This window comes from Phyllobates terribilis, unplaced genomic scaffold (assembly GCF_046119375.1).
Source record: "Phyllobates terribilis strain yellow unplaced genomic scaffold, ASM4611937v1 Scaffold_76__1_contigs__length_6945272, whole genome shotgun sequence".
Classification (NCBI taxonomy): Eukaryota; Metazoa; Chordata; class Amphibia; order Anura; family Dendrobatidae; genus Phyllobates; species Phyllobates terribilis.
Window position 1 is genome coordinate 5089550 of NW_027362836.1, and position 72089 is coordinate 5161638.

The window sequence follows — 72089 nt, forward strand, 5'->3', positions numbered from 1 at the left end:
TATACTGTATAAGTGTGTATATATATGTATACTGTATATGGGTGTATATATATGTATACTGGTATATGTGTGTATATATGTATACTGTATATGGGTGTATATATGCATACTGTATATGTGTGTATATATGTATACTGTATATGTGTGTATATATGTATACTGTATATGTGTGTATATATATGTATACTGTATATGGGTGTGTATATATGTATACTGTATAAGTGTGTATATATATGTATACTGTATATGTGTGTATATATGTATACTGTATATGGGTGTGTATATATATGTATACTGTATATGGGTGTGTATATATGTATACTGTATATGTGTGTATATATATGTATACTGTATATGTGTGTATATATATGTATACTGTATATGGGTGTGTATATATGTATACTGTATATGTGTGTATATGTATACTGTATATGGGTGGATATATACAGTACAGACCAAAAGTTTGGACACACCTTCTCATTTAAAGATTTTTCTGTATTTTCATGACTATGAAAATTGTACATTCACACTGAAGGCATCAAAACTATGAATTAACACATGTGGAATTATATACTTAACAAAAATGTGTGAAACAACTGAAAATATGTCTTATATCCTAGGTTCTTCAAAGTAGCCACCTTTTGCTTTGATGACTGCTTTGCACACTCTTGGCATTCTCTTGATGAGCTTCTAGAGGTAGTCACCGGAAATGGTCTTCACCTCACAGGTGTGCCCTGTCAGGTTTAATATGATAAAGTGCTTTATTCTTTGTCGGGTCCAGGGGTCCTGTAGAATGTGAATCCCTGAGGAACAGCGGATCCTTGGCTTGTGCCAAGACAGAAGAAAAGTTGCTGAACACTTGGTACCCCAACGTGATCAATCTATTTGCCAATCAAGATGCCCTGCAGTTGATTAATGCGGACAAATTGGATTCCTTTTATAACTGCGTCTCGACTAGCGGGGTGCCTCAAGGGTCTGTCTTGGGCCCTATATTATTTAATATACTTATTAATGATCTAGTGGAAGGGTTGCATAGTAAAATAGCAATATTTGCAGATGATACTAAACTTTGTAACGTAGTTAATACAGATGAGGATAGGGCACAGCTACAGGAGGATTTAGATAAATTGGGGAGTTGGGCCAAAAAATGGCAAATGGGGTTCAATGCCGATAAATGTAAGGTCATGCACATGGGAAAGAAAAACAGCAGTCACCCATACATATTAAATGGGAAACCGTTGGGGAAATCTGACATGGAGAAGGACCTGGGCGTCTTGGTTAACAGCAAATTAAATTGGAGTGCCCAGTGTCAGGCAGCAGCTGCGAAGGCAAATAGAGTCATGGCATGCATCAGAAGAGGAATAGGGGCATATGATGAGAACATTGTTCTTCCTCTGTATAAAGCGCTGGTAAGGCCGCACTTAGAATATTGTGCACAGTTCTGGGCTCCGGTACTCAGGAAAGACATATTGGAGCTAGAGAGGGTACAAAGGAGGGCGACTAAGGTAATAAAGGGAATGGAGGGACTAGAATACCCAGAGAGGTTGTCCAAATTAGGCCTATTTACGTTGGAAAAGAGAAGGCTTAGGGGAGACCTCATAAACATGTATAAATACATCAGGGGGCTGTACAGAGATCTCTCCCATGACCTGTTTATACCAAGGATGGTGACAAAGACGAGGGGGCACACTATGCGTCTGGAGGAAAGGAGGTTCCTGCACCAGCATAGAAGGGGATTCTTTACGGTCAGAGCCGTGAGACTCTGGAATTCTCTGGGAGAGGAAGTGGTGATGTCCAACTCACTTAATGAGTTCAAGAGAGGACTGGACGCCTTTCTTGAGAACAATAAAATTACATCTTATGCTTAGTGATAGTTAATTAATCCAGGGATTTAATCTGACTGCCAGATTGGAGTCGGGAAGTGAATTTTTCCTCAATGATGTAAATTGGCCTATACCGCATGGTTTTTTTTTGCCTTCCCCTGGATCAACGCTGCGGAATAGCTGCAGTGCACAAGAAATAGGCTGAACTGGATGGACGCTTGTCTTTTTTCGGCCTTTTAAACTATGTAACTATGTAACACTTATGTCCAAGCAGGTAAAGGCGGCTGCAAGATCCGTGATATATAAGGATTCATGTTCATTATTGTATCTCTGGATCAGACATAGACTCAGAGTGATACAACTAAATAGACCCTATAGGGGTAAAGTTGGCATATCCGGGGGGAAATATATCCCAGATTTGCCAAACTGAGCCAACTCATGAAACACATGGGTACATAGGAGAAGAAAGAGTTAATTGGCGTAAAAAATATAAATTTTTATTCCATCAAGTTAAAAAACGTACATAGTAAAAAGAGAAATGACATAATACGGATAGTATAAAGACACTAATTAGATTACCAATGTAGCAAGATATGTTACAAGATATGTCACGCATATGGTCACAGTGGGACATGAGCAATATAGATAATATAGCATAAGGTTAGTATATCAAGACAATCCAATGAGTGTAATAATATATCAAAAAGTAATCCAGAAGTATTCCATAGTCATTGGATTTACACTTGCCATATGCAGCAGGTATCCATCTAAATAATGCTCCTGCCCACAAATAATCAGATACATGTCACATAAAACATTTTTTAAGGTAGTCTCTTACCACAAAGAGTGCCAAAAAGGAGGGTAAAGTGCATAAAGGAACGCACAGTGGCAGAGTGGTATTCCCATCTCATATATTTATGGCACTTCCACAGTCTGAGGACGCACATTCGGCTGAAGTATATTGCTGCGCAGGGACATGCCGGGTCCCTGAGCTGCAATGCATGCCGCCAGCCAATCAAAGGCCGGTAGCTGATGTCGGCGTGCCAGTCACGAGCGACGCATGGAAGTGACGTCATGCGCTGCCCTTGCCGGCACACTGAAATCAGCTACAGAAGAAGACGCCGCATGTCGTGGGAGCGGAGGAAGGTAAGAAGAATCATTTATTTTTGTTTATTTAATGTATTAGAAAAGAACGACAGAACATTATACCAGGAAAGGGCCAAGGATGGGGAGCATTAGACAAGGAAGGGGCTCAGGGTGGGGAGAATTAGACAAGGAAGGGGCCCAGGATGGGGAGCATTATATAAAGAAGGGGCCCAGGATGGGGAACATTATACAAGGAAAGGGCCCAGGATAGGGAGCATTATACCAGAATGGGGGTCATTATACCATGACATGGGCCAGGATGAAGGACATTACACCAGGAAGGGCACAAGGATGGAGGTCATTATACCAGAATGGGGCCTAGGATGGGGGACAGGATACCAGGATGGAGGACATTGTTATAGGATGGGGGACATTGTACCAGGATTGGGGACATTGTTACAGGAAGGGGCCAGGATGGGGGACATTATTACAGTAAGAGGCCCAGGACCAAGGACATTATACCAGGAAGGAGCCCAGGATTGGGACGTTATTGCTGAAAGGGGCTCAGGATGGGGGGTATTATACACAGAAGGTGGATATTATAACAGGAAGAGGCCCAGGATCGGGGATATTATAACAGGAAGGAGCGCAGGATGGGGAACATTATACCAGGAAGGGGCCTAGAATGAGAGACATTATTATAGGATGGGGCTACAATGGGAAACATCCAAGGCAGGGACGAACACGCGCATCATTATCGGATCTAGAATGCTACAAGGGCCCATACATCTGACCAACATGCTGGTGGGGGCCCAGGTCCAAATTTTGCACATCTGCAGGAACATGGCATATGGCTTAACAGTATGTCATATGTTGGGAAGGGGTTAAGCTACAGCACATTACATAGCCTCTTGCAGCTATATCAATGGAAAAATTAAAAAATGTATGGCTTTTTGAAGAAGGGAAGGAAAAAATGCAAAACAAAAAATTATCCGGTCCTGAAGGGATTAAGGAGTTCCCACCCACAGTAAATGTTGTCACTCAGCTTAAAATCTTCACTTGCTTATTAGCAGAAGCTAAGGTTTCATTAGGATCTCCGAGGCTAAAGTTACATGCGGCTCCAGCTTACATGTAAAGGGGATGGTATCAAGGAGTCTCGCCAAACTTTCCCTACAAATGTCCAACAATTCAGAAATCATATCCATTGATAATTTATCTTCTAAAATGATAGCATTTTTTTTCTATCCTTTTCATTTTATGTGTAATTAACTTTTTGCTCTCCTCCTTTAAGCAATGGGAGGAACGACTGATAAGGATCCAGGAAACCATTGATGAATGGCTGAAGGTGCCGACCCAGTGGCTTTAATCTTCTCTTCTGAGGACATCATGCAGCAAATGCCTGAAGAAGGACGCTTATTCCAGACTGTGGACAGAAACTGGAGAGAGATCATGAAACATTGCGTTAAAGACCCGAAGGTAAATGGATGCTTCATGGTGGACTGATACAAGAAAGCACGGTCATCTTGCATCCAGGATTGATGTTTTCCAAGAGTCCGTGTCCTGATGCTTCCATCACAAGGATCCCGGGTTATGGGGCTCCGCACTGCCTGGACTCCAGCCTCCCGCATCTTCTATTTTCTATCCAAATAGGTTCTAATTTTTCTTTTAATATAAACTATTGGCACAATAGTCAATGAATGTGACCTTTTTTCAGTCTCTATAACTATATAATGGAATCTTACTTATGGGCTATCTACTTTGTTTTAGGTTTTAAGCGCCACTTCTCTGACCGGACTTCTGGAGAAACTTCAGGACAGCAATGTGCTTCTGGATAAAATCATGAAAGGGCTGGAGAAGAAGAGGCTTTTTTCCCACCGTATAGTCCTTTCACTTGTTGCAATGATTGTATATATTCCTTAAATATTTTTTTTTCTTATTTAAACGCATTGAAATCATTTTTGTAATTGGATTTCATTAATAATTTTGCACTGTTTGCCTTCTATTGGCTCTGTGTTGCGCTGGCTATTGGACTTATTTTTAATCTGTCTTTTTTCAGCTCCTCTTAGCCGATTTATGACCACAGATCACATCAAAGCTGAATGTGCAGGAAACAAAAAGCCTAACGGTGCAACATTTTTAATGAAACTGAATTGTCGCAAATACTCGCAATTAAATGGGTATTCCCATCTCCAAGATCCTATCCCAATATGTAGTAGGCGTAGTAATAATAATAATATTAGCAAATACCTCCAATTAGAAGTGTAGTATAGTTCTTCTGATTCACTATGTCGCTTTCCCCATGTGCAAGGCATTGCAGTAGCTTCGGTATCCATGGTTACGACCACTCATATAGTGACAGTTATTTGCTAGTGGTCGTAACCTAAGCTACTGCAATGCCCTGCACATGGGGTAAGCGACAAAACAAATCAGAAGAACTATACTAAACTTCTAATTGGAGGTATTTGCTAATATTATTATTATTACGCATACTACATATTGGGGTAGAATCCTGGAGATGGGAATACACATTTCAGTTAAATAAAAAAAAGTTCCCAAAGCTGGATAGCCCCTTTAAGCTAACCATACGCATGACATATGAGATACCCGTGGTCTGAATGGTTATTTGGCTATTTCTCCTGACTCCCACCTATTCTGCTGATTTAATGGGGAGAGAGGAGAAAGTCGGTACTGGACACCTCCGGCAGCGGGTTATCTCCCCTGAGAACCAAAAGACCGGGTATTGAAATCCCATCTGCCCGATCCTTCTGGCCCTGACATCCTCTATCGGGGGAGAGTCAGGAGACCCCCATACACATCAGTGGGTAGGCCGGTCCTGCTGCAATCGTCAGGTTTAAACTATTTTAATCCAATGTGTATGGGGACTGAATCTTTACTTTAAAGCTTTGCTTTTCTATTTTCTCACATAGACACTAATACAAATGGCGCCTGACCCAATACTTTAATGACATCTTTATCATATTGTGCATTTTCGCTTTAGCTTTTTCTTCCTGTCCAACGATGAAATGCTAGAAATTCTCTCTGAGACTAAAGACCCTCTGCGGGTCCAACCACATCTAAAGAAGGGCTTTGAAGGCATCGCAAAGCTGGAGTTCCTTCCTAACCTGGACATCAAAGCCATGTACAGCACCGAGGGGGAACGCGTAGAGCTCATCCAGACCATCTCCACCTCCGAGGCTCGGGGGGCCGTGGAGAAGTGGCTCATCCAAGGGGAAGATGTCATGTTAAGGAGCGTGCATGATGTTATTGCTCGGTTACGAATGGTACGGATCTACCTACAGACCAAAAGCATTAATTGGAACTAATCTAGTCTATATATATAATCGTCTTATCCCGTCTGTCTGTCTGTCTGTGTGTCTGTCTGTCCAGGAAATCCCGCGTCGCTCATTGGTCCGGCAGCGGCCAATCAGCGCCGGGGGATTTCTAAAAAAAAGATGGCGGCCGTTAGCGGCTCATCTGCGGGACGGAGCTGAGCGGCGATGCAGCCGGGAGATGACCGGCGCAAGGCGCTCATCTCCCGGCCGGCAACAGCAGAAGGAACCCGACCGACGGACCCATCTGCGGGATGGAGATGCAGCCGGTAGCAGCGGAAGGACCGCCGGCGTCGCTGACCTCCATGCGGAAGGGAGGACCGGGGAGCGGCGCTGCGGGTCGGGATACTTCTGCTGTGAGCGCCCGCTATGTCCCGGGTTCTCGCAGCGGAAGTAGCCGCACAGGCAGCGCCGCTCCCCGGTCCTCACCAAGACGATTCGATGATTGATCGCGGTCTTCGGACCCGACCAATCACTGATCTTAGCGCAAAACTTAAACACCGCTGTGCTGATTGGTCGCCGACGCTGCCCGCGACCAATCACCGATCTTGGCTCCACATTTAAACACCGCTGTGGTGATTGGTCGCGGCCGATATTTAAATTTGGCGCCAAAATCGGTGATTGGTCGCGGCCGATATTTCAATTTGGCGCCCAAATCGGTGATTGGTCGCGGTCAGCGTCCGCGACCAATCAGCACAATAGTGTTTAACTTTGGCGCCAAGATCAGTCATTGGTCGCGGGCCAAGACAGCGACCAATCACCGATTTGTGCGGCACTTTTAAATAGCGTCCGTGACCAATTGGATGTCAGCGCCACTCCTCGGTCCTCCCTTCACACCCTAGCCGCATGGATGTCAGCGCCGCTCCCCGGTCCTCCCTTCACACCCTAACCGCATGGATGTCAGCGGCGCTGCCTGTGCGGATACTTCCGCTCCGAAAACCCGGGACATGAGCGGGCGCTCGCAGCAGAAGTATCTGGACTCGCAGCGCCGCTCCCCGGTCCTCCCTTCACACCCTAGCCGCTGATGTCCCCACAGTATCCGCATGGTCTTACAAAGGTCCGGACATTTGTGTTAAAAATCGCTGATTGGTCGCGGGCGCTGCCCGCGACCAATCACCGATTTGGGCGCCAAATTTAAATATCAGCCGCGACCAATCAGCACAGCGGTGTTTAAATGTGGAGCCAAGATCGGTGATTGGTCGCGGCCGATATTTAAATTTGGCGCCCAAATCGGTCATTGGTCGCGGGCAGCGCCAGCGACCAATCAGCGATTTTTAACACAAATGTCCGGACCTTTGTAACACCATGCGGATACTGTGGGGACATCAGCGGCTAGGGTGTGAAGGGAGGACCGGGGAGCGGCGCTGCGGGTCGGGATACTTCTGCTCCGAGCGCCCGCTCATGTCCCGGGTTCTCGGAGCGGAAGTATCCGCACAGGCAGCGCCGCTGACATCCATGCGGCTAGGGTGTGAAGGGAGGAACGGGGAGCGGCGCTGACATCCAATTGGTCGCGGACGCTATTTAAAAGTGCCGCACAAATCGGTGATTGGTCGCGGTCTTGGCCCACAACCAATCACGGATCTTGCCGCAAAAGTTAAACACTACGGTGCTGATTGGTCGCGGCCGCTGACAGCGACCAATCACCGATTTGGGCGCCACATTCAAATATCGGCCGCGACCAATCACCGATCTTGGCTCCACATTTAAACACCGCTGTGCGGATTGGTCGCGGACGCTATTTAAATGTGGCACCAAAATCGGTGATTGGTCGCGCCCAGCGTCGGCGACCAATCAGCACAGCGGTGTTTAAATGTGGAGCCAAGATCGGTGATTGGTCGCGGCCGATATTTGAATGTGGCGCCCAAATCGGTGATTGGTCGCTGTCAGCGTCCGCGACCAATTAGCACCGTAGTGTTTAACTTTGGCCGCAAGATCAGTGATTGGTTGCGGGCCAAGTCGGCGACCAATCACCGATTTGTGCGGCACATTTAAATAGCGGCCGCGACCAATTGGATGTCAGCGCCGCTCCCCGGTGCTCCCTTCACGCCCTAGCCGCATGGATGTCAGCGCCGCTGCCTGTGCGGATACTTCCGCTCCGAGAACCCGGGACATGAGCGGGCGCTCGCAGCAGAAGTATCCCGACCCGCAGCGCCGCTCCCCGGTCCTCCCTTCACACCCTAGCCGCTGATGTCCCCACAGTATCCGCATGGTGTTACAAAGGTCCGGACATTTGTGTTAAAAATCGCTGATTGGTCGCTGACGCTGCCGCCGACCAATCACCGATTTAGGCGCCAAATTTAAATATCGGCCGCGACCAATCACCGATCTTGGCTCAACATTTAAACACCGCTGTACTGATTGGTCGCGGACGCTATTTAAATGTGCCTCCAAAATTGGTGATTGGTCGCGCACAGCGTCGGCGACCAATCAGCACAGCGGTGTTTGAATTTGCCGCCAAGATCGGTGATTGGTCGCGGCCAGCGCCAGCGACCAATCAGCGATTTTTAACACAGATGTCCTGACCTTTGTAACACCATGCGGATACTGTGGGGACATCAGTGGCTAGGGTGTGAAGGGAGGACCGGGGAGCGGCGCTGCGAGTCCGGATACTTCTGCTGCGAGCGCCCGCTCATGTCCCGGGTTCTTGCAGCGGAACTATCCGCACAGGCAGCGGCGCTGACATCCATGCGGCTAGGGTGTGAAGGGAGGACCGGGGAGCGGCGCTGACATCCAATTGGTCACGGCCGCTATTTAAATTTAAATGTGGCGCCAAAATCGGTGATTGGTTGCGCCCAGCGTCGGCGACCAATCAGCACAGCGGTGTTTAAATGTGGAGCCAAGATCGGTGATTGGTCGCGGCCGATATTTAAAATTGGCGCCCAAATCGGTGATTGGTCGCGGGCAGCGCCAGCGACCAATCAGCGATTTTGAACACAAATGTCCGGACCTTTGTAACACCCTGCGGATACTGTGGGGACATCAGCGGCTAGGGTGTGAAGGGAGGACCGGGGAGCGGCGCTGCGGGTCAGGATACTTCTGCTCCGAGCGCCCGCTCATGTCCCGGGTTCTCGCAGCGGAAGTAGCCGCACAGGCAGGGGCGCTCCCCTGTCCTCTCTAATACGATTCCGCTCCCCGCTCCTCACCAATACGATTCGCTGATTGGTCGCGCTCTCCACACCCGACCAATCAGTGATCTTGGCGCTAAAGTTAAACACCGCTCTGCTGATTGGTCGCGTCCGCTGCCCGCAACCAATCACCGATTTGGGCGCCACATTTAAATAGCGGCCGCGACCATTCACCGATCTTGCCGCCACATTTAAACACTGCTGTGCTGATTGGACGCGGATGCCGGACGCGTCCAATCAACGAGATTGGCGCCAAATTTAAGCAACGCTCTGCTGATTGATCGCGGTCGCTGGCCGAGATCAATCAGCAGTATTGGCGCAAAATTTAAACAACGCTCTGCTGATTGGTCGCGGTTATCGGCCATGACCAGTCAGCAGTATTGGCGCCAAATTTAAACCTCACTCTGCTGATTGGTCGCAACCACCGGCCGCGACCAATCTGCGTTTTTGGTGCCAAATTTAAACAACGCTCTGCTGATTGGTCACGGTCGCCGGCCGAGACCAATCAGCAGCATTGGGGCCAAATGTAAACCCCGCTGTGCTGATTGGTCGCGGTCGCCGGCAAAGACTCATCAGCGATTTTGGTGCCAAATTTAAACACCGCACTGCTGATTAGTCGCGGCCGCCAGCCGCGACCAATCAGCGAGATTGGCGCCAAATTTAAACGCCGCTCTGCTGATTGGTCGCGGCCGCCATCCGCGACCAATCAGCGAGATTGGCGCCAAATTTAAACAACGCTCTGCTGATTGTTCGCTGTCGCCGGCCTCGACCAATCAGCGATTTTGGCGCCAAATTTAAAGAATGCTCTGCTGTTTGGTCGCGGCCGGCGACCAATCTGTGATTTTGGCGCCGAATTTAAACCCCGCTCTGCATCGCTCTGCTGATTGGTCGCGGTCGGCGGCCATGACCAGTCAGCAGTATTGGCGCCAAATTTAAACACCGTTCGGCTGATTGGTCGCGACTAATCAGCGATTTTGGTGCCAAATTTAAACACGCTCTCCAGTCCTCACTAACACGGTTCGCTGATTGGTCGCGGCCGCCGCCCGCGACCAATCATCGATATAGCCGCCAAATTTAAACACCGCTTTGCTGATTGGTCGCGGTTGCCGAACGCGACCAATCAGCGATTTTGGCGCCAAATTTAAACACAGCTCTGCTGATTGCACCCGGTCGGCCGCATACCTATTCTAGAATACCCGATGCATTAGAATCGGGCCACCATCTAGTTCTTTTATATTTGTATAAGATTATTTGGCGGCTGTGAATGATTTGTGGATGATGTATCTCTTGCAATAGAGCCAGGTAGCAGATCTTCTACCTGCAATCGGTAGAAATGAATTTGCTAGATAATACTAGTAAGGTTGTCCCTCTCTTAAATGCTTCTGTCAACGTAATTTAACTTTGTTTTTTAAAAGGCATACCCTGCGACTGCAAGAAAAGACTGGGTGAGGGAATGGCCGGGACAGGTCGTGCTCTGTGTGTCTCATGTTCTGGACAAGTGAAGTGCATGAAGCTATCAGCAGTGGCCCGGAGGTACGGCATAAGCTCCTTTACTGATCAAGGTTGCTTCACTATAAACAGTCATGGCCGGAAGTGTTGGCACCCTTGAAGTTGTTCCAGAAAATGAAGTATTTTTCCATAAAAAATTGCATGTGTATTTTCTGTTATACACATGTTTATTTCCTTTGTATGTATTGGAACAACACAAAAAAAGGCAAATTGGATATAATTTCACACAAAACCCCATAAATGGGTCGGACAAAATTGTTGGCATCTTTCCAAAATTGTGGGTAAACAATTTTGTTTCAAGCATGTGATGCTCGTTCAAAGTCACCTGTGGCAAGTAAAAGGTGCGGGCAATATGAAAATCACACCTGAAACCTGATACAAAGGGGAAAAGTTGACTCAGTCTTTGCGTTGTTACGTGCCACACTAAGCAGGGAGAACAGAAAGAGGAGAAGAGAACTGTCTGAGGACTTGAGAACCAAAATTGTTGACTAATATCTTCTTTTTGTGTTGTTCCAATATACACAAATGAAATAAACATGTGAACAACAAAACGTGTAATTGTAATAATTTTCTGGGAGAAATACATATATATACATTCATAGACAGACTTCATGAGTTCTCCTGCTAATAGACTGTCATACCCAGAGACGCAGCTTATAGGAGTTTCCAGGGGGGGATATACCATTGGTGCAACAGAGGTAAGGGGACCCACATTCACATCCAAAGATGCAAGCAGCTTATTTCACAGTACGTTATTAGACTGCAAAGAGCCCATGTAGTGTTCTTGCCCAGGGGTCTTCTCCTGGGGGTTGCAGTTGTACAGCGGCTCAATATCTTGAAGGTACCCAAAAGGCTCCATAGTATTGTTGGGATTTTGCATTGATTCATGCATCTTGTCTAGAGATGCGCAACTAAATTTGCAGGACCTTGGTCTAAGAGAGCAGGTTAGTAGTCTGTGGCTGTTGGATGGGAGCCTTGCTAACCGCCTCTTACATGCCGGCATCCCTGGCTCCTCTTTTGATTAGCCGGCCAGGCGTGATGTCATTTGTGCCTCACACCACAACTATGACATCGACATCAAAAGAGGAGCCGGAGATGCCGGTTCACGGGGCTCCGGTCCTGCGGCCGTGGAATACTGACCGGACTGTTGGACCAGAGTCCTGCAAATCCATTCACTCATCTCTACTCTCGTCATATCTACCAATAAGGGAAGACATTGTATGGGATTTCCCATAATACCAGCATAAAATGAATCCATCTGCATTGAGTTTTCCATGCTGTTTGTAGCAGGGTTTTATAGAGGTACATCTGGGTATTTGGAGCAATTTGCGAGGAGGCAAATTGTCCCAGCAGACTCGCAGCACATTGGGGGCTCTCGTCACCATAGAGGGGCACGCTCGTGACGTGGTCAGGGAAATGATCGAAACAGGTTTGTGCAAACATCATGGCTGGCAGCAAACTTTCCAATACCATGTTCTATTTATTATACACTACATGGAGAAAGGTATTGTGCCCCCTCCACATTACACCTACAGGGGCTTTTATGGCCTCCTATTCTAATCCATATCCAGGATGTTAATATGGAGTCCGTCCCTCTACAGATATCACAGCTCAATATGCCGAGCACCTTCATACATTTCACCATATTCCTATGTTCTTTCCATATCTATGTTATGTTCCCCCCTCTTTTCTTTGAGTTTTCATAGGACACAATTGATCTTGTCACAGTAAAGCAATCTTGGGGTGTACTTACAATGACGTCTATGGGGCAGTAGTCATTTCTGCATATTGAGATGGTGGTCCCTATATAGGAATGTTTTGGCATCTGTATGTGTCGGCATCCCCTGTATATGACTCATTGCCACAATTGATCTTCTTTATAGTCAGTGGTTTGGATGGCCTAGGTGCGGTTTGTAATATTTTCTATCAATGGTGTGTGCGCCCTCCTCTGTGCAGTGTTGTTCTATAACCATGGATGGACTAATAAAGGGGTTTTATGTCAATTCCTTTAATGACCTTTTGTTCGGTTTCTTTGTAGGTATTATGTCATTCTCCGAGTGGTCAGCCATTCTAAGCCTGAGCAGACATATGGCAATGTAATTGATGTGTGCCTGACATTGTTCTTCCCTATGTGGCGGTGACATATTTATGCTGCCATTCTCCAGTATTTGTTCTAATTAATCATCCTAAAGGTGTTTAGTGGGGTTGAGGTTGAGAACGTGTGGGAAACAGTTCTGCTCTTCTATTCCCTTAGGGTTGGAAGCTACAATTGTTTAAAATGTGTAACATACCTGGCGGCGTCCTTGCATGGTGGTCCATCTCCCACTGTGCAAGAGCGCGCACTTGATCTCCTGTCCAGAATGTCTCTCTGGCTTCCCTCCATGCTGTCTGTTTGTGTCTGTTTCTGCTGCTTAAGGGCGGCGCCCGATCACTTCCTGCTTTTTGTACCTGCTGTGGGTCACACCTCTTGTGCGTCCTCAGCCTATTGCTGTCTGTCACCTGGTATATAGCTCAGCTGCTCCCATCTATTCCTGCCTGAGCATAGTGTTTCTTTCAGTGTGTGCTTGCACTCTGAAGGTGCCAGGTCCCGTTCTGTGTTCTCTTGTCTGCCTATCCTGGAGGCTGTATTTCCAGGCCTGTCTGAACACGCTCCTAGCCTGTTCCTCCTGCCTTCTAGGGGCCGATTACCTAGACCTGTTCCTGTATCTTGTCTGACCTGTCTGAACACGCTCCTAGCCTGTTCCTCCTGCCTTCTAGGGGCCGATTACCTAGACCTGTTCCTGTATCTTGTCTGTCCTGTCTGAACACGCTCCTTGCCTGTTCGTCCTGCCTCTCTGGGGGCCGTATTCCCAGACCCGCTCCTGTATCCCGCTGCAGTGTCGGTCTCCTCCGTACACTCAGTTCCAGTCTGAACTCTCTCCTATCCTTTACCTGTTTTGCCTCTATGTCCGTTCCCTTCCTTTTTCTGCAGAGTCTGAACTCGTACCTAACTCCTGCTTGTTGTCTCTGTACTCCCGTTTGTGAGTTTGTGGTCCACTCGCTACTTCACTGCAAGTACCCTGTGGGTGTCTGGCTCTGCCTTTCCCTTCCTGTCTGTTCCGTGTGTACAGAGCCCTGTCCCCCCTACTCAGCCTAGCCTGCTCTGACTCCTTTGCTCACCGCTCTGGCGGTTCTAGCCTGCTCTGACTCCTTTGCTCACCGCTCCGGCGGTTCTAGCCTGCTCTGACTCCTTTGCTCACTGCTCCGGCGGTTCTAGCCTGCTCTGACTCCTTGCTCACCGCTCCGGCGGTTCTAGTCTGCTCTGACCCCTTTGCTTACCGCTCCGGCGGTTCTAGCCTGCTCTGCTTCTGCCCGCTGCTCCGGCAGTCCTGTCCTGCCCTGCTTCTGCCCGCTGCTCCGGCAGTCCTGTCCTGCCCTGCTTCTGCCCGCTGCTCCGGCAGTCCTGTCCTGCCCTGCTTCTGCCCGCTGCTCCGGCAGTCCTGTCCTGCCCTGCTTGTGCCCGCTGCTCCGGCAGTCCTGTCCTGCCCTGCTTGTGCTCGCTCCTCCTGCAGCCCTGTCCTGCTCTGTTCTTGCCCACCGCTTCGGGCGTTCCCTCTCTGCTGTGGTTGTCTACCGCATCTGCGGTTCTGTGACCCAGTCTGTACTGGGTCTTAACCTTTCTGTGCTCCAGCCCGTCCTTTCGGCCAGTACCTCCCTGCCTGCATACTCGCCTGTATCCACCCATCTGCATACCTGCCGTGTTTGCTTATATCCACCAGTCTGTGCCAGCCTAACCTGCCTGTTCCTGAGTCCCAGTGTGTACTGGGTCCTATCCCGCCTGTGTTCCTACCTGCTAGTGCCTCCCTGTCTGCACTCTAGCTGTGCTTGCCTGTACCCCTCTACCTGTATTGTTCCTGAGTCCCAGTGTGTACTGGGTCCTATCCCGCCTGTGTTCCTACTTGCTAGTGCCTCCCTGTCTGCACTCTAGCTGCACTTGCCTTTACCCGCCTGCCTGCATACCAGTCGTGCCTGCCTATACCCTCCAGTCTGTGCGCCAGCCTAACCAGCCTGATCCAGTAATCCCTGTGTGGGTCAACCCCCGTGTCCGGAGTTTGACCTGGAGTAGCACCTGGTCCCTCTGCCCGGTTTCTCCCTGGTGCACTGGCGTCGTATGCCGTCGTGCCATCTTGGTCGGATCGGCCAGATACTTAGTCACGCCCCTCCAGGCACTCTCCGGTTCATGGTCCAGTGGAATCACTACAATCACACGCACACGCCGCTCAGCCCGGGCGTGTGCATAACAAAATGTCTTGTGCTGAAGCATTAAGATATCTTTTCACTGGAACTAAGGGGCCTAGACCACCCCCTAAAAACAAGGCCATACCTCCACCACCAAACTGCCCAGCGGGCACAATGCAGTTAATAGGGTAACGTTCTCCTGGCATTCACCAAATCCAGACTCGTCCATCAGATGCCAGATAGAGAAGTGTGATCCGTCACTGCACAGAACAGGTCTCCTCCAGAGTCCTGTGGTGGCGGCTTCACACCACTCCATCCGACGCTCGGCATCGTGCTTGGTGATGTAAGGCTGCATGCAGCTGCTCGGCCATAAAGCTCCAGGCGGGGGCGCAGTGTTTGTGGTGATGTTGTTACCAAAGTAGATCTGGACTCTGCAGTTATGGAGTCAGGAGAGCGTTCTGCCCTCTGCTCCTCAGCACTCAGTGACCCCGCTCTGTAATGTTCTGGGGTCTCCTGAGTTGCTGCAGTTCCTTCCACTCCTTAATAATATCACTCACATGTGATGGGGGAAGATTTAGGAGGGAAGAAATGTAATATCCAGACTTGTTACCCCGGTGGCTCCTATTACAGGACCGCGCTGGTATCAGAGGGCTCTGCACCACCAGCCATTCTGTCATATGTTAGTAACAGCACACCGCATGGGAGGGCGGATGTTATACACCGGGGGGCGTGGGGATTGATGTTATACACTGGTGGGGGGCGAGAGTCTTAATGTTATACAAGGCCGAGGGGCCAGATGTTATACCCTAGGGGTACGAGGGGCTAGATGTTATACAATTCCGAGGGCTGGATGTTATACACTGAGGAGCAAGGGGACGGATATTATATACCGGGGGGGCGAGAGGCCGGATGTTATACACCAGGGGGAGGGAGCGAGGGGACAGATGTTATACACCGGGGCTGGGGGCCGGATGTTATACCCTGGGGGCCAGATGTTATGCAATGGAGCGCTTGGGGTTGGATGTTATACAGTGGGGTTGAGGGGATGGATTTTATACACTGGAGGGGGGGCGAGGGGAGAGATGTTATACTAAACTAGGGGCGAGGGGTGGATGTTATACACCGGGGGAGGCGAGAGGCCGGATTTTATAAACTGGGGGCTGAGAGTCCGGATGTTATACACCGTGGGCAATGGGACTAAATGAAAAAAGCAGAATTCGGTGACTAGGAGTTTTGTCCTATAATGTATGTGCATTTGCCTTCCCTTTAGAAACTCTCCCTTGTGATTCTGCAGTGTCTTAGAGGTTGACTATCTTTTCCTACATTCCTCAGGAGTTTCTCATGAACAGACTTCCGGTGGCTTGCCCAACTCCGCTATTACTGGGAGAATGAGAATGCGAGAGTGCGAATCATCAACTGCAATGTGAAGTCCGCCTATGAGTACCTGGGCAGCTCCCCACGCCTGGTCATCACTCCGCTCACTGACCGATGCTAGCGGACTCTGCTATGATGTGATGGGTTATGCTCAGAAATGTTTTTGACTTTTGTATGATGCATGAAACTTATTAGCAATTATTATTGATATTTCATACCAGTTCTTTCATGTTTCATTGGGAGATCGGTGCTTTTTATCTAAATCTTGGTGGAGCTCCAGAAGGTCCGGCCGGCACAGGAAAAACTGAGACCACCAAAGATTTGGCCAAGGCGCTGGCCGTGCAGTGTGTGGTCTTTAACTGCTCTGATGGTTTGGACTACATAGCAATGTCAAAGGTACATACAATGTTAAGCTGCTCCATTGCAGATAATAAACTGACTCCATCCGATGTTCTGCTGACATCTTTTGATTATATAGTACAGACCAAAAGTTTGGACACACATTCTCATTTAAAGATTTTCCTGTATTTTCATGACTATGAAAATTGTACATTCACACTGAAAGCATCAAAACTATGAATTAACACATGTGGAATTATATACTTAACAAAAACGTGTGAAATAACAGAAAATATGTCTTATATTCTAGGTTCTTCAAAGTAGCTACCTTTTGCTTTGATGACTGCTTTGCACACTCTTGGCATTCTCTTGATGAGCTTCAAGAGGTAGTCACCGGAAATGGTTTTCACTTCACAGGTGTGCCCTGTCAGGTTTAATAAGTGGGATTTCTTGCCTTATAAATGGTGTTGGGACCATCAGTTGCGTTGTGCAGAAGTATGGTGGATACACAGCTGATAGTCCTATTGAATAGACTGTTAGAATTTGTATTATGGCAAGAAATAAGCAGCTAAGTAAAGAAAAACGAGTGGCCATCATTACTTTAAGAAATGAAGGTCAGTCAGTGCGAAAAATTGGGAAAACTTTGAAAGTGTCCCCAAGTGCAGTTGCAAAAACCATCAAGCGCTACTAAGAAACTGGCTCACATGAGGACAGCCCCAAGAAAGGAAGACCAAGAGTCACCTCTGCTTCTGAGGATAAGTTTATCCGAGTCACCAGCCTCAGAAATCGCAGGTTAACAGCAGCTCAGATTAGAGACCAGGTCAATGCCACACAGAGTTCTAGCAGCAGACACATCTCTTAAACGACTGTTAAGAGGCGACTTTGTGCAGCAGGCCTTCATGGTAAAATAGCTGCTAGGAAACAAGCAGAAGAGAGTTGTTTGGGCTAAAGAACACAAGGAATGGACATTAGACCAGTGGAAAATTGTGCTTTGGTCTGATGAGTCCAAATTTGAGATCTTTGGTTCCAGCCACCGTGTCTTTGTGCGACGCAGAAAAAGTGAACGGATGGACTCTACATGCCTGGTTCCCACCGTGAAGCATGGAGGAGGAGGTGTGATGGTGTGGGGGTGCTTTGCTGGTGACACTGTTTGGGATTTATTCAAAATTGAAGGCATACTGAACCAGCATGGCTACCACAGCATCTTGCAGCAGCATGCTATTTATTTTTCAACGGGACAATGACCCCAAACACACCTCCAGGCTGTGTAAGGGCTATTTGACCAAGAGGGAGAGTGATGGGGGGCTACGCCAGATGACCTGCACTGCAGTCACCAGACCTGAACCCAATAGAGATGGTTTGGGTTGAGCTGAACCGCAGAGTGAAGGCAAAAGGGCCAACAAGTGCTAAGCATCTCTGGGAACTCCTTCAAGATTGTTGGAAGACCATTTCCGGTGACTACCTCTTGAAGCTCATCAAGAGAATGCCAAGAGTGTGCAAAGCAGTCATCAAAGCAAAAGGTGGCTACTTTGAAGAACCTAGAATATAAGACATATTTTCAGTTGTTTCACACTTTTTTGTTAAGTATATAATTCCACATGTGTTAATTCATAGTTTTGATGCCTTCAGTGTGAATGTACAATTTTCATAGTCATGTAAATGCAGAAAATCTTTAAATGAGAAGGTGTGTCCAAACTTTTGGTCTGTACTGTATATACTTTTTTTTAGTTTTTCAAAGGGCTGGCATCATCGGGAACATGGGTGTGTTTTGATGAGTTTAACCATATTGAGCTGGAGGTGTTGTCCGTGGTGGCCCAACAGATTCTCCGCATCCAGAGAGCCATCCAGACGAAGATGGACATGTTCAACTTCGAAGGAACAGAGCTGAAGCTTAACCCAAATTGCTTCTTAGCCATTACCATGAATCCTGGCTACGCGGGACGTTCTGAGCTGCCGGATAACCTCAAGGTAAAGAGTCCCAGTGCCTTGCATCGGGTCCTTCCACAACATTTCTATAGGATTAAGCTCAGGACTATGACTCGGCCATTCCAAAGCTTTATGTTTATTCAACCATTCTTTTGTAGAGCGACTTGTGTCTTTGGGCCATTGTCTTGCTGCATGACCCACGTTTTCTTGAGATTCAGTACATGAACTGATATCCTGATATTTTCCTTTAGCATTTGCTGATAGATTTTAGAATTCATTGTTCCATCAATGATGGCAGCCGTCCTTGGCCAAGTGCAGCAAAACAGGCCCAAAGCATGTTACGATTACCATCTTTGTGTTTCATAGATGATAGGAGGTTCTTATGCTGTAATGCAGTATTTTCTTTCTGCAAACATATAGCTTCTCACTTAAAATCTCTATCTTGGCCTCATCCTTCCACAAAGCATTATTCCAGTTAGCTATTGATGTGCCCAGGTGAGTTTTAGCAGTGACATTTTAAATCGCATTGCCTTTCTCCTTGCAATCCTGCCATGCTCGCCATTGTTGTTCATTGTCTTTCTGATGGTGGACTCATGAACAATTACATTAGCTAATGTGAGGAGAGGCCTTTAGTTGCTTAGCGGTTACCTTGAGTTACTTTGTGACCTCACAGACTGATGTAGCTTTAAGTCAAATTTATGCAGTAATACAGAAATTTTTGAGGGGTTCACAAACTTTCAAGTAAATGCTAGGTTTACAAAAGAAACATAAGATTTCATCAAAGGGATTATTCTCCCCCAAACCTATATGAGATTGCACATTTCCTATGTATAATCACCACACCTGATGCCCTCATTTCTGCAAGCTCCTTAATATTGATGTCCCATTCTCCTATTTTCCAAAATGGACACAGTAGAGGTGTGGAGAGAGATTTGGAAAGTGTTAAAGGAGTATTCCCATCTCCAAGATTCTATCCCAATATGTAATAGGTGTAATAATAATATTAATAGCAAATACCTCCAATTGGAAATGTAGTATAGTTCTTCTGATTAGCTATGTCGCTTACCCCATGTGCAGGACATAGCAGTAGCTTAGGTATCCATGGTTACGACCACTAGCAAGTAACTAACTGTTACTATGAGTGGTCGTAACCATGGAAACCTAAGCTACTGCAATGTCCTGCACATGGGGGTAAGCAACATAGCTAATCAGAAGAACTATACTACATTTCTAATTGGAGATATTTGCAAACATTATTATTATTACCCCTATTACATATTGGGACTGGATCTTGGAGATGGGAATACCCCTTTAACCACACTTTGACTGACTTTCCTCTGATGTGGAATAGACACATCACTTTTAGGTCTGGGGTGGAGGATAGTGTAAATGGACAGAATGGGTTCCCCGGCTCTCTGCCTAGTTTACAGTAATTTAGTTTAATTTGTTGACTGACCCATCTGGTTTGCGCATTTCTGGTTCTTTTCCGGACTGTAGCAATGATGGTCCCCAACTATGCTCTGATTGCGGAGATCGGCCTTTATTCTTACGCTTTTCTGCACGCTAAACCTCTCTCGGTGAAGATGGTAATGACTTACCGGCTGTGCTCGGAGCCGCTCTCGTCCCAGTTCCATTATGATTATGGGATGCGTGCAGTAAAGGCTGTGCTGACCGCTGCTGGCAATCTGAAGCTGAAATTCCCCCATGAAAATGAAGATATTCTTGTAAGTTCTGAACTGTTGGTCGCTTTACATCTCGTATAGGATAGCATTACCATCTTACCGAGAAGCATTTGGATCACAAAAATTACAGCTGTCTGATTTTATAATAGCAGACAGAGACTTGCAAATAATGTCTGCACATTACTGTTCCTGGCTTGTTAGATCTCATCTGTGCAAAAGTGTCAAAACTATAGTTGTTAAACACGTAGCTTGTTCATCTTATGGGACAGTTTGATTTTTAACTTAAACGCATGTATTTTAGGCTAAAAATCATCTTAACAATTGTTTTTTATTAAAAATTTTGCATCGCTTGGCTTTCACCGGCTTTTTGATTCCCTGCACATTCAATTTTGATAAGGTCTGTGGTCATAAATAAACTGAGAGGAGCTCAGAAAAAGACAGATAAAACATTTACAAACTCCCCGTCAGCCAGCAAAAACGAGTTCACTGACAGTATCTCACTTAACTCATTCTGCAGCCGGCAATTAACAGTGCAACACAGAGGCCACATCTATTCCCTATGGAGAAACAATTCTGCAGCATAATTTACTGCAACTCAGCAGCGTTCCGTTCCTCTTTTATCATTCCTGGAAATGTAGGAATTAATTGAAATCTGTCAATAACGAGTACCCTACACAGTCTGACAATGTCACCATTGTTTGGGCACAGTCAGATTGTATAGGGTTGTCCCCTATATAGATTATATATACATTATATGTCATTTACACATACATTTCCAGGAGGTATAACAGAGGGACGATACAATGTAGAGTTTTAGGAAAAGAGGTTTCATACTTATTTTTTGGAGAATACTATTCTTTACTAATACAGACATACCACAAGAGCTGACTGCTCCTTTGTAATGGGGTTCTTCACTTTTAATATTGTTTCATGTCATATTGTATATGAATTATTTTATCATTTAATCCTTTTTCATTCTATTTAGCTCTTGCCGTCAATTAAGGATGTAAACGAACCCAAATTTTTGTCTCATGATATTCCTCTGTTCAATGGGATTACCAGTGACCTGTTCCCTGGCATTCAACTTCCGGAAGCCGACTATAAGGTATTAAAATATAATAGTGTCTTAAAGGGGTTTTCCAAGACTTAAAGAGGACTTGTCCCTCGCCATAAATATGTAAATGCCGCTGTTCTCCTGACTCCGGCATTGTTTTTCTTTTCTTCCTGCTCCTCTCCGTTCCTGACATCTGTCACTCTCCTCTAGCCCTTTAAGCCAACTGGGCAAGGCCTTCCTGAAGACTCCCACAGAGAGGACTTGATGACCACGCCCACTTGGCTATTAAAAATTATGAACTAGATTTCTATAAAGAGGCTATATCTCAGGAATGGAGAGGCGCAGGAGCAAAAGAAAAACCGCACCGGATTCAGGAGAACAGCGGCATTTACACCAGGTAATAAAATTGCATATTAATGGCAAGTGATAGCTCCTATATAGCTGGCCAGCTATCATTTGGATGATAGTTATCTTTCAGCAGCAGAAGGGAAGGAAGGGAGACACAGATCCATTACTAGTGGGTTGGCGGAGCCCCACAGGGATAGATCACCTCAGATTTATAAAAAGTGACGACCGGCCCCTCCAACTTAAGCTCCTCCTACTCCCATGTTCTCCAGTCTGAAATTTGAGGTCGCAGAGGATAGTCGCTGCCTTTGCAGCTCCTCAGAAGATTTTTTATTTTTACCAAAGGAGACCTGGACCCCCCGTGGTCTAGAGGTCTCAGGGGGTCTCGGCGCTGCCGGGACCCCTGCCCTCCCCTGCCAGACCTGCGTACCCCTTAAGGAGGTCCCCGCAGTAACCTGCCGGCCCCGGGGTACATAGGGCGCTTCCTGGCAGAGACGCACACCGCCTGTGGGGTCACAGCACCACACATCCCTGGGGGTCCCTGTGGCGCACAGCGGGGTAAGTGCTCTGTGTATGAGTGCGGCCGCCGCCGTTATTTCATGTGGTGATTTTCTGCTTTTCTGTATTTGCAGACGGTGTATGAGGATCACCGCTGCATTCTCTGACCCTGGGGGCTGGGGAGCAGGGACGGAGGAGCACGGCTCCGTTGGAACGGGGGGCGTGGCTTTATTATCTTGGCTTCCTGCCGTCACTTTTAGGCAGGAAGCCTTCAGGAGAGCGCGCGCTTTCTCTCTGAGCGCGGGCTCTGTGAGTGAGCTCGGGGGGCCGGGCTTCGCGTCGTTCGGCTTCCTGTCATTGTAGTTCTGACAGGAAGCTCCTGGCTTAGCGCGCGCTGAGCTCTCCGCCCCTCTCCCTCCTTCCGGCTTCCCTCCACGTGCACCTCCGGCTCTCTGCTCCCCGTTCACCGCCCTCACAGCTCAGAAGGAGCAGTCACCGCGGCACTGGTGAGTCGTTTCTGCCTGTAGGCAGAGGCTCCCTTTTTGTTCTTTCCATTGCAGAGCACCTTGGCTGACCTGCTAAGGCAGGCAAGGTGCTATTTGCCGCTACCGCTTTTCTGGACACTCTCACTTCTCTGACCTCTTAAGGCAGTGAGGTATTTAGCGTGTCAGCAGCATTAACCCCTTCTGAAGGGGTCTGCTCAACAGGGCTGTTAACTCTTTCTGGGGGTGCACACTTCTGTTTCAGAGGGCGCTTCTCCCCAGTTTGTTAGGTTAACTTTTGCTCTGCAGGGCTGGGGTAACTCTCTCTAGAGGAGAGTTTTAACCCTTCAGTGCCTTAAAAGTTAAAAAAAAAAAAAAGGGGGGGAATTTTTTTTTTGTGGAAGCAGGCTGTGTTAGCTATTTTCGCACACCCTAGGTTACCATACTCATTCTAACATGCTGGCATCTGATGTGGGAGGCATGACGGATCAGGGACCAGGGGGCGCGGACCTCTCTCCCGATCCGTTTCAGGATCGGTCTCGCATTTCTGATACACCCAGGTCTTCGACGGCGTCAAGTTCGACCCTTAGTGATGTTAAAGTGGAGGCTCTCACCCGCTCCATTGACAGTCTTTCTAACCTCCTGGGTCATTGGGTGTCAGCTAAGTCGCAACCGACACCACGAGGCAAGAAGCGCCAGAGGGTGGCGCTGTCTCCTCCGTGCGGTGCATCGGAGGCTCCAGATTCACCAACAAGCTCGGTTGGTGAAATCTCCGATTCTGAGGATGAGGATCGGCAGAGTCGTCCTGCTTCGCTTTCGGGCCGCGTGGATGCTCTTATTGGAGCCATGCGGGAAGCGTTACAGCTGTCTGAAGAGCTGACAAAGCCTGGCAAGTCGGCCCGGCTGTATCAGGAGTCGCGTCGGGCTCGTTCAACATTACCGGCGCATGATGAACTTAACGAGGCAGTGGAGAAAGAACGCCGGTGTCCGGATAAATGCTTCCAGGGGATGCGTTTTTTTTATGCCTTGTATCCCTGCGCCACGGAGACGATCGCTAATTGGGTTCCCTCCCCTGAAGTGGACCTTCCTCTGTCTCAGCTTAGCAAATCTTCCTTGCTTCCTGTTAAAGGGAAGGCCAGTCTTCAGGAGCCTCTGGACAGAAGAACGAAGTTAGCGGCGAAGTCCATCTACGAGGCCGCGGGTCATGGATTCCGTGTAGTCTTGGGGGCCATGTGGGCCGGTGAGGCTTCTCTGCGGTGGTTGGACCAGCTGCGGACGGCATGGCAGGATGGAACTCCGCTGTCGGAAGTGGAAAGGCTTTTCCAGCTGTTGGAAGAGGCGACACATTATGGCAGGGACGCAGTACTGGATACTACTTCCATTCTGTCCAGGTCTCAATCTTCGGCCGTCACAGTCAGGAGAGCACTGTGGCATAAACAGTGGACTGGAGACGCAGTATCCAAACAAGGTTTGCTTAGTCTAGCGTACAAAGGCGGTCATCTTTTTGGTTCGGACCTCACGGAGCTGATTGCTAAGGCCAAGGCTAAGGATGCTGCCTTGCCTCAGCGGAAGGCGGCGGCTTCCACGTCTGGCAGGTCAAGTGCCAGTGGTGGTCGTCGGTCCTTTCGGACCAGGGGGCGGTTCGGTCAGCCTTCTTGGGGATCGGGTCGTCCCTCGGCTTCCGGTAAGAAGTCCACCCAGAAATCCCGTATTTCCTGGAAGCAACATTTCCGTCAGGACAAACGGGAGGTTGACAAGAAGCCCGCTAAGGCGGACTGACGCCAGGATTCCGCTCGAGGGCTCTCGGGTGGTAGGTCGTCTGCTACAATTCGGGTCGATTTGGGCGTCCCACATTTCGGACGCCTGGGTGACGCGAGTTATGTTGGCAGGCTATTTCATAGAGTTTCACTCTCGTCCCCCGGACAGGTTTCGTCAGTCACGCACCCCGTCCGAGCCCAAGCTGGCTGCAGCACTGCTGCGGGAGGTAGACACTCTTCTGCAGCAGGGTGTGGTGGTCCCGGTTCCGCCAGAGGACCGGGGAAGGGGGTTTTACTCCAACCTTTTTGTGGTCACCAAAAAGGAGGACAAGTTTCGCCCCATTCTGGATCTCAAAGATTTGAATCTGCATGTCCGGACCCAGAAATTCCGCATGGAGTCTCTCCGCTCTGTCGTAGCGGCCCTGTCGCAGTACGATTTCTTGGTGTCGATCGACATCCGCGACACCTATTTGCATGTCCCTATCGGCAGAGCTCACCAGCGTTTCCTGCGTTTCGCCATAGGTCAGGCCCATTACCAGTTTGTGGCCCTACCATTCGGGTTGGCCTCGGCACCCAGGGTTTTTACAAAGATTCTGGCGCCACTCATGGCGCTTCTTCGAAAACAAGGAGTTATGATTCTACCCAACCTGGACGACCTGTTGATTGTGTCGCCCACAGCGGAGGAGGCGATGACTGCTCGCGATCTCTCTCTCCAGCACCTGGAGGACTTCGGGTGGCTGGTCAATTGGAAGAAGTCGTCATTAAAACCGACGCAGTCAATCCTGTTCTTGGGGATGCATTTCGACACAGTACGGGCAGTGGTGTCCCTGCCTCCGGACAAACAAACGAACCTTCGTCGCCATGTCCAGGCTATGAGGTCGGCGATGGCAATGTCCCTTCGGGAATGCATGCGCCTTCTGGGTCTGATGGTGGCGACAATGGAAGCCGTACCGTTTGCACAATTTCATTCCCGGGATCTCCAAAATCTTATTCTGACCAGTTGGGATCGATCGCCGACTTCACTGGATCGCTCGGTCTTTATCTCCCGCAGGGTGCGAGAGTCTCTTGGATGGTGGTTACGTCCGGAAACTCTATCCCTGGGGAAATCCTTTCTTCTCCCAAGGTGGTCGGTGATTTCCACCGATGCCAGCCTGACTGGCTGGGGGGGGGTTTGGAACGACCTCTGGGTTCAGGGGGTCTGGTCGTCAGAGGAGTCGTCTCTACCGATCAACATGAGTTGAGAGCAATTTTTCTCTGCCTCCGACATTGGACGGTCCTTTTGAGCGGTCTGCCGGTCCGGATTCAGTCGGACAATGCGACGGCTGTCGCGTATATCAACCATCAGGGCGGGACGAGGAGTTCCAGACTCATGATGGAGGTCTCTCGGATCCTGGTTTGGGCCGAGTCCAGGGTTCCAGCCATCTCCGCGATTCATATCCCAGGTGTGCTGAATATCTCGGCGGACTTCCTCAGTCGCAAGCAGGTGGATCCCGGAGAATGGAGTCTTCATCCGGAAGTGTTTGCACTGCTGTGCTCCCGGTGGGGGACTCCTCAGGTGGATTTGATGGCATCCAGGCTGAACGCCAGGGTTCCGACATTCATGTCCAGGTACAGGGACCCGGAGGCTGTGGCGGTAGATGCTCTAGTGGCCCCGTGGGACCAGTTCGAGCTGATCTATGTGTTTCCGCCAGTATCCTTACTTCCTTTGGTGATTTGGCGGATCAAACTGGAAAGAGTATCAGCAATTTTGGTAGCGCCGGATTGGCCACGGAGGACGTGGTGTTCGACGCTGGTGTCTCTTCTGGCGGCGCCTCCGTTTCCACTGCCTCTTCGCCCGGACCTGTTAATCCAAGAGCCCATTCGTCATCCGGACCTGAAGTCACTTTGTTTGACGGCGTGGCACTTGAGACCGAGATCTTGAACCGTCGTGGTTTTTCGTCCGAGGTTATTTCTGCCAGAGGTCCAGCCACGACTAGGATTTATCACAGAACTTGGGAGTCTTTTTATTCTTGGTGTTCTGGATCGTCAAGGAACCCGAGGGTTTTTTCCATCCCCAACTTCTTGGCTTTTCTGCAATATGGTTTGGCCAAGGGTCTAGCAGTTGGTACCTTACGAGGTCAGGTATCTGCACTATCCGCGCTTTTTCGAAGGGCTATTGCTTCACGTAGGGACGTGCGTTCTTTTTTTCATGGGGTTGCTCGTCAGTTTCCGCCTCGGGAGGCGGTTGTGGCTCCTTGGCGGCTTAATCTATTCCTGGAAGCTCTTCAGCATGAGCCTTTTGAGCGTATGGATTCAGCTACGCTTTACTTGCTTTCTTGGAAGGTGGCCTTCCTGGTAGCGGTCACCTCTTTGAGAAGGGTTTCGGAGTTGGCGGCACTGTCTTGCTCGCCACCTTTTCTGGAATTTCTTCCGGATCGTGTGGTGCTTCGTACCCGTGGAGATTTTTTACCTAAAGTGGTGTCGCATTTCCACGTCAATCAGGACATCGTGTTACCTTCTCTCTGTCTGAAGCCGAAGAGTCCAAAGGAGTGGGCCTTGCACTCGTTGGATTTGGTGCGGGCATTGAAGTTCTATCTTACAATCATGCAAGGTTTTCGGAAATTGGACTCTCTTTTTGTGATTCCTGCTGGTCGTCGACGTGGTCAGCGTGCTTCCAAGGACACTATAGCTCGGTGGATACGTTCGGCTATCCTGGAAGCGTACCGGCTCAAGGGCGAGCCTTGTCCGGTTAAAGTTCGAGCTCATTCCACGAGGGCTGTTGGTTCATCATGGGCTTTTCGTCAGGGGACCTCGGCAGCGCAGCTCTGCCGGGCGGCTACCTGGCGCTCCGTTCACACCTTTACTAAATTTTATAAAGTGGACGTGAGTGCTTCCGCCGATGCGGCCTTGGGACGCAGGGTCCTGCAGGCGGCGGTGGTTTAAGTTACCTCTTTATTTTATTTTATTTTTTATTCGGCGCTGGTTGCGCACTTACCTAAGTTGTTGGGGTGTTGGAGATTCTGCCACTATTTCCCACCCTAGAATTTTGGACTGCTTTGGGACGTCCCACTAGTAATGGATCTGTGTCTCCCTTCCTTCCCTTCTGCTGCTGAAAGACGGATTTTGGTAAGAACTTACCTGTAAAATCCTTTTCAGCGAAGGAAGGAAGGGAGACACAGCACCCTCCCATGGCAGAAGTATTTTTTTGTTTCTAGATGCGGCGCGACCCTTTCCTGATGGCGGTCATCTGGTCTGGGGTTGGCGCACTAGGGCTCTTTTCCAGCATCGCCAGCTCATCGCAGTTGTCAGGTCCAGTGAGTTGTACCTAGGACTGTGTGTTTTTTTGCTGTTATTTGCATAACCTGTTTTCTCACATTTCTGAATTTTTCAGAATGGGTTGTACTGTTCTGCTGGTGTTGTCTGCTCTTCCTTAGCTTGTGTACGGACTGGAGAACATGGGAGTAGGAGGAGCTTAAGTTGGAGGGGCCGGTCGTCACTTTTTTATAAATCTGAGGTGAACTATCCCTGTGGGGCTCCGCCAACCCACTAGTAATGGATCTGTGTCTCCCTTCCTTCCTTCCTTCCGTCTTTCCCGGCTCCCCCATATTCAGGAATGCTCGCTCCTGTTTTCTCTATGACAGAGTCGCTGCCAGAATCTTATGGCAGCTGCTAATTTCACGGTCAGAAAGTAAGGATCGGGTGATTAAATTCCAACCGGCCGATTTTTATGTCCCCCAACATAATCTGTCATGAGGCCCCCATACACAGTAGATGGTAGACCAATCCCATTGAAATCACCCGATCCTGATCCACTGCTTTGGAATTGGGTTACATGACCTTGTCACTCATCGTCCGGTCCCATTAGTGCAACCTGGGCAGCTGCACAGGGGCACCAGCGGTAAGGGGGCTCACTTATACCTCCAATGCAAGATGATCTGATGTAGAAAAAAAATGGTTGAAACATCTGTGAGTGATTTATCGCTAGTTTAGTTGTAGATTATGGAGACATTTTTTTTTAGATGAATGAATCAATTTGCAGGAGACTGATCCAATGGCCAGGTGTCATGGGTGCGTCAGATGTGACAGTCGCCCTGCAGTTGGTTGCAGGAGATCCCTTCGTTTGGCATTACAGACATCTTCTTAGCGGTCTCACTGTAGGACCCAGCGGCTACCTCCCTCCTGCTCTAATTGACAATCAGGCCTGGGTGTTTAAATACTTCCTGGTTGCTACACAGAGGTGCCAGTGATATTCACATGACCCCTTGTGAAGGCTTGGAGCAAGTACAGTTCTTACTTCCTCTCTGGTGCTAAGAGGATGTGTGTGCCATCTCTCTGAAGTCGACTCAAGCTAAGCTACTTCCCCCGTGTCTGTCTCCCCTTGCTGTCTTTAGTTGTCAGTGGGGATCGACTAGTGCTCACCCCCCCCCCTTCCCTATCCAGGGCCAAACGCTAAGGAAATACAGGGATAGGTTCCTGTACGGCAATTGGTGAGGAACCAATATAGAGTCGGTAGGGGAGACAGGGTGATTGCAGATCAGCCTAGGAGGTCTCCATTTCCCCCTTTCCCTAGTGTCGGGGCTCCCTTCCCCTCATCCCTTTGTGTCGCACTTTGTCTTTCCTACACTGTGTGTGACATCAGGTCAGTAGTGGGCACTGAATGAGACCCCTGAGAGCCACCTTATTTCTTCCTGCCCCCCGGCTCTTCTTCAGATTAGCCGGCCTGGCATGAAGTTATGGTTGCAGCATGATGTACACCAGGCCATATAATCAGAAGAGGAGCCGGGGATGCCGGCAGCTAAGAGGCGGCTCTCAGGGGTCCCGTCCAGCGGCCACAGAATACTGATCTGGGTCCTGAAAATGTATTCTCCCACCTCTAATTGGATCCACTGTAAACAGACTGATGGAATATTTTACCTTCCTTTTGCTCAGGATTTCCTTGAATGCGCACAGGAGAGCTGTGCTGGACACAACATCCAGCCCGAGAAGGTCTTCCTGGAGGACATGATCCAGACGTATGAGATGATGATTGTCAGACACGGGTAAGCTGGAACTACAGAAGTCCATGGGACGGGGGATTTATTCTTCGCGGTTTCCATTTTATACAATGGACCATGCTGCGTTTTGTTTATCCCGTGCAGTTTTATGTTGGTTGGAGAGCCGTTCTCTGGAAAAACGAAGGTCCTCCACGTCCTCGCTGATACGCTGTCTCTTATGAATGAGCGAGGGTGCGAAGAAGAAAAAGTGATTTACCGGACAGTGAACCCTAAAGCCATCACCATGGGGCAGCTGTTCGGGCAGTTTGATCCAGTGTCACATGAGGTTCGTCTATGATTGGAATTATTGTTTATAATACTAATATCTTTGCTGAAAATGGGAAAATCTCCCCTTTTATGGCTTATGGACATGGTAGATGGGGTTCCTTCAGAGACATAGATCCCAGCCATACATTGCCGGGCAATCATTTTATTATTGCTTACCCCCTGTTTGCACAAAAATTGGAAACTGTTTTATTTTCCCCATCAGACATGGAAGCAACAAATTGTATTATTTATGCCAGAAATTAGCATAAATTTGCATACTTCCAGCCACATTCTGAATAGACTGTGTCTGGCCTCACTCAATACACTTGCTTTGAGTGAGGTCATGCACTTCTAGTTGGCATGTGACCGCGTATATGCAAATCACTTACTTGCGGTCTCTCCCGGTGCCGCCACGTTCACTTCAATAGGGGCCACGTGTAGTCAATACATGTGCATCATCAATATCATAATCCCAGGCATTCCCTTTAATAATCCTTTCAATTGTGGGATTGTATTGGATTTTATGGGAAGAGCAATTTTATTGATGCCTCTCTTCATTTGCAGTGGACCGATGGGATAGTCGCTAATACTTTCCGGGAGTTTGCGTTATCTGAGACCCCGGAAAGAAAATGGGTTATCTTTGATGGACCTATTGATACGCTAGGGATAGAAAGTATGAACACCGTCCTAGATGATAATAAAAAGGTAACTCTCTATTTTACTTTGTGAAAACTTTTTTTTTTTTATTTATATCCTTTTCTGTTTTCATCACCATGTAGCATAACAAAAAGTGATACAAAAAGTTATCCTCCATGTATATCTACAGCCATGATGGAGAATAGAAAACATTAGATTTTATGGCATCTTTATATATCTTTAATTAGCAGTAAATTGCAAAAACTGTTTGTATTTCCTAACACTATCCGACAATATCCATTCATGAAGATGGAAATAAGCCTTTAGTAGAGGACTTATGTATTGTATGTGGAGAGAGACGCTTTAAAAGATATTCATTGCAGGATCATCTTCCAATTATAAATCAGCTACTAGATTTTTGCACTTTTTTCAGATATTAATTTGTGCACATAATGATTGTACTTTCTCCACTAAAGCTTACAATGATCCTTTATGAGGTTACTGATCAGACTCCGTGGATTAAGTTATTATTCATTTGTTCAACATTTAATATTGTTTTAAATATGTCCTGTTATTTTTAGCGTTGCTTGATGAGTGGGGAGATCATTCAGATGTCACCTCAGATGAGTCTGATTTTTGAAACAATGGACCTTTCCCAGGCGTCGGTAGGTTTTCACTCATCCTATAAGAGAGGAGTTCCCATATACTTGTACATCGGGGGATCTAATGCTAACTAATCAGATTTAGTTATAGGGTTGACTTTTAGAGGTATTCTCATCTTTTAAAGCATATCCACAAAATGGCCATAATTGTCTGATAGATGAGGGTCTCTCCTCTGGCACCCACCCTAACTTTTCTCGAATATGAGGCCCCATCTTGTGCCGCTGTGAAAGGAGAGTTTGGCAGCACGAGCAACTCTTCCATTCACCGATTTGGAAGTCCTACATACACAGTCATCAGGGGTGTAATGATCGCGGTTGCAGAGGTCGCGACTGGGCCTGTGCAGGTGAGGGGCCCGCCGACATCAGCGCAAACTTCAACTGCATGTGCACCCCCGAACGCACATTCAGACGAAGTGTATTGAGGCGCAGAGACCTGTTGGGTCTGTGCACGACAATGCACGCTGCCGGCTAATCAGAAGCCAGCAGCTGATGTCGGCGTGCACGTGACTGAGGGTGCATGACAGTGACATCATATGCTCCCGAAGCTTGCACTCTGAAGTCAGATGCTGGCTTCAGAAGAGGATGGCGCACAGCGGGGGAGCGGAGGAAAAGAGAGCAGAATCATTTATTTTTTTCCTATGCATTAAAGTACAACGGCAGAATGGGGGACATATACCAGGATGGGGGATATATATACTAGGATGGGGATATATATATATACCAGGATGGGGAATATATATACTAGGATGGGGGATATATATACCAGGATGGGGGATATATATACTAGGATGGGGGATATATATACCAGAATGGGGGAAAAATATACCAGGATGGGGGATATATGTATCAAGGTGGGGCCCAGGATAAGGGACATATATACCAGGATGGGGGATATATATATCAAGGTGGGGCCCAGGATAAGGGACATGTACACTAGGATGGGGGATATATATACCAGGATGGGGCCAGAACAGGGGACATATATACCAGGAAGGAGCCCAATATGGGGGATATTACTACATAATGGGGTAGGAGGTGCAACACATATGTCCTTATAGGATTTAGAACACTATAAGGGCCCATACATCTGACCAACATGCAGGGGGTCCAAATGTTGCAATGGGGGCCCATCGGACTCTAGTTACGCTACTGACAGTCATCTCTACATTCACTTTAGTCGCTATAATTAAAGGGATTGTCAGTCCCTTTCATTCTGGTGCTACTACAACAATCATCTAAATGGTGAGGATCCAGTTCCTGACACCAGCACTGAATGTAGGGAAAATGTAATGTTACATAGCTTCTACTCAAATAAATGGATGTCTATGTAATCTATGGATGATGGAAACGTCAGGACACTTGGAAACGACTTTGTAGACTGTTTTTCATCCACCCAGCGAGATAATTAGATAACTGGATGGGCTTGTGTCTTAGGGCAACCCTACTTAGTATATCTCTCTCTCCAGCCCGCCACTGTTAGCCGCTGCGGTATGATTTATCTGGAACCCCAACAACTGGGCTGGGCGCCCCTGGTGAGGTCCTGGCTCAGCACCCTTCCCGATGCACTGAAGACTAAGGACCACCTCGCTCTTCTAGAGGAACTCTTTAAGTGGCTCGTCCAACCTTCCCTTCGATTCCTCCGAAAGCAGTGCAAGGTGGGCGCCATGTGTCCTCTCAATTGTAGGAGCATTGCGCAAGTTTGTAGTCTAGATTTACCCTCAGTGTCCTAATGTCTTTCCTCATAGGATCTGGTGACAACCAGCAATGGCAATGTGGTAATATCACTCACACCATTATTGGAGATGCTGATTTTTGATGTGGTGAGAGAGGATCCGAATAATAAGAACATTCGTATCTGGATCCTGGTAAGTGGAAGATCTGCCGATCCCATACACAGTGTGGCTGATCCATCTGCAGGTATAGACAGTGCTTTCCTATGCTCCTGGAAAACGGGGAAATAATTCCAAGTGGAGAGAAATTGTGAAAATATCACAATTCTGACATTATTTTTTGGGAATTGTTTTTACGGTGTACATTGTGTGGTAAAATTACTTAGCAATATGATTCACTCCTCAGTACGATTACACCGATACCAAACATGTCCAGTTTTTTTATTAGATTGGTAGTGAAAAAAAAAAATTAGAGGTTTGGGAAAAAACATTTTTTTGGGTTGTGTCACCATTTTCCGAGACCCGTGACGTTTTCATTTTTTAGTCGATGGAGCTGTTTGAGAGCTTATTTTTTGTGGTACGAGACAATGTTTTTGTTGATACCATATTGCGATAGATATTACATTTTTATCGCTTCTTACAGCATTTTTTGTGATACTGCATCAACCAGAAAAACATAATTTTGTCGTTCTTGATTTTTTTTCTCGTTACGCCGTTTACTGATCGGGTTAATTATTTTTATATTTTGATAGATTGGACTTTTCTGAATGCGGCGATACCACATATGTGTATTTTTTGTAAAACGTATTTTCTCTGTTTTTACTGGGGGAAAAAACCCATTTCAAGTTTTATGGGTTTTTTTTTTGTTTTTTTTCATACTTTTTAAAACATTTTTTGTAACTTTTCTCTGTATTTATTAGCCCCCTTAGGGAACTTAAAGCTGCGATCGTCTGATCGCTTGTGCTATATACAGCAATGCTACACCATTGCTGCATATAGCAAAAATCACGGTCTCCTTTGAAGCTCGACCACGTCATCCGCGATTGTTAGAGGCAGGTTCCTGACGTCTGCTGAGAATTGCATGTCAATAGCACCTTTAGAAATATATTTACTTAGAAAATTGGTGACGTGTTCAATACTTATTTCGCCCGCTGTATATTGTATCCCTTTTCTTCTCTTTTAGGCCAGTTTTGCTTTCTCCCTGGTTTGGTCCATTGGCGGCTGTTGTGACACCGACAGCCGAGTGAAGTTTGATGTTTTTTTTCAAAGAAATTGTCACAGGAAAGATCGATCAGAGCCCTTTCCTGTCCTCCGTGGGGAAATGGGAATGTCCTTTGGACGATAAAGGCCTGGTCTATGACTACATGTACGAGGTAAAGGGATTTCTTCATGGAAATCAAGCCTAATGCTCAGCAACTTATAACTTTGGCCTTTGGGTTATTATCTTAGGTCTCTTAGGACATGTTCACACTGTGTTTATGCCGTATATCTATGACTCTGCCAGAGGTTCTGATTGAATCCCCGAAAAACTGAATTCAGAAGGAGACATGGAGTCCAATGACCTAAGTGGATTCCGTCAGATCCTCTGGCAAAGTAATAGACATGCTGCATAAACGCAGTGTGAACAGGACCTAAATGTCAAACTTATGTAATGTGTCAGTGCTCTCTTATCCTTACATCAAATGTGTCCGAATATGGTTTATCAAAGTTGTAACTACTTTTTTTTTCTTTGAAGTTAAAAGGCCGAGGGCGCTGGGTTCACTGGAATGAGTTTATTAAAGGCACAGCCACGTGGGACAAAAGCACCAAAATCCAAGATATCATTGTGCCAACTATGGATACTGTCAGATACACCTTCCTCATGGATATGTGCATCAAAAACACCAAGTAAGAGTAACAAAATGACTCTTATTAGGAAACCTTGTTGACAATTATCCATTTTGCCATCACAATTACTTATTGTATGGGAAAACCATTCGGATAGTGGAGTCGAATTAGGAAACCCTATTGGTCTATACACAGAAAACTGGCCGCCATTCACACCTGTCTGTTTTATGTCTGTACTAAATACAGTTTGTATAAATGAAAATAGTTTGCTAGTTACTTAAGGACGGGAAACACATATCACGATGGACGGACGGGCCGCGGGACCCCTGACCTGAAATTGACAGCCTCATAGACATCCATGAGGCTGGCGAGTTTGGGTCCGGAGATCTTGGTCCGTACATGGATGGTGTTTATCGGACGTCTGAATTCGGGCCTAAATTAGTAGTTTTATTCTCAACACTGTAAAATGTTTGATTTTATGGTTGTCCTACAAACTACTTTCCTTTTTTAGCAGACCACTCTTATTTGTGGGACTGACGGGGACAGAGAAATCTATTTACGTCAAAGACAAACTGATGAACAATCTGGACAAAAAAAAATTCTTTCCCTTCTTCATCAACTTTTCTGCTCGCACCAGTGCCAATCAGATTCAGGTTTGTCTTCTTTTTATCACCCTGCCTTCTGACAAATGAAAGAGGTTGCTTCATTACGATATATAGATGTCATTGGGGGGGATACGCCACTTAGGACCCTCTGCTATGAGCCAGAGAGGAGACCCACAAACAACAGAGGTCTCTCTCGCAGACCCTGAAGATCTGTGTATTAGATGGTCAGACATACATTTAAATGGGTTGATGGACCCATGTGTGTCTTAAAACAAAAAAAATACCCTGTCGCTTCTCCACGCTGCCGCCTGTGTCCCCATCGGTCTCTTCACTTCCTTTTCGACCAGGAGATGTCAATGAAGCCAACCAGTGTCAGATGATCGCCTGCAGTGGTGACTTTCTTTCTGAGCCAGAAAAGAGAGCTAGAAGACTAGTTCTTCTAGGTCGAATGAAACATCAATTCTGAAGCCAATCAATAGCCGCTGATTTGGCTGCAGCGGTCATGTGATGTTTTCTACCTGAAAATGAGACACCGCAGTAGTGGTCAACCTATTGAATCTTCCGACACATAGTTTGCATCTTATTCTAGAATATCATCATGGACAGACTGGACAAAAGACGGAAAGGCGTGTACGACCTCAGATGGGGAAGAAATGCGTCATATTTGTGGATGATATGAACATGCCGGCATTAGAAAAATATGGAGCACAGCCACCTATCGAGCTCCTGCAGCAGTTATTAGACCACGGGAATTGGTAATATTCGCAAAAAAAATTAGTTTTTTATTTGTAAGTTTTCTTTTATCTTTTCCACTATACGTATATATGCAGCGTGTGTATGTATGTATATATATATACAGTACAGACCAAAAGTTTGGACACCCCTTCTCATTTAAAGATTTTTCTGTATTTTCATGACTATGAAAATTGTACATTCACACTGAAGGCATCAAAACTATGAATTAACACATGTGGAATTATATACTTAGCAAAAAAGTGTGAAACAACTGAAAATATGTCTTATATTCTAGGTTCTTCAAAGTAGCCACCTTTTGCTTTGATGACTGCTTTGCACACTCTTGGCATTCTCTTGATGAGCTTCAAGAGGTAGTCACCGGAAATGGTTTTCACTTCACAGGTGTGCCCTGTCAGGTTTAATAAGTGGGATTTCTTGCCTTATAAAAGGGGTTGGGACCATCAGTTGTGTTGTGCAGAAGTCTGGTGGATACACAGCTGATAGTCCTACTGAATAGACTGTTAGAATTTGTATTATGGCAAGAAAAAAGCAGCTAAGTAAAGAAAAACGAGTGGCCATCATTACTTTAAGAAATGAAGGTCAGTCAGTGCGAAAGATTGGGCAAACTTTGAAAGTGTCCCCAAGTGCAGTTGCAAAAACCATCAAGCGCTACAAAGAAACTGGCTCACGAGGACTGCCCCAGGAAAGGAAGACCAAGAGTCAACTCTGCTTCTGAGGATAAGTTTATCCGAGTCACCAGCCTCAGAAATCGCAGGTTAACAGCAGCTCAGATTAGAGACCAGGTCAATGCCACACTGTCACGCTGTCAGAGCGTACAGGGGGGTCAGGGGCCTGAGCTGACCCTAGACGGGGGCCCTGACTAATCCCTCAACCTGGAGGTACTGTTAATGGTACAGAGGTCCAGGCCGCCAGCATAACCATAAACTTCTGAATATCCCTGAACCTAAGTAATCTAGTCCTGAGAAGGACCCCGATCACAACAATGGGAAACAGGATAGAAAATGCCCAAAACACAGTACTAGACAAACGAGACAGTACAAGGGGAAAACCAAAAACCACCTTGCATACAAAAACTAACACCACAATTACAGAGGGAACAACAACAGGTTAGGAGATAAATGATAAAGGGAGGAAGGGAACAAACCACACCGCATACTCCTCTGAACTCCACCAAACAACGATCCACTCTGAAGGTCTGCAAGAAATGCTTTCACCGACAACTTCCCTAACAGACCAGCAGGTATTTGAAGGAATCCCAATACTGCAGCATTAACTGCAGCTGGGCGAGGCTGAGCCTCGTCAAGCACACAGAGAGAGAATTAACTCCCTCACAACAACAAAAAACAAAGCACCAAAAACTCAGCTGCGAGAAGTCAGGCTGTGTAGTCGCGACGATCTTCGTGGCGACACACCCATGACACACACAGAGTTCTAGCAGCAGACACATCTCTACAACAACTGTTAAGAGGAGACTTTGTGCAGCAGGCCTTCATGGTAAAATAGCTGCTAGGAAACCACTGCTAAGGACAGGCAATAAGCAGAAGAGACTTGTTTGGGCTAAAGAACACAAGGAATGGACATTAGACCAGTTGAAATCTGTGCTTTGGTCTGATGAGTCCAAATTTGAGATCTTTGGTTCCAACCACCGTGTCTTTGTGTGACCCAGAAAAGGTGAACGGATGGACTCTACATGCCTGGTTCCCACTGTGAAGCATGGAGGAGGAGGTGTGATGGTGTGGGGGTGCTTTGCTGGTGACACAGTTGGGGATTTATTCAAAATTGAAGGCATACTGATCCAGCATGGCTACCACAGCATCTTGCAGCGGCATGCTATTCCATCCGGTTTGCGTTTAGTTGGACCATCATTTATTTTTCAACAGGACAATGACCCCAAACACACCTCCAGGCTGTGTAAGGGCTATTGGACTAAGAGGAAGAGTCATGGGGTGCTATGCCAGATGACCTGGCCTCCACAGTCACCAGACCTGAACCCAATCGAGATGGTTTGGGGTGAGCTGGACCGCAGAGTGAAGTCAAAAGGGCCAACAAGTGCTAAGCATCTCTGGGAACTCCTTCAAGATTGTTGGAAGACCATTTCCGGTGACTACCTCTTGAAGCTCATCAAGAGAATGCCAAGAGTGTGCAAAGCAGTCATCAAACCAAAAGGTGGCTACTCTGAAGAACCTAGAATATAAGACATATTTTCAGTTGTTTCACACTTTTTTTGTTAAGTATATAATTCCACATGTGTTAATTCATAGTTTTGATGCTTTCAGTGTGAATGTACAATTTTCAAAGTCATGAAAATCCAGAAAAATCTTTAAATGAGAAGGTGTGTCCAAACTTTTTTCTGTACTGTATATACACACACATATATATACTGTATATATACACACACATATATATATATATATATATATATACACACACACACATATATATATATATATATATATATATATATATTGTATATATACACAACACATATATATATTGTGTATATATACACACACACACATATATATATATACTGTATATAGACACACACACATATATACTGTATATAGACACACACACATATATACTGTATATACACACACACATATATATATTGTATATAGACACACACATATATATATATATATATATATATACTGTATATACACACACATATATATATATACTGTATATATACACACACACAAATATATAGCAACAGGGCCCCGCTGCGTCCTCTGTGTCTCTGTACAGATATAAGTGTAACACGTACTGGATCCAGCACAGGTGACAGTCTGCCATAGAGCTGACGTGCAGTACATACACTGTGTTATGGGGGCGCTCACCTGTGCGGACCCCGCTCTCCGGCCGCTACTTCTTTGCTCATATAAGGTCTCATTCTGCCATTAAACAATTCGGTTGTCATGGCAGCGGGGGTGGGGCGTTGGTAGGGGGCGTGTCTGGTATAGGGCAGATTGGGGCGGGGCTGTCATGCAGTGCTTGTCTCATCCCTGTAATTTCCTGCTGATGCCACCTGGTGGACAGCATTGGTCAGTACACGCTGAGAATGCTACATTTGCATTGTACTGTGGGAGCTGCTGGTACTACTGGTGCTTCCTGACTGCTGTCCCTATGAGGTATGCAGTATGTCACATGGTGGGGGAGGAACATTTTATATATGTATATGCACTGCTCAAAAAATAAAGGGAACTGTGCGGCCCTCCAAACAAATGCCACCCCACACCATTACTGACCCACTACCAAACCGGTCATGCTGAGGGATGTTGCAGGCAGCAGATCGCTCTCCACGGCGTCTCCAGACTCTGTCACGTCTGTTACATGTGCTCAGTGTGAACCTGCTTTCATCTGTGAAGAGCACAGGGCGCCAGTGGCGACTTTGCCAATCCTGGTGTTCTGTGGCATTTCTTTGGATGGCCGCACAGCCCTCCTTGTGCTCGGCAGAGGTAGCCTGACTGCCATTAGGTACCGAGATGAGATCCTCAGACTGGCGACTTTGCCAATCCTGGTGTTCTGTGGCATTTCTTTGGATGGCCGCACAGCCCTCCTTGTGCTCGGCAGAGGTAGCCTGACTGCCATTAGGTACCGAGATGAGATCCTCAGACCCCTTGTGAGACCATATGCTGGTGCAGTTGGCCCTGGGTTCCTCCTAATGCCGGACAATGCCAGACCTCATGTGGCTGGAGTGTGTCAGCAGTTCCTGCAAGATGAAGGCATTGAAGCTATGGACTGGCCCGCCCGTTCCCCAGACCTGAATCCGGGACACATCTGGGACATCATGTCTCGCTCCATCCATAAAACGGACAAACAACACAAATATTGGTTCTATCTTTTACACATTTGGGGTAGCCCTTAAGAGGGCCATTGGGTCAAAGAGAGAGAGAGAAGAGAGAGGGGAGGGAGAGAAGAGAGAGGGAAGGGAGAGATACCGGGAGATACCAAGAGAGGGAAAAAAGAGAGACCCAACCAGTGCAAGGCTAAGCCGGGCAGGCGGCAGCGGCTATTTATACCCACTGCTGATCTCTGATTGGTGGAAAATCTGGGTATGGCTGCTCTGATTGGTGGAAAAACTGGGTGTGGCTGCTCTGTGATTGGTCAGCATTATGACCTCACAGTGGCGATGACTCATACCTCCTGGGTGGTTGTTTTTAATGTATTTTTTGTTGTAACATTTTGTATGGCTGTTTGGTGCAGGGGGTGGGGTCGGGAGTATTTTAACCCCTGCACACCCCCATGACCATATGCCTCGACCCGTAGAAGCGTGATAGACACGCGAAACGGCCGTCGTCCGCAAAAGGCGCCGCTTCCCTGTATTTTTAATGGAAATGGAATAAAAGAAGATTTTATTAAATCGGTGTGCCACCTCGCTTTCTTCATGTATGAGTAGTATAATAATGATGATTTATCCTGGGGATGGGTTATCAATATCAGATCGGTGGGGCTCCGACACGCGGCACCGGCTCTACCCATCAGCTGATTGCAGCGCTCAAGTGTAAATAGTGTGAAGATTGAACATCACAGCTCCATTCACTGTACTGTGGGTCCTGCAGATCAGCTAATATTCATGTAATAGGAGCTGATCTGCAGCACCAGGGAGCGGCCACTACAGAGTGAACAGATCAGTGATTTTTCAGCTCCTCAACACTGTTTACATCTGACCTCGGCCGAAGCTGCAAACAGCTGATTAGTGGAGGTGCCGTGTGCCGGACCACCACAAATCTGATATTAATGAGCTAACCAGGGGATAAGCCATCAAAATGTTTGTCCTGGAAAATCCCTTTAAGGCCCACCTGCACATAATAAATATATATATATATATATATATATATATATATATATATATATATAGCAAAGAGTGGGAAGGGGTTAATCACAGGCTCATAAAACGGACAAACAACACAAATATTGGTTCTATCTTTTACACATTTGGGGTAGCCCTTAAGAGGGCCGTTGGGTCAAAGAGAGAGAGAGGGGAGGGATAGATACCGGGAGATACCAAGAGAGAGAAAAAGAGAGAGACCCAACCAGTGCAAGGCTAAGCCGGGCAGGCGGCAGCAGCTATTTATACCCACTGCTGATCTCTGATTGGTGGAAAATCTGGGTGTGGCTGCTATTTATACCCACTGCTTATCTCTGATTGGTGGAAAATCTGGGGGTGCCTGCTCTGTGATTGGTGGAAAATCTGGGCATGGCTGCTCTGTGATTGGTCAGCATTATGACCTCACAGTGGCGATGACTCATACCTCCTGGGTGGTTCTTCTGGGCAATTCTGTTTTCTGATTGGTGGAAATTCTAATCAGCATTATGACCTCACAGTGGCCGTGACTCATGTTTCATGGACTGTTCTATCTGGGTGACCTGAAACATGCTGATCTCTGATTGGTTGAAATTCAAGTCATCTTCATGACATCACAATCAAGAAGAATGAATATCCAATTTACTTAATATAAATGACCAGCAATGCTGTTCTCTTAATGGTGGAAATTCAAGTCATCTTCATGACATCACAATCAGCATGTTATTACTGCCGATATGTCCAATTTTTTTCCTAAATTTCCTACGTTTGTCCTAATTTATTAGCACATATATACCACTCATTCCTACAATCAAAGGATCAGGAAACCCCTCTGAAATCAATATCCTACAATTTACCCCAACAGCAAAAAAACAACTATACACAAAATACCAAAAGGTATATCAGATTATTAATGAGCAAATAAAAGACACATAAAAATAATTTTTAGAAATGTGTAGAAAAAATGCTGTAAAGTAAGAACGCTTCAAAAATAGAAATGTTAATGATCTATTTAATCAATTAACAAAATACAAGTGAATGAACAAACGAAAAATCTAGATCCAATCAATATTTGGTGTGACCAACTTTTCACTTTAAAACAGCGTCAATTCTTCTAGGTACACCTGCGCAAAGTCAGGGATTTTGTAATAATGCAGTCAGGTGTCTGGTCATACACCATGGCAAGACTGAGCAAGAATACACAAGGAAGTTATACTACATCAGCAAGGTCTCTAAGGCACAAATTTCAAAGCAGATTGAGGGTTCAAGATGTGTCATTCAAGCACTAGTGAAGAAGCACAAGAAAATGTGCAAGGTTGAGGTCAATAGATGCAGTGGTCGGCCAAGGAAACTTAGTGCAGCAGATGTATGACACATTATGGTTACTTTCCTTCAAAAGCGGAAGATGTCCAGCAGTGCCATCAGCTCAGAACTGGCAGCAACCAGTGGGACTCAGCTTCACTCATCTACTGTTCAGAGAAGACTGGCCAGAAGTGGTCTTCATAGCAGAATTATGGTGAAAAAGCCATATCTTCCACATCAAAACAAGGCCAAGTGACGCTGAGTCACTGCATTAAAACAGAGAAAACGGGGAAGGAGGGGGGGGGGATTGGCAAGTTGTGCGCGGTTGAGCCAAAATATGAAAAATGTGGTTGTTACTGTAGGGAGTTTGTTCACTGAAGGGCTGGAGAGCAGAACAATAATGAGTGTCTGTGGTCAATAGTGATGCATAACCACGGTGAAGGGTCCTGTAAGTTTGGGGCTGCATTTCAGCAAATGGAGTTGGGAATTGGGTCAGACCTCATGCTATAACATTTTCCCCCATCATGGGCTCCTCTCTGGCATATTGTCCCTATTCTGGCATAATTTCCCTCATTCTGGTTTAAGACATCGCTGTTTCCTCCGCTGCACCTCCTGCATTCTTCAATATCCAGATCCATATTCCAGTTTGTCTTCTCTTCTGCACTACGTGAGTCCACAATCAACTGAGGAATGCCTACGTCTGCTTACTATCCTTATTTCTGTTTGCATATTACTGTACCTAAGTAAACTTGGACTATCGTTAACGTTTACATACCCTAATAGTAATGAAGGCCGTGCCTTACAGATTAGGTTCTAAGAAGTGTTGTTTGGAATGAACTTACCTTCATAAACTGTTTGCTGTGATCTTTTGCACTTGAGTTTAAAATAGACTTTCACACTACTCTTGTCTCAGTCTCTGCTTTTTTCGCCATTGGACTTCAGGGTATCTACTAACATCGTAACAGGCAGTTCCTTTGAGCTCATGATTCTCATTTGGTCTGACATGCACTGTGAGCTGTGAGGTCTTATATAGACAGGTGTGTGCCTTTCCAAATCAAGTCCTATCAGTTTAATTAAACACAGCTGGACTCCAATGAAAGAGTAGAACCATCTCAAGGAGGATCACAAGGAAATGGACAGCATGTGACTTAAATATGAGCAAAGGGTCTGAATATTTATGACCATGTGATATTTCAGTTTTCCTTTTTTAATAAATTTGCAAAAATTTCTACATTTCTGTTTTTTTTCAGTCAAGATGGGGTGCAGAGTGTACTTTAGTGAGAAAAAAAAATGAACTTTTTAGAATTTACCAAATGGCTGCAATGAAACAAGGAGTGAAAAATGTAAAGGGGTCTGAATACTTTCCGTACCCACTGTATATAGTACTCAATGGGTGTGGCCTGCCTCTGATTGAGAAGTGCTTCTTCCGGCAGTCTGAATAAGGGTCTATCGTTAGGGGTGTGACTAATTTGTTTTCACTTAAGGTGATATATGTCCCGCTTTTAATGAGATTTAATAACATTTGTATTTTAGGGTTTCTATTATAATTCTGGGATTTCCTAATTTGTTTATAGAATTTTTGAATTGCATAACACATAGGATAAGGATAATAGGTTTAGTATATGAGATAGGAAATAGTTATTGATAGAACTAGTGCAGTGGATGGGCACTAGTGTTAATAAAAAGAGGGGCATTTCCTGATAGTGTGCGCCATGTCCCATGATTTGGGAATCTTACAGACCATATTGCACTATCATTAAGTTGCTGTTTTGTTGCTATGCAGTTAGGTTTTCCTTTCTTATAAGTTTGTCCTTTGTCTCTCCCTGTCTCTCTCAGATGTAGCTGTGATGTCAGTAACCCCTCCCTTCTTCTCCATTCTTCTTCCTCATTCACCATTTTCAGCCATGTTAGAAGCTTATGTGCTTCCAGCCCGTTTCTAAAAAAGTCTTTTTACCTGCTGTACATTTGCACATCATCGAGTATTCTGCTAGAAAATAAATCTTCTTCTGAATCTTCAACAATGTGCTTCTTGCAGTCGAGTTAAACTATCTGAAGACATCACTATGTCTGAGTACGGTAAAGAGACAGCCTAGAAACGGTGTCTCACAGCGCCCTATGCTTGCAGCTTAGTCATGGAGTCAGAATAGTGTGAGTTCAGTGAGAGTTAGTGAAGTGCATAGTGAAGGTGAAGTTCAGGTGCGGTGGGCTGCTAGGGGCAGCATGTGTCACTTGTTCCAGGCAGTGGGAGGCATTACTGGGATCCAGAGCAATCGCTCCAGTCACGTCCAGAGCCTAAGGTCTGGTATAGGAGCTGCCGGATACTTTGTGTACTCTGAAGTACAAAGGAAGATGGACAGGGACCTGCATAGATGGAAGTTGAAGGCCAGTCCCGGGTGCACTGCAGAGGTGGACGAGAAATACAGGATGAGCTAGCAACAGGGCTGAAGAGGAGTTATGCTAAGAAGGAGGATAATGTGAATTGCTGTGCCTTATCCTGTCTGTACCCACCTGATGAACTAGAACTGTCAAGTATATGTTTGACTGTTACAAAGAACTTTGTGTCCCCTAAATTGTGTGCGGCGGCTTCTGAGGAAAGAAGCCTGAAGGCAGTGGAGGCCTGCGGCCTACAAGAGAATGTGCTGCACCCCACACCCTAGACCACACTGGGACTGGGACACCCATTGTCTGTAAAGTGCCAGAGCGAAATCAGACAGACGTTCAGTCACGACTACCGCTCTGTGCCACTTTACAAGATGAGTGATAAGGGAACTTCTCGATCAGAAGAGAAGAGGAAATAATGGTCGCTGCCCAAACTGTGACAAGAACAGGACCACAATGTGTGTCACCCTGGCCTGGATGCCACAAATGTATAATAAAGCTGTGTCTGAGAGCAAAGGGGAGGTCCTCTAGTCAAGGGCCATTAGCATGCAATACCTCCTGTCACAGGCCAGTAGGGGGAGCAGGCTGCCCCTATAAAAGCTGGAACTGGGGGCAGGGTTAGAGAGAACTGGACAACCTGTCTCTGGATTGAGAGGTGTCCCAGAGCCGGGACAGACAGTTGTGTTGCAGCCTAAGAGGACGTGTGGCAGTAGGAGAGCCACGAGCCAGCGACAAAAGGCGAAGTGAGTCTGTCCTGGCAGATAAAGAAACTAATCTTCCAGACTTTGGTGTCTGAGGCTGTGAGGATTCCACATCCTACAGCAGATAACCAGTCCGCAGGGGACTGTATGTTCCTTGGCCTAAGAAGCCCGGAGGCTCCGCCATAGCAGAAGGGACCAACAGAGCCGTACCAGGCCGGGAGTAGCAAGGGACCCAAGTTGCAAGCCATACGGGCGAGAGGACACGGTGAGCTCAGGAACGTGAGCTGTTACATTACCAGAAGGGAAATAGCCAGAAGGAGCACAGAGAGCACGGTAGGCCGACACCCTCATCTTGACCAGGGCCAGCTTCCCACTTGCTCTCAGACATCCAGGCCCCCTCCTAGCCGGGCCTGTTTCTGGGTCGTTTTACCTGTTCTAATAAAGACCCTGAACTGTGTAAGAGGCCTCCGTTTCCTGGCTAACGCGGTTGGAATCATCCCCTCCATCATCCATCATACACTGCCCTGGGGCCCTACTCTTCCCGTGGGGAGTTGTACTATTCGGAGCTGCACATTTACATCTGCCCCAGAGGTCTGCACTGCAGCGGCGGTTAGCACTGACCACAATCCACGGGTGGCGTAGTCGGACATTACTTAAAACTTATAAAGGACTGCCACTGGCCTGACCACCCTAAGCCACGGACCGGGTTGCCACCACTACCCCCATCGTCTCCCTATTGCCCGGCTCCGAGTGTCCCACGGCCCAGGGGGTGAGTCAGCTTTGGCGTAGTCGGCAGGATTGTAACCAACCCGCCACAAACGGGTATTGCGTGCCTGAAAAAGACTGTACACGTACCTGAAGAAGAGTTTTTCCACCACCCGGAGCCGTTTCCCGCCATTTTCAACCGTCTCCCGCCATCTTCCGTCGGTTCCCGCCATCTTCAGCCATTTTCCTGCCAACGGATGCCATCTTCAGGACGCTGCGCGGGAAGAGGAGGGGCGTGGACGTCCAAACCGCGCGAGACCCGAATCTCCGCCCCACGCACCGACGCTGCGTAAGGTCCTGGAAGGGAGAGAGAGCGACGCTGACGTCATCAGGACGCGACGCAGGTCCTCGTCCGGAGCAGCACCAGCGGAGTCGCGGCCTACAGAAGAGGATCGTCAGAAGGTAGACCACGCTTAACTAGGGGGGAGGAAGATGTCGGACACTGAGGCGCCCACTACCACCAGCACAGCTGCAGCAGCGGTGATGCCATTTTCCCTGCCCTACGTCAATGGAGGGCCTGGTTGCCTAAGTATTCAGGGGAGCCCCATGCCCTAACTGACTTTAAGGAAAGGCTGTACAGTTTGTTCCAAGTTTACCCCCTGACAGAGGAACAGAAGATTAGCATACTGACAGGGCAGTTAACTGGCACAGCCCAGCGGGAGGTAAAGTAATGGCCCGCTGAGGAGAAAAGGACCGTAAAGGACATTCTGGCCCGGCTGCGGGGTACCTTTGATACACGTACCTCCGCTGAAATTAAAATGCGGTTCTACGGATGTAAGCAGCGGGCACAGGACAGCATCAGAGACTATGCCCTAAATTTGCAGGAAGCCTTGAGAGCGATCAAACAAGCTGACCCTGGCAGCGTGCAGGATACGGATAAGCTACTAACAGAACAGTTCATAGAAGGTCTGCTGTCTAGCGCCCACAGGACCCAGCTGCGCCTCATGTTCTTTCAGAACCCTGATCTGACCTTTGCCCAATTCAAGGACAGGGCCATAAGGGTGCTCCGTGAACCCGCAACAAGTGGCGCTATAAACCCCCGGCGCCCTGCTCTCACCTACCACCAGAAGGCGGCGCCCTCCTCTGTGGACTCTGTGGGGGACGATGCACAGGCCCTGAACCAAGCCCCGTCGAAAGATCTGCATCACCAAGTCCAGGAGCTGACCAGGAGCGTTGCGGCATTGACCAGGACCGTCCAGGCGTTACAAGTGGACCCGTCAAGACCCATCGAGTTGGCTTCAAGTCCGGAGAATGTCCCGTGGCGTCGACAGAGGAGGACCCCGTCGTTCCGAGGGAGGCCCACAGATCGCTACGCAGAGGATGGACAGCCCATTTGCCGTCGATGCAACCAGCCCGGACACATTTCCAGGTACTGTAATTTAAACGGGTCCAACCTGGGGCAGAGAGCCAACCCCCAGGCATAAGATCACCAGGCCCTTATAATTGGCGTGATAAGTACGTTGGGGGGGGCGCCCGGTTTTACCCGTGGTGCTGAACGGTATCCCCATGAGCGCCTTGCTGGATACCGGGTCGCAAGTAACTACTATCCCTTATGTACTTTTTAAGCAGTATTGGACTGATGCTGATATAACACGGTACCCAGACAGTGACTTGAGCATCATCGCCAGTAATGGCTTGCCCGTGCCGCAGATGGGGTTCAAGGAAATGACCATTAAAATTGGTAAAGTTGAACTACCGGCACAGGGAGTGATTATTGTGGACATTGACCGTCGTGAAAGTCACCCTAAAATAACTGTGGGTACTAACGTGATTGAAAATTGTCTTTCAGAGGTAATTGTAATTCTACAACAGGTGGCAGTGAATGCTAGTTCCAGCCAACAGAGAGTCCTCAACAAGGAGATAAAAGCCCTGATGAGACGGCAGCAGGTAGAACTGTCTGGTGGTGAGATCGGTAGCGTAAGACTGAGTGACCCATTCCCCATTTCCATGCCTCCCAAAAGTGAAATGATGATCTGGTGTCGGACTGCAATCGGGTTGAGAGGTAGAGACTACCAAGCCATGGTAGAACCCGTGTACTCAGACAGCAGGCCCACCATTTTGACAGCCTGGGGGGTGGTTGATGTCCGTCATGGGAGGGTGCCCGTTCACATTCTCAACATTGGGGAGAGGGAGGTACACTTACCCAGGTACGCTACACTTGCCAAACTGTTTGCTGTTGAGCACAAAGCTATCAGGGCCGTGGAACCTTTGCCTCCCTCTCCACAGGCGGAGAGTAATGGCTCCCAGAAACAAAAGGAGGACTGGTGCCAGAAACTCCATGTGGGTGCTGACTCCACTCCCCTGCACCAAAAACAAGGAGTCTACCGGGTGGTACAGGAGTACGAGAGAGTCTTTAGTAAGCACCCGCTAGACTTCGGCAGAGTAAAAGGGATAGAACACCACATCCCCACAGGGAGCCACCCACCAATAAAAGAGAGACACAGGCCTGTACCCCCTGCACATTATCAGAACGCCAAAGGTATGCTGCGGGAAATGAAAGAAGCTGGGGACATTAGAGATAGCTGTAGCCCCTGGGCAGCCCCCCTGGTTCTGGTAAAAAAGAAAGACGGCACCATGAGAATGTGCGTGGACTATAGACAAATCAACCGTATCACCCACAAAGACGCATATCCGCTGCCTAGAATAGAAGAGTCTTTAGCCGCACTAAAATCAGCTAACTTCTTTTCTACTTTGGACCTTACTAGCGGGTACTGGCAGGTTCCTGTGGCAGAGGCTGACAAGGAGAAGACCGCCTTCACCACCCCGATGGGACTGAGCGAGTTCAACTGTATGCCCTTCGGGCTCTGGAACGCACCAGGGACCTTCCAGAGGCTGATGGAATGCTGTCTAGGGCACCGAAACTTCGAGACTGTCCTCCTTTACCTGGACGACGTGATCGTCTATTCGAAGACTTACGAGCACCATCTAAAGCACCTGGCCGAGGTGTTCGAAGCCCTGGCAGGCTATGGCCTGAAGGTGAAACCATCAAAGTGTCACCTGTTGAAACCGAAGGTCCAGTACCTAGGGCACGTGGTAAGTGCGGAAGGAGTAGCCCCCGACCCTGAGAAGGTCACGGCAATCAAGAGCTGGCCAAGCCCTTCGAACATCAAGGAAGTGAGGCAATTCCTCTGGTTGGTAGGCTACTACCGAAGGTTCATCCCCGGGTTCACTAAGATGGCAGCTCCTATGCAGGACTTCCTGATAGGACAGTCTAAGTCCAGAAGCCAAAAGCCACCCTTCAAGTGGGATAAACCGGAAGAGGAGTCCTTCCGTCAGTTGAAGATGGCCCTCACAGGGGATGAGATCCTGGCCTACCCTGATTATGGCCAGCCTTTTATTCTCCACACAGACGCCAGTAATGTGGGACTGGGAGCCGTACTGTCACAAAACCAACAGGGCAGAGAAAGAGTGATCGCGTACGCCAGTCGGAAGCTGAGGCCCACCGAGAGGAACCCGGAGAATTACAGCTCCTTCAAGCTAGAATTCTTGGCGGTGGTGTGGGCCCTAACGGAACGCTTCAAGCATTACCTGACCTCCGCAAAGTTCACTGTGTACACGGACAACAACCCGTTAACACACCTAGACAGTGCAAGACTTGGTGCCCTGGAACAGCGGTGGATGGCCCGTCTCTCCAATTATGACTTCGTGATCAAGTACCGGGCAGGCAAAACCAATGCCAACGCTGATGCCCTATCGAGAATGCCTCACTTACCTGAAGGTGACGAAGACCCAGAAGAGCTGGAGGAGGTAGAACTCCCCGCGTTTCACCGGTATGGGGCCGCTCAATACTCCCACCGCGTGAAGGAGGAAGATTTAACAACCGTTATGATCAATCCCCTACCTCACCACAGCTGGGCCGAGACCCAAGATAGTGACCCTGCAATCCGCCTGGTGAAAGATCTGCTGACCCAGGAAGATGCCCGCTTAGATCCGGATGCTCCAGAGGAAGCCAAGCAGCTATGGAAAGAGAAGAGCAAGCTGTTCCTCTATGAAGGCAAGCTGTACAGAAGACTTGTCAACCACCGGACACAAGAGCTGACCTGGCAAGTCGTGGTCCCAAGGCGGGATGCAGCTATGGTCCTGCGGGCTTACCATGACAGAGCGGGGCACTTCGGTTGGAAGAAACTGGAGTTCCTGCTAAGAGGACGGCTCTTTTGGGTCGGCATGAGAGGGGCTGTAGAGAAGTGGTGCAGGGACTGTGGCCCTTGTAACTTAAGGAGAAAAGACCGCACCAGCCAGAAGACACACTTGAAGCCCATCGTCACCCAGCAGCCTCTTGAGCTGGTAGCTCTGGACCACGTCAAATTGGCTCCAAGCCGGTCAGGATACATCTACGCCCTGACAATCGTGGACCACTATTCCCGTTTTCTAGTGGTGGTCCCGGTAAAAGACTTGACAGCCCAAACGGCGGCCAGAGCCTTCCAGCAATACTTCTGCCGTCCACACGGGTATCCGGAACAGGTCCTGACGGACCAGGGTCCAGCGTTCGGAGCTGAAATCTTGCAAGAGTTCTGCAACCTCTATGGCTGTAAGAAGATTCGGACAACGCCTTACCGCCCACAAACCAATGGGATGTGTGATTAAATGAACAATATAGTCATTGATCTCCTGAAGACGTTGCCCCTGGAGGAATGCAGCCTGTGGCCAGAAAAACTGCCGGACCTGATAGACTTATACAACCATATCCCGGTGAACGCTACAAACTGCACCCCGGCTTACCTGATGCGAGCCAGACCAGGTAAGCTGCCCCTAGATCTGGAGATGGGAGTCCTAACACCTGAGGACACCTCCCTGGATGCGGACTGGGATTCGGAGAGGCGACTGCAGTACAAGAATGTACAGGAGAGTGTGGAGAAGAGCCTGGCCCAGGTGAGAGAAAGGCAAGAAAGACTCTTCAACCAACACGCCCCTGCTGGTCCCCTAGAACCTGGTGAGCAGGTCCTGAAGCGAAAGAGAAGGCTACATAAGATGGACGACCAGTGGGAAAGGGAACCCTACACCGTACTGCAGTCTGATCATGACAACTCGAAGGTGTGCGTGATCACCAAGGATGGAGGAGAAACCACTAGTACCGTCTCCAGAGACCACCTAAAAAGGTGCCCCGAACAACTCCGTAGTGCAGAAGAGGATCAAAGTGACCTTGAACCCGCAGAGGACAAGGAAGAAATGATCAGCACCGTTCTCTGAGAGTTCCCTCAGTCCTGGACTCGAATAAACGATGCCATAGTGGTACCCGTCCTGCATTTCCTGCAACCGGCTCAGCAACAACCTACACCAGAGCCGGAAGGTGAAGAAGAGCAAGCAGTTCCAGAGGCAGAAGAGCCTGTACCAGCAGCCCAGGAGAATCAACCCTCTGCTGACAGTGAGCCTGCCATGCCTGCGATGAGCCAAAGGACCCGTAGACAGCTGCCTGCCCTACCTGTACACCAAGCTGGTAGCTCTACCCCTAACGCTAGTGAAGAAAACCAGGTTGGTCCACCACCAGACAGTGGGTTACGCACGTCAACCAGAAGCACAAAGGGGCAGATACCCGCTCGCTGGAGAATATAGGGTGCACTAAAACGGTAAATAACCCTGTTGCCAAGTGTTGAAATGTTTGCAAATTTACATGCATGATTAGTAATTGTGTATTTCAGTTTCTTACAGTTACCGTACGGACTCAAAGGTTATGGACTTTTAATAACCGGGACTTTGTATGGACTGCGTTCGGAGCCTGACCAAGGAATGAACTAAGACTGTAAAGGACTTGGGGCTAGGACAGACCCCCACCTGGTTAAGGCTCCCCGTTGTGTTGGTGAAAATGGACACCCGGTCACAGACCACACTGTGACCTTAAGAACTCAATCTGTGCGTCACTTGCCTGATAATGTTTTATGGTCATGCATATGATCTTTGTTTATTGTTTAGTCCCGGAGTACAAAATTTTACTAGGGGGGAATGTGTCACCCTGGCCTGGATAACACAAATGTATAATAAAGCTGTGTCTGAGAGCAAGGGGGAGGTCCTCTAGTCAAGGGCCATTAGCATGCAATACCTCCTGTCACAGGCCAGTAGGGGGAGCAGGCTGCCCCTATAAAAGCTGGAACTGGGGGCAGGGTTAGAGAGAACTGGACAACCTGTCTCTGGATTGAGAGGTGTCCCAGAGCAGGGACAGACAGTTGTGTTGCAGCCTAAGAGGACGTGTGGCAGTAGGAGAGCCATGAGCCAGCGACAAAAGGCGAAGTGAGTCTGTCCTGGCAGATAAAGAAACTAATCTTCCAGACTTTGGTGTCTGAGGCTGTGAGGATTCCACATCCTACAGCAGATAACCAGTCCGCAGGGGACTGTATGTTCCTTGGCCTAAGAAGCCCGGAGGCTCCGCCACAGCAGAAGGGACCAGCAGAGCCGTACCAGGCCGGGAGTAGCAAGGGACCCAAGTTGCAAGCCATAAGGGCGAGAGGACACGGTGAGCTCAGGAATGTGGGCTGTTACATTACCAGAAGGGAAATAGCCAGAAGGAGCACAGAGAGCACGGTAGGCCGACACCCTCACTCTGACCAGGGCCAGCTTCCCACTTGCTCTCAGACATCCAGGCCCCCTCCTAGCCGGGCCTGTTTCTGGGTCGTTTTACCTGTTCTAATAAAGACCCTGAACTGTTTAAGAGGCCTCCGTTTCCTGGCTAATGCGGTTGGAATCATCTCCTCCATCATCCATCATACACTACCCTGGGGCCCTACTCTTCCCGTGGGGAGTTGTACTATTCGGAGCTGCACATTTACATCTGCCCCAGAGGTCTGCACTGCAGCGGCGGTTAGCACTGACCGCAATCCACGGGTGGCGTAGTCGGACATTACTTAAAACTTATAAAGGACTGCCACTGGCCTGACCACCCTGAGCCACGGACCGGGTTGCCACCACTACCCCCATCTTCTCCCTATTGCCCGGCTCCGAGTGCCCGAGAGCAAATACATTAAATCACTAGCAGACAGTGCAGTTATCAAACAATAAAAAATAGACAGGATTCAAATGCAAGCAACATAATGTCAGAACTGATATACACATTAAGTGACTAGATTCCCTGGATAGCTAAATTCGCTGCTGAGGCCAGAACATGGGCTGCCCAGCACTATTTAAGTGCAACCCATGAAGATAGACACTCTAATTTACAAGGCCATAACATATAGGTGCATCTCACAAAATTAGAATATCATCAAAAAGTTAATTTATTTCAGTTCTTCAATGCAAAAAGTGAACCTCATATATTATATAGAGTCATTGCAAACACAGTGATCTATTTCAAGTGTTTATTTCTGTTAATGTCGATGATTATGGCTTACAGCCAATGAAAACACAAAAGTCATTAACTCAGTAAATTAAAATAATTAACAAAAAACACCTGCAAAGACTTCCTAAGCATTTAAAAAGGTCCCTTAGTCTGTTTCAGTAGGCTCCACAATCATGGTGAAGACTGCTGACTTGACAGATGTCCAGAAGGCAGTCATTGACACACTCCACAAGGTCCCAGAGTTCCAATTTTCATTTGAAATCAAGGTCCCAGAGTCTGGAAGAAGAGTGGAGAGGCCACGATCCAAGCTGCTTGAGGTCTAGTGTGAAGTTTCCACAATCAGTGATGGTTTGGGGAGCCATGTCATGTGCTGGTGTAGGTCCACTGTGTTTTTTCAACACCAAAGTCAGCGCAGCCGTCTACCAGGAAATTTTAGAGCATTTCATGCTTCCCTCCGCCACAGTATCATAGCTACCAGGGCGGCAAAGGGGCGGTGGCCCCGGGCCCCTCGCTCTTAGGGGGCCCATCCAGGGCTACGCCAGTGTAACTGTATCTGGCATGCCCCTGGTGCCAGCATCGGGCCCCACCGCCCGTCACCGCCGCAAGTTTACTGATGAGAGAGGGAGCGCGGATCTCTCTCCCATTAGTCCCTTCTGTGACTGACGTCTCTGGCATCATCACTTGGCGCCCGGCCCGCTGTGCTGAAGATGTGTGCGGGCTGGGTGCTCTGAGCAGCGAGGGAACCAGGAGGAGAGGTGAGTACCGTTTATTTATTTTTTGCCGGGTGGGGGGCGGCATTATATTACAGACTCTGCCTATGGGAAGGGGGAGGTGCATTATACTACAGACTCTGCCTATGGGGGGCATTATACTACAGACTCTGTTTATGAGCAGGGGAGGGCATTATACTACAGACTCTGCCTATGGGGGGGACATTGTACTACAGACTCTGCCTATAAGAGGGGGAGCATTATACTACAGACTCTGCCTATGGGGGGTGCATTTTACTACAGACTCTGCCTATAGGTGGGGCATTATACTACAGACGCTGCCTATGAGATGGGGGGGCATTATACCACAGACTCTGCCTATGAGATGGGGGGGCATTATACTACAGATTCTGCCTATGAGGAAGGGGGGGGCATTATACTACAGACTCTGCCTATGAGGAGGGGGGAGCATTATACTACAGACTCTGCCTATGGGGGGGGCATTATACTGCAGACTCTGCCTATGGGGGGGCATTATACCACAGACTCTGCCTATGATGATGGGTGGAGCATTATACTACAGACTCTGCCTATGGGGGGGAGCTTTATACTACAGACTCTGTCAATGGGGGGAGCATTTTACTACAGACTCTGCCTATAGGGGCGCATTATACTATACGAAGGACTATGGGGAGTGCATTATACTATATTGAGGACTATCTGGTGCATTATACTATGGGGGGCATTATACTACAGACTCTGCCTATGGGGGTGCATTATACTATATGAAGGACTATGGGGAGTGCATTATACTATATTGAGGACTATCTGGTGCATTATACTATATGTAGGCTATTTATACAGTGTGGGAGATAATGTGGGTTCTTTGAACAGTGTGGGGGCCATCATACAGTGTGGGAGATAATGTGGGATCTTTGTATGGTGTGGAGGCCATCATACAGTGTTGGAGCCATCAGCTTGGGGGCTACTAAGGGGTCAGTATACTGTGTGGGGGTACTATACAGTGAGGGGGAATTATATAGTGAATAGGAGAACATCATACTGGTTAGAGCGGAGCTCTACATGGGGGGGAGACTCAGGACATTATTAAATCTTAGGTGGGCACTTATTGTTATAGGGGAACTCAGGTTATCGTGACTGTCGAAGGGGCACTATTACTTTGTAGGGTGCACAATGTGGGCACTGTTTTCTAGGACACTTGCACACGGCATTACTTTATTTTAGAGGTTTGTTTTACCATCTAGAGGGCACACAGTAGGTGCAGTAATAGGGACACATTTTGCAGCAGAGGCTCAGTATTGGGGTATCAGCAGGATGAGAAGTTTGTGCAGGTTGGGGATAGATGTGGTCAGTGCCTGAAATGTAAGGAGTCAAATGTGTCTTTGTTGTGATCTCTGTATACCTGAGACTCTGAGCCCTGGCTGGAGAAGTTGTCGTGTCGGTCTGGGCCAGATGGAAAAGACGGGAAAAGTGAACAATTTAATCAGAAAGAACGTCAGCTGTAAGGTACTATATATAACTGAGCTGTGATCTCTTATATGTTCTGCAGGACTGGCATCTATCAATATATGTCACCATATGGCGGTAATATCAGTGCTGGTCTTTGTATAGAGATTATTTTTAGTAACAGCGCGGTCATCTGCTGAGGTTTTCCTACATCCACTATCTGGGTGCGCCGCTATAGTTGTAATCAGGGTTACCTGGTTAGAGGCCCACTCAGAAGTTTCGGCCCCCTGAACCAAAACCTTAGCTACGCCAAGCTTTTTGGAGATGGAAATGTCATTTTCCAGCAGGACTTGGCCCCTGTCCACACTGACAAAAGTACTAAAACCTGGTTTACACACAACAGTATCACTGTGCTTGATTTGCAGCAAACTCGCCTGACCTTAACCCCATAAAGAATCTATGGGGTATTGTCAAGAGGAAAATGAGAGACACCAGACCCAACAATGCAGACGAGCTGAAGGCTTCTATCAAAGCCACCTGGGCTTCCATAACCCCTCAGCAGTGCCACAGGCTGATCCCTCCATGCCACATTGCCGCATTGATGCAGTAATTGATGTAAAAGGATTCCCGACCAAGTATTGAGGGCATTTATTGAACATACATTTCAGTAGGATAACATTTTGGATTTTGAAAACATTTTTCAAGCTGTTGTTATAAGGTATTCTAATTAATTGAAATAATGACTTTTGAGTTTTCATTGGCTGTAAGCCATAATCATCAACATTAACAGAAATAAACACGTGAAATAGATCACTCTGTGTGTAATGGCTCTATATAATATATGAGTTTCACTTTTTGTATTGAAGAACTGAATTAAATTAACTTTTCTGGTGATATTCTAATTTTGTGAGATGCACCTGTAGATGGGCTTGGCTGCACCCTGAATAAAAATAGCATGTAAAAAATATATATGATATATATGAGGTATTGGTCGATATTTTGGCCAAAATATACAAGCTCGCAACCTGCTCAAGGGTCCTCATAGTTGCGAGTCCCTACACTAACATTAAAAGCAAAGTCACAAAAACAAGGAATTAAAGTTCCCACCAAAATTCAAGAATTAACACAGCAAATACAGCAACAATAATTACAAGGATGCAGCAAACCCATATAATGAAGAAGTCAGCAACACAGGTGCAAAATATTGATGAGACAACCACTCACAACCTACCAATTCATGGAGGGGGTGATTGCTTAGTATTAAAACTGCACACAAATAAGCCTTGTATAGGGCACTGGTCACACACAGGTAGTGCACAATGTCTGGCTTACAGCCTATTAGTGAAGCCCAAACTATTAGATTAGGCGGGCTGCCCAGCACTTTTTAAGTACACCCCATGAAGACAGACACCCTAGTTTACAAGGCCAACATTGATGGGTCTGGCTGCACCCTGAATAAAAATAACGTGCAAAAAATATATATGATATATATGAGGTATTAGTAAATATTTTGGCCAAAATACACAAGCTCGCAACCCGCGTCAAGGGTCCTCATGCTTGCGAGTCCCTACACTAACATTAAAAGCAAAGACAAATTTAAATTCCCACCAAAATTCAAGAATTATCACAGCAAAAAAAGGGCAACAGTGTTTACCTGCCTAGGTCTCAGTACTAATCATACCATATAATAACGATGACAGCAATACAGGTGCAAAATACTGATGCGACAACCACTCACATATTACCAATTAATGGAGGGGGGTGATTACATAGTATTAAAACTTTACCCAAAAATTATATGGGATTGCTACATCCTAATAGTGCATTAGTTCTGAGATCTGGGCAGGTAAATGCTATATTAATAATTGATTTTTGGGGGAAAGTTAAATTCTCTTTTGTTGGCTTTACTTTTAATCTAACTGAAATAAACAAAAGCTTTTTTCCTAAACATTAGGATCTGTGTAGAGCCATCAGCTCAAAACGGCTTCCTCGGACAGACTTGGCATAAGCAGGTCAAAAGGAACCCTGACCTTTACCATTACACCCCTGTACAGGAATGGAGACTTACCACATGCTCATGGTTGCATCTAGCTGCTTGCCAGAGGAGCGAGCTTGAGGCTATAACTCTAAGTAAAGCTTTTTTATTACTAAATGATGGGTTCTGTCTAAGGCCATTGGCTCAAAAAGGCTTCCTCGGACAGACTTGGCGCAAGCTACTCCATTCTGCAGATCCCAAGGGAACCCTGGCCTTTACCATTACACCCCTGTATAGGGATAGATACTTACCATAGGCCCAGGGCTGCATCTACAGAGTAGCTGCTGGCCGGAGGAGCGAGCTTGAGGCTATAGTGGTTGATTCAACTCTAACTAAAGCTCTTTTTTCCTTAAATACTGGGATCTGTTTAAGGCTGTTGGCTCAAACAGACTTCCTCGGACAGACTTGGCGCAAGCTACTCCATTCTGCAGATCCCAAGGGAACCCTGGTTTTTACCATTACACCCCTGTACAGGGATAGATACTTACCATAGGCCCAGGGTTGCATCTACAGAGTAGCTGCTGGCCGGAGGAGTGCGCTTGAGGCTTGAGTAGTTGAATCAATCCTAACTAAAGATAATCCTATCTAATGACACTTTGTTGTTAGGACCTGTCTGAGGCCTATGGCTCAAAAAATCTTATTTGGAAAGACTTGGCAAAAGCCAGTCTATCCTACAGGTTCCAAAGGAACTCTGGCCTTCACTCTTACAGCCCTGTACAGCGATAAAGACTTATTACATGGCCTTGAATGCATCTACATAGTAGATGCTGACTGGAGGGGCAAACTTAAGGCTAGAATGGTTCAGCCAACCCTAACTATTGCTACTTTCTTAAATGTTAAGATATTTCTGAGGCCGTTGGCTCAAACAGGTTTCCTTGGACAGACTGGGCGCAAAACACACCATTTCTGATGGTTCCAAATGAACCCTGGGCTTCACCCTTGAACCTCAATACATGGACAGTTTCATAGTTTTAAGGTTGAAAGACACAAGTCCATCAAGTTCAACCTAAAAGCTAATGTGTTGATCCAGAGGAAGGCAAAAACCCCATGAGGCAGATGCTAATTGCCCCATATTAGGGGAAAAATTCCTTCCCGACTCCACATATGGCAATCAGACTAGTTCCCTGGATCAACATCCCATAACAAAATCTAGTACGGATAACCTGCAATTTTATATTATTCAAGAAAGGCACACACATGCCCTCCTTGAATTTTGTTTTAGAAAATTAAGTATTTCAAGTTCATGTGGTAGACAGTTTCATAACCTCATTGCTCACACAATAAAAATTTGCCAACTAACTTCCTTTAGGCTGAGTTCACACGATGCATATTTAATGCGTTTCCGCGGCGTTTTTGCAGTTGCGTAAACGCCGCGGAAACGCATGAAAAACGCATGGTAGAAGGGCAGCAATGTTCCCCAATTGAAATCCGCATGTGCTGTGCCCATGATGCGGATTTTTCCGCAGCGTAAACGCTGCGCTCAAAAATCCGCAGCATGTCAATTAATTTTGCATAAACGCAGCGTTTTCGCCGCCATTGACTTGCATTAGAACGCGCCAATTCCGCAAGACAGCATCTGTACTTGCGTAATTGGCGCGTTCTAATGTGCGGATGGTACCCGAGTGTGGAGAAGAGGAGAGTCTCCTCCACACCCAGGTACCATTAAAAAAGCTGTAAAACAAGAATAAAATAAAAAATATATATATACTTACCATCTGTCGGCCCGCGCAGCGCTCCTGCTTGGTTCCCGGCACTTGCAGTGAGTTGAAGGACCTCCGCTGACGTCAGAGTCATGTGACGGGTCACGTGACGCTGACGTCGGCAGGTCTTTCAATTCAAAGTTGCCGGCAGCCGGGAGAACGGAGTGTAAAGCAGGACAGCGCGGGCCATCGGAGGTAAGTATATACACTCTCTCGGGTCACGCTATATAAATCCATGCTGTTTGCATGGATTTATATAGTGTGACCTAGTTGTCAAGCACTTTCCAGGTGATGCTAAAATCGCCTGGAAAGCGCTTGTCAATCTGCATGCGGAAATGCATGTGAATCCGCATGTGGATCCGCATGTATTCTGCAGGAAAAACGCATGCACAATCTGCATGCGTTTTTTCTGCCAGGGAGATGCAGAAATGATGCAGAAATTTTCTGCTTCATTTCTGCATCGTGTGCACATACCCTTAGACAAAGTGAATTAGAATCTTTATGCTAGAGTAATTGAATTAACTCTAACTGAAATAGATTAATGCTTTTTTCCTAAATGTTGAAATTTGTTTAAATCCATCAGCTCAAAAAGGCTTTCTCGGACAGACTTGGCGCAAGCTACTCCATTCTGCAGATCCCAAGGGAACCCTGGCCTTTACCATTACACCCCTGTATAGGGATAGATACTTACCATAGGCCCAGGGCTGCATCTAAAGAGTAGCTGCTGGCCGGAGGAGCGAGCTTGAGGCTATAGTGGTTGATTCAACTCTAACTAAAGCTTTTTTTTTCCTAAATACTGGGATCTGTTTAAGGCTGTTGGCTCAAACAGACTTCCTCGGACAGACTTGGCGCAAGCTACTGCATTCTGCAGATCCCAAGGGAACCCTGGTTTTTACCATTACACCCCTGTACAGGGATAGATACTTACCATAGGCCCAGGGTTGCATCTACAGAGTATCTGCTGGCCGGAGGAGTGCGCTTCAGGCTTGAGTAGTTGAATCAAGCCTAACTAAAGAAAAACCTATCTAATGACACTTTCTTGTTAGGACCTGTCTGAGGCCTATGGCTCAAAAAAGCTTCTTTGGAAAGGCTTGGCAAAAGCCAGTCTATCCTACAGGTTCCAAAGGAACTCTGGCCTTCACTCTTACAGCCCTGTACAGCGATAAAGACTTATTACAGGGCCTTGATTGCATCTACATAGTAGATGCTGACTGGAGGGGCAAACTTAAGGCTAGAATGGTTCAGCCAACCCTAACTATGGCTACTTTCTTAAATGTTAAGATATTTCTGAGGCCGTTGGCTCAAACAGGCTTCCTCGGACAGACTGGGCGCAAAACACACCATTTCTGATGGTTCCAAATGAACCCCGGGCTTCACCCTTGAACCTCAATACAGGGACAGTTTCATAGTTTTAAGGTTGAAAAACACAATTCCATCAAGTTCAACCTAAAAGCTAATGTGTTGATCCAGAGGAAGGCAAAAATCCCATGAGGCAGATGCTAATTGCCCCATATTAGGGGAAAAATTCCTTCCCGACTCCACATATGGCAATCAGACTAGTTCCCTGGATCAATGTCCCATAACAAAATCTAGTACGAATAACCTGCAATTCTATATTATTCAAGAAAGGCACACACATGCCCTCCTTGAATTTTTTTTAGAAAATTAAGTATTTCAAGTTCATGTGGTAGAGAGTTCCATAACCTCATTGCTCACACAATAAAAATTTGCCAACTAACTTCCTGTAGACAAAGTGAATGAGGATCTTTATGCTACAGTAATTGAACTAACTCTAACTGAAATAAATGAATGCTTTTTTCCTAAATGTTGAAATTTGTTTAAATCCATCAGCTCAAAAAGGCTTTCTCGGACAGACTTGGCGCAAGCTACTCCATTCTGCAGATCTCAAGGGAACCCTGGCCTTTACCATTACACCCCTGTACAGGGATAGATACTTACCATAGGCCCAGGGCTGCATCTACAGAGTAGCTGCTGGCCGGAGGAGCGAGCTTGAGGCTATAGTGGTTGATTCAACTCTAACTAAAGCTTTTTTTTTCCTAAATACTGGGATCTGTTTAAGGCTGTTGGCTCAAACAGACTTCCTCAGACAGACTTGGCGCAAGCTACTCCATTCTGCAGATCCCAAGGGAACCCTGGTTTTTACCATTACACCCTTGTACAGGGATAGATACTTACCATAGGCCCAGGGTTGCATCTACAGAGTAGCTGCTGGCCAGAGGAGTGCGCTTGAGGCTTGAGTAGGTGAATCAAGCCTAACTAAAGAAAAACCTATCTAATAACACTTTCTTGTTAGGACCTGTCTGAGGCCTATGGCTCAAAAAAGCTTCTTTGGAAAGGCTTGGCAAAAGCCAGTCTATCCTACAGGTTCCAAAGGAACTCTGGCCTTCACTCTTACAGCCCTGTACAGCGATAAAGACTTATTACAGGGCCTTGATTGCATCTACATAGTAGATGCTGACTGGAGGGGCAAACTTAAGGCTAGAATAGTTCAGCCAACCCTAACTATTGCTACTTTCTTAAATGTTAGGATATTTCTGAGGCCGTTGGCTCAAACAGGCTTCCTCGGACAGACTGGGCGCAAAACACACCATTTCTGATGGTTCCAAATGAACCCTGGGCTTCACCCTTGAACCTCAATACAGGGACAGTTTCATAGTTTTAAGGTTGAAAGACACAAGTCCATCAAGTTCAACCTAAAAGCTAATGTGTTGATCCAGAGGAAGGAAAAAACCCATGAGGCAGATGCTAATTGCCCCATATTAGGGGAAAAATTCCTTCCCGACTTCACATATGGCAATCAGACTAGTTCCCTGGATCAATGTCCCATATCAAAATCTAGTACGAATAACCTGCAATTTTATATTATTCAAGAAAGGCACACACATGCCCTCCTTGAATTTTTTTTAGAAAATTAAGTATTTCAAGTTCATGTGGTAGACAGTTTCATAACCTCATTGTTCACACAATAAAAATTTGCCAACTAACTTCCTTTAGACAAAGTGAATTAAGATCTTTATGCCAGAGTAATTGAATTAACTCTAACTGAAATAGATTAATGCTTTTTTCCTAAATGTTGAAATTAGTTTAAATCCATCAGCTCAAAAAGGCTTTCTCGGACAGACTTGGCGCAAGCTACTCCATTCTGCAGATCCCAAGGGAACCCTGGCCTTTACCATTACACCCCTGTACAGGGATAGATACTTACCATAGGCCCAGGGCTGCATCTACAGAGTAGCTGCTGGCCGGAGGAGCGAGCTTGAGGCTATAGTGGTTGATTCAACTCTAACTAAAGCTTTTTTTTTTCCTAAATACTGGGATCTGTTTAAGGCTGTTCGCTCAAACAGACTTCCTCGGACAGACTTGGCGCAAGCTACTCCATTGTGCAGATCCCAAGGGAACCCTGGTTTTTACCATTACACCCCTGCACTGGGATAGATAGTTACCATAGGCCCAGGGTTGCATCTACAGAGTAGCTGCTGGCCGGAGGAGTGCGCTTCAGGCTTGAGTAGTTGAATCAATCCTAACTAAAGAAAAACCTATGTAATGCCACTTTCTTGTTAGGACCTGTCTAAGACCTATGGCTCAAAAAAGCTTCTTTGGAAAGACTTGGCAAAAGCCAGTCTATCCTACAGGTTCCAAAGGAACTCTGGCCTTCACTCTTACAGCCCTGTACAGTGATAAAGACTTATTACAGGGCCTTGGATTGCATCTACATAGTAGATGCTGACTGGAGGGGCGAACTTAAGGCTAGAATGGATCACCCACCCTAACTATTGCTACTTTCTTAAATGTTAGGATATTTCTGAGGCCATTGGCTCAAACAGGCTTTCTTGGACAGACTGGGCGCAAAACACACCATTTCTGATGGTTCCAAATGAACCCTGGGCTTCACCCTTGAACCTCAATACAGGGACAGTTTCATAGTTTTAAGGTTGAAAGACACAAGTCCATCAAGTTCAACCTAAAAGCTAATGTGTTGATCCAGAGGAAGGCAAAAACCCCATGAGGCAGATGCTAATTGCCCCATATTAGGGGAAAAATTCCTTCCCGACTCCACATATGGCAATCAGACTAGTTCCCTGGATCAACATCCCATAACAAAATCTAGTACCACTAACCTGAAATGTTATATTATTCAAGGAACATTTTTCATCAAGCAGTTTTCACCGGAAATGTGTTGCACAACTGTTTGAATCTCAGTAAATTCCTGCGCAACTTACATTTAAATACTCTGACCTTTTTACACCCACTCTTTTAACTTCTTAAATAGTGAACAGAGCTTATCTGGACCGCTTGTGGCTTAGCTTTACCTGAAAACTTATTACAAATTAGGCTGGAAAAGTGGTGTAAATTAGGACTGAAATTGACTCCATCTTTTGACTGGAGTACATTTCTTGAGGTGTAGTACGTCAGCTTTAAGGGGATATTTCAATAAATGAATGACCCTGGCTGCAGGTATAAAGAATCAAACTGTGCTGTCCTGACCCATTCCTGGGATTGTGTATGGCACTGACATCACCTCAATACTGCCGCAGCCAACAAATGTAATCAGACGGACTGCCCAGCTGAGCGCACTGAGCTGCTGCAGCACTGAGATGGTGGAACCTCTTTTTTTTAATTAAATGACCTGCAGCTAGGGACATTCATTTATTGAAAGGGAACAACCCCTTTAAGGATGAGTCAAATTCATTAAGAGGTTTAGTCTTTTTAATGAATTTGGTGCACGTTCCTCCAATAGGCGCTTCATGAATGCTGGTATAGAAATCCACCAGCCTTGATGAATCGGCCACCATAGGTTTACATGGCATGAGCATATACAGAACAGTTGTGTAGTATACGTTACCAGGCCCTCATGATGCTCTTGGTCCTGGATGGCCTTCCACAGTCTGCTTTCTTGCTTCATCATCTTGAAGGGCTCCACTTTCTTTTCTTCTGGCTGGCATGGTGCGGCTCCATCATCCTGCTCCTTTAACACGAAGGGACGACTGTAAAGCTGCCAGGAGCGTTTTTTTTATCCCCTTAGATCATTGTGACACCACAAAGTGATGACATAGACAAGTGGGTGAGGCGCCTTTATTCAGTCATCGGGTGTGGTCAGAAGAAATTAGCATATTCCGTGATGTTACTACAATGAGAACAGACATGAACATTCTATTCGGAACCCGACCGCCATTATCAGCGGAACCTTCACTGCTGTCAGATTGGCACTAAAAACAAAAAGAGACCGCGGTGAACCTGGACAGTAACAATCTACAGGGACAGTGACTGCTAAGCAGACTTCATGTCAGATGTTATGCAGTTTTGTCAGAAAAAAAACAATAAAATATATAAAAGACAGGCTCCAATAAACCTTAAACACTGGGCTGTAGTCACAGATTCTCCTTCCACCTGCAGCACATTGCTCCCCTGCCTAACCCTCCCCGTCCTGCAGCATATTTCTCACCGCTTAATTCTCCCACTCCTGCAGCACATTGCTCCCATCTAATCCTCCCCTCCTTGCAGCACATTGTGCCCTTTCTAAATCTCCCCCTTCCTGCACCACATCGCCCACTGCCAAATTCCCTCTTGCACCACATCGGCAACTGCCAAATCCTCCACCTCCTGCAGCATATCGCTCCCTGCCTAATCCTCCCTCTCCTGCGGCACATCGCTCACCTGCCTAATCCTCCCCCTCCTGCAGCACATCGCTCACTGCCTAATCCTCCACCTCCTGCAGCTCATCTCTCTCCTGCCTAAGCCTTCTCCTCATGCAGCACATCGCTCTCCTGTCTAATCCCCTCCAGCAACATTTCGCTGTCTGCCTATACAGCCACTGACTGCAGTATATCACTCCTCTCAGCACCGTGCTGCAGTACATCGCTCCACTCATCTATATACTGGTTATTTCTGCAGCACATCTCTAACTGCTTAATCCTCCTCCTGCATCACATTGCTACCCTGCCTAATTCTCCCTCTCCTGTAGTACATCGCTTCCTGCCTAATCCTCTCTCTCCTGCATTTCATCAGTCCCCTGCCTACTCCTCCTTTTCTTGCAGCACATCGCTCCCCTGCCTAAGCCTCCCCCTCCTGCAGCACATTGCACCCCTGCCTAATCCCTTCCCCTTCCTGCAGCACATCGCACCCCTGCCTAATCCCCTCACCTTTCTGCAGCACATTGCACCCCTGCCTAATCCCCTCCCCTTCCTGCAGCACATCGCACCCCTGCCTAATCCCCTCCCCTTCCTGCAGCACACCACTCCCCTGGCTAATCTTCCCCCTCCTGCAGCACATCGCACCCCTGCCTAATCCCCTCACCTTTCTGCAGCACATTGCACCCCTGCCTAATCCCCTCCCCTTCCTGCAGCACATCGCACCCCTGCCTAATCCCCTCCCCTTCCTGCAGCACATCGCTCCCCTGGCTAATCTTCCCCCTCCTGCAGCACATCGCTCCCCTGACCCCCTCTTACGTGACATCTTTTCTATCAGTTACATTTGTGAAGTAACTGCTGTCTCCTGTGAGCAGTGGAGAGCGAAGCTGAGAGCCAGGAGGCTCTGCCCCTCTGCCCCTTCTTGCCACATCATCATCCATCTACATCAGGGCTGTCAAACTCAAATATATAGAGGGCCAAAAGGAAGAGTTTAACTCAGAAAAATAAGTCAACACTTTATCAGATGTTTCTGTGAAAACTTGAGTACAACAAATAAGATTTTGTTATTTTCCCTCAGTTATAAAAAAAATAGTTATGAGAAAAGTGTGACAAAAAGGAGTCATAAAATGCACCAAAATGAAATATCACAATTTATGGCTCAAATTGAGGTGAAGCAAGGAAGAGGTTGAGCTTAGCTAATGAGATGCATCAAACATACAGGTGCTTCTCACAAAATTAGAATATCATCAAAAAGTTTATTTATTTCAGTTCTTCAATCCAAAAAGTGAAACTCATATATTATACAGAGTCATTACAGAGTGATCTATTTCAAGTGTTTATTTCTGTTAATGTTGATAATGATGGCTTACAGCCAATGAAAACACAAAAGTCATTATCTCAGTAAATTAGAATAATTAACAAAAAACACCTGCAAAGGCTTCTTACGCATTTAAAAAGGTCCCTTTGTCTGTTTCAGTAGGCTCCACAATCATGGGGAAGACTGCTGACTTGACAGATGTCCAGAAGGCAGTCATTGACACACTCCACAAGGAGTGTAAACCACAAAAGGTCATTGCTAAAGAAGCTGGCTGTTAACAGAGTGCTGTATCCAAGCATATTTATGGAAAGTTGAGTGGAAAGAAAAAGTGTGGTAGGAAGAGGTGCACAAGCAACCGGGATAACCGCAGCCTTGAAAAGATTGTTAAGAAAAGGACATTCAAACATTTGGGGAAGATTCACAAGGAGTGGACTGCTGCTGGAGTCATTGCTTCAAGAGCCACCACACACAGACGTATCCAAGACATGGGCTACAAGTGTCACATTCCTTGTGTCGAGCCACTCATCACCAATAAACAATGCCAGAAGCATCTTACCTGGGCCAAGGAGAAAAACACCTGGACTGTTGCTCAGTGGTCCAAGGTGTTGTTTTCCGATGAAAGTAAATGTTGCATTTAATTTGGAAATCAAGGTCCCAGAGTCTGGAGGAAGAGTGGAGAGGCCACAATCCAAGCTGCTTGAGGTCTCGTGTGAAGTTTCCACAATCGGTGATGGTTTGGGGAGCCGTGTCATCTGCTGGTGTAGGTCCACTGTGTTTTATCAAGACCAAAGTCAGCGCACCCGTCTACCAGGACATTGTAGAGCCCTTCATGCTTCCCTCTGCCCACAAGCTTTTTGGAGATGGAAATGTCATTTTCCAGCAGGACTTGGCCCCTGTCCACACTGCCAAAAGTACCAATACCTGGTTTACACAACAGTATCACTGTGCTTGATTGGCAGCAAACTCACCTGACCTTAACCCCATAGAGAATCTATTATAGAGAATCTATGGGGTATTGTCAAGAGAAAGATGAGAGACACCAGACCCAACAATGCAGACGAGCTGAAGGCTTCTATCAAAGCCACCTGGGCTTCCATAACACCTCAGCAGTGCCACAGGCTGATCGCCTCCATGCCACATTGCCGCATTGATGCAGTAATTGATGCAAAAGGAGCCTGGCCAAGTATTGAGGGCATTTACTGAACATACATTTCAGTAGGACAACATTTCAGATTTTAAAAACATTTTTCAAGCTGGTGTTATAAAGTATTCTAATTTACTGAGATAATAGCATTAACAGAAATAAACACTTGAAATAGATCACTCTGTCTGTAATGACTCTATATAATATGAGTTTTACTATTTGTATTGAAGAACTGAAATAAATTAACTTTTTGATGATATTCTAATTTTGTGAGAAGCACCTATAGTATGCTATATGCCCAATTTTAACAAATGTACTGCAATTTTTGCTGAATGTGTTCAGAAATGTACTGATGTGTAAGCAGACAAATGCAGAGACTTAGGCTATGTGCCCACGATGCAGAAATGCTCCGGATTTTTCCTGAGCGTTTCTGCATCTCGCTGGCAGAAAAAACGCATGCGGATTGTACATGCGGATTGTACATGCGGATTGTACATGCGGATTGTACATGCGGATTGTACACGCGGATTGTACACGCGGATTGTACATGCGGATTGTACACGCGGATTGTATATGCGGATTGTACACGCGGATTGTACATGCGGATTGTATATGCGGATTGTACACGCGGATTGTACACGCGGATTGTATATGCGGATTGTACATGCGGATTGTACATGCGGATTGTACACGCGGATTGTACACGCGGATTGTACACGCGGATTGTATATGCGGATTGTACACGCGGATTGTACATGCGGATTGTATATGCGGATTGTACACGCGGATTGTACATGCGGATTGTATATGCGGATTGTACACGCGGATTGTACACGCGGATTGTACACGCGGATTGTACATGCGGATTGTACATGCGGATTGTATATGCGGATTGTACACGCGGATTGTACATGCGGATTGTACATGCGGATTGTACATGCGGATTATACATGCGGATTGTACACGCGGATTGTACATGCGGATTGTACATGCGGATTGTACACGCGGATTGTACATGCGGATTGTATATGCGGATTGTACATGCGGATTGTACATGCGGATTGTATATGCGGATTGTACACGCGGATTGTACACGCGGATTGTACATGCGGATTGTATATGCGGATTGTACACGCGGATTGTACATGCGGATTGTATATGCGGATTGTACATGCGTTTTTCCTGCCAGGGACATGCAGAAGTGGAGCGTTCTTCACATGCATTTCCGCATGCGGGTTGACAAGCGCTTTACAAGCGATTTTAGCATCACTTGGAAAGTGCTTGTCAACTTGGTCACACTATAGAAATCCATGAAAACGGCATGGATTTATATAGTGTGACCCCAACGACTGGTTAAAAATAAAAAAATAAATCTATACTTACCTTCCGATGGCCCCCGCAGTCTCGCTTCGCTCCGTCCTGGCTGCCGGCAGATCGCGGTACACTGAAGGACCTGCCGTCACATGACTATGACGTCAGCGCTGGTCCTTCAGTCCATCGCGAGCTGCCGACATGGGAGGACGAGCGCAGCGGGGGCCGTCAGAAGGTAAATATAACATTTATTTTTTATTTTATTCTTTATTTTGACAGGTTCTATGGTACCCGGGTCCGGAGGAGAGTCTCCCATCCTCCACACGCGGGTACCATCCGCACATTGAACGCATGTATTCCGCATGTGCTTATCTAGTGAAGCGGAATCCATGCGTTCCAATGCAAGTCAATGGCCAGGAAAACGCTGCGCTTCCGCAAAATAATTGGTAGTGCTGCGTTTTTTTCCGCAATGATAATCCGCAGCGGAAATTTCCGCAGCATGTGCACAGCACATGCGGACTATCATTGGGGAACATGGCAGACCTTCTACCATGCGTCTTTAAGCGTTTCTGCAGCGTTTTTGCCATGCGGAAACGCTTAAAATACGCGTCGTGGGCACACAGCCTTAGGCTATGTGCCCACGTAGCGTTTTTGTAGCGTTTTTGCGGCGTTTTTACGGCCGCGAAAATGCTTGTAAAACAGTCTGCCATGCAAAGCCATGTGAATTCGGATGTGCTGTGCACATGATGCGCTAATTTGCGCGCCAAATTCGCATTACTTTGCAAAACGCAGCATGACCATTTCTACTGCGATTACGCTGAAGCTTATTCGCGATGCGTGTGGTATCTGGGAGGAAGACGAGACTACAACTCCACTTCATCCCGGCTACCACGCGGTGAAAAAAAGAAATAAAAAAGTTAAAAACAAACAAAACCTGTATATTCACCTCTCCGGCGGCCCCCGGTCTGCTCTCCGGTCTCCTCCGGTCTGCTGTCTGTACTGTCAGGACCTGCGCTGACGTCATTTAGTCAGGTGATGGTCGCATGACCGCTGACGTCGGCATCAGGTGATGGTCGCGTGGCCATCAGCTGACTAAATGACGTCACCGCAGGTCCTGACCGTACACTGCGGGACGCTGAAGAGAGAAGACGCGGCCGGGAGCAGACCGGAGGAGACCGGAGAGCAGACCGGGGGCCGCCGGAGAGGTGAATATACAGTTGTTTTTTTTTATTTATTAACGTTTTGATTCTTTTTTTTACTATAGATGCTGCATTTAAAGCATCTAAGTTGTTCACACATTATAGATCCATTTCGGTTGCATGGATTTATATTGTGTGATCAACTTATCAAGCACTTTTCCAAGTGATGCTCAAAATCGCTTGGAAAATTGCTTGAAAAAATGCATGTGAAAACGCTTCTCTCTAGCAGAAAAAACGCATGTAAATCTGCATCAAATCTGCTAGGTGTGCACACAGCCTTATAGCTGGTTTTGCTCTGAGCTGAGATGTCCAGGCTGAATAATGCTCTGGGAGCAGAACCCATCAGCAGAATCTGTCTGTTTCCTGCCTTGTAGCAGTGGATCCCGGCTATTTAGCTCACAGAGCATTGTCTACACAAGATACAATTCTATCCAATTTTCAGCTGGGAACAGGACTATGGACAAGTTTTGCAGCAACTGCATTTGTGATATTAAATGTTGATCAATCTAGATTTTCTTCAGTGTTCTTATTCATTGCAGAAAATCTTAAAAAAGCCGAGGAATGTGGGCAACATGGTGGGTCAATGATTAACGCTGTGGGGCTGGGTTCATATAATAGCAAGGACAACATCTGCAAGGAGTTTGTATGTTCTCCCCGTGTTTGTGTGGGTTTCCTCCGGGTTCTCCGGTTTCCTCCCACACTCCAAAGACATACTGATAGGGAATTCATATTGTGAGCCCCAATGGGGACAGTGATGATAATGTCTGTAAGGTGCTACAAAATCTAACGGCGCTATATAAGAGAGTAAAATAAATATATAACTAAATAAAATGAATGTATTAAAAGGCTAAGATTGCAAAGAGCTTGTAAAAACAAGAAACTTTGCAATTTCCTTCTTATTCAAAATCTTCTCTGTTCTCAAGAAGGAAAAGATTTTTAATTCTGCAGTGTACAGCTCATTGCTATGGTTACTGACCACCTGAGAAGTGGCTGGTCTCCTTGGCAAGAAGCGCTCACTTGCAGACTGGTGGACTTCAGCGCCCCTGTGCCTGTCCCATTCTGCAGAGGCAAAGCTGCCTCTGCCCGCAGAATGCAAGAGGGCACAATTCAGACAAGCGGCTCAGCCAAGCCACCGGCCAGAACTGTAAATCTTCAGCTTCTGATGAGAGGAACACAAGACCACCCCTTTAATAAAGGAGTAGAGCAGAACTCATACAGTGATTAGTGGGGGTCTGACACCTGAAATCCCCAGACATCAGCTACTTCTGCAAGATGATGTACACAGTGTTAAGAGCTGGAATAGCACAGCTCCGCACACTGTGCAATGGCTGGTTTCAGGTACTACAGCTCAGATCACAATCATTTCAATAGGAGCTGCAGTACCAAGATCGGCCACTACACAGTGTACAGCGCTGTGCTGTTTGGGCTCTCTACGCTGAGTATTTCCAGCTGCTGTCTTATTGGTGAGGGGGCCGTGTGTTGGAACCTCACTGATCTGATATTGATGACCAGGGTCGGACTGCGGTGTCTGGGGCCCACAGGGGAAATTAACTCTAGGGGCCCACCTACAGCAAGATGCAAATATCTGTTATCCGCTCTCCCTGTTATAGTGGAGCATTGACTGGCGGCTCCTGCACATCTACTGGGCGACACTCTAACTGGGATGGACATGTTTGCATTAAAGGGCTTCTTTGGTTAAAACTAGTGTTGAGCGAGTATGTTCTGTTAACCCTTTCGGCGAGTATGCTCGGGCCGAGCTCCGAGTATTTATAGCTCCTCGGTGATATGGTTGAATCGCTCCCGTGTGCATGATTTGCGACTGTTTGACGGTTTTAATACATGTGAGCAGGGTCGGTCTGGGCTGGCGGGATACCGGGAAATTTCCCGGTGGGCCCCGCCCCCTGCTGCAGAGTAGAGGGGGGAGAAGAGAACAAAAAAAAATCCTGCGGTTTTAAGGGGCACGGGCCCTTTAAAAGCGCAGGCATAGTGTATGCAGGGACGCGCGCACGCAGCGTTCATTACCTGAACCACCGCGGCGCACGTCCCTGTGAAGCAGCTGAAGCTGCGTGTCTCCCTTCGCCGGCCGGCGTATGACGTCATCGTCATGCGCCTGCTGTGAAGGAGGCGCGCAACTCAGGAGAAGGAGGACACCGCACGGGATCGCAGGAAGGTAAGAGGTGTGTGTGTGTGTGTGTGTGTGTGTGTGTGTGTAATGGTCTGGACACACAAGGCGGGGGCCAGCAGGACACACAAGGGGGGGCCCAGCTGGACAGACCCACAAGGGGGGGGGCCCAGCTGGACAGACACACAAGGGGGGGCCCAGCTGGACAGACACACAAGGGGGGACCAAGTTG

The 72089-nt window shown here is 47.1% G+C and overlaps 1 protein-coding gene and 1 long non-coding RNA gene across 3 annotated transcripts in view; both read left to right on the forward strand.

The window, feature by feature from the left end:
• LOC141196866 (uncharacterized) overlaps positions 1-5095 on the forward strand; it is a 10515-nt gene extending 5420 nt beyond the window's left edge. Inside the window, exons 1-3 of one of the 2 annotated variants that reach the window (XR_012269256.1) lie at positions 619-727; positions 4201-4385; positions 4677-5095. This is a non-coding gene — a long non-coding RNA (uncharacterized lncRNA). Of the gene's footprint in view, positions 1-618; positions 728-4200; positions 4386-4676 lie in introns of those variants that run through there. The other variant, XR_012269257.1, reaches the window with a different exon arrangement.
• A 16305-nt stretch (positions 5096-21400) lies between these two features.
• On the forward strand, positions 21401-52157 carry LOC141196867 (dynein axonemal heavy chain 12-like). The gene is made up of 12 exons (XM_073662602.1): positions 21401-21516; positions 29456-29565; positions 29665-29845; positions 30391-30531; positions 31044-31127; positions 32591-32779; positions 32870-32989; positions 33978-34167; positions 34530-34681; positions 35133-35274; positions 35816-35981; positions 51576-52157. Exons 2-8 carry the CDS (start codon positions 29528-29530, stop codon positions 34137-34139), a joined length of 915 nt encoding a protein of 304 aa, XP_073518703.1. The 5' UTR covers positions 21401-21516; positions 29456-29527; the 3' UTR covers positions 34140-34167; positions 34530-34681; positions 35133-35274; positions 35816-35981; positions 51576-52157.
• The last annotated feature ends 19932 nt before the right edge of the window (positions 52158-72089 follow it).

Excerpts from the sequence above, each read along its gene's own strand:
- LOC141196867 (XM_073662602.1), top strand. The coding sequence starts at position 29,528 with ATGATCCAGACGTATGAGATGATGATTGTCAGACACGG. Across the intron at positions 32,780-32,869 it reads TCCTCCGAAAGCAGTGCAAG|GATCTGGTGACAACCAGCAA; the intron begins GTGGGCGCCATG and ends CTTTCCTCATAG. Across the intron at positions 32,990-33,977 it reads ACATTCGTATCTGGATCCTG|GCCAGTTTTGCTTTCTCCCT; the intron begins GTAAGTGGAAGA and ends CTTCTCTTTTAG.